The 72,089-nt window shown below is 47.5% G+C and overlaps 1 long non-coding RNA gene across 1 annotated transcript; it reads left to right on the top strand.

Annotated features, from left to right (window-relative positions):
• Positions 1-20,718: 20,718 nt before the first annotated feature.
• Positions 20,719-57,821, top strand: LOC129387588 (uncharacterized). The gene is made up of 3 exons (XR_008614729.1): positions 20,719-20,801; positions 54,824-54,883; positions 57,789-57,821. It is a non-coding gene; the product is annotated as an uncharacterized lncRNA (long non-coding RNA).
• Positions 57,822-72,089: the final 14,268 nt, after the last annotated feature.

Below are 72,089 nucleotides of genomic sequence, written 5' to 3'. Positions count from 1 at the left end.
CAGTAGCGCCACATTGTAGTTCTTAGAAAATTGCTTGTTCTTTCCTAATAAGAATGGGTAGAGACCTTTTAACGAAATTAGTGGGTTCAAACAGTGTGTAATTTGTGAAAGTATGCACTTTTTGATACGAAGTTTAAGGAAATGTATATAAAAAGAAAACGAAGTGGATATTGCCTCCAAGATTGCCATCCGCTTTAGGCTCATGCAGTTTTCAAAAGCACCGCCTTCGAAATCGGATTTGTTTACTCAAGGGAAGCCGCAGCTGGAAGGAGGGCCGGCATTTAGGCCCCATTTTGTGGGCTTACAGTATCTGGGTAAGCTTCCTCATTTATAAAGCATATAGAAGGACTTAAGCCGAACCATGAGCGAACTTTAGTTGGCGAACACGAGCCTATCAGCGCGCCGTCCGTGGAGGTCCGTTTGCTTGCAATGGTGGACGGCCTACTGGCTTCTTCGACACCTACCGAGCGCACATTCATGATCATCGCCCATATACACGCTTCCAGTGCCCAGTGCAGCGCAGGATTATGGGCTCAGTGCCGCGCTCTGGATGCTGGGAAGCTGGGCAGGCGCGGCGTACTGGGAGGCCCTGGCGCGACAAACAGCTCTAGCGCGTTAAATACGCGGTGCCTGGACATCCAATTTATTTTTTGAACGCAGAAAGCAACACAGAGCGTTTTAGTGCATTAAAAAAACGAAAAAGAAACGTAAAAATTGAAATCCTCCGACCAGGATTTGGTCCTCGCACCTACTGATCCCAAGCCCGCTTCTCTACCGCTACGCCACGCCATCCGTTCGAAATTGAGAGATAGTTTGTAAGGTCATACACGAGAAGCAGTTTTAGTTTTCCAGAGCAACGTCCGGAGATGCGTTTCCCACAGGTAGTCGTATAACTTCGTCAGAGAAGCGTAGTCTAGTGCTGGGAGCCTTCGGCGACAGCACGTATACCTGTGTTTATGACGCGTAGGATTGGCGCTGATCGCTTGTCCTGGCACTGTAAATATTAAAAGTGGCTCATTCAGCAACACCGATGCGAAATCTCAAAAGAAGAGTGATTTATCCTTCATAGACTTCTTGATTTCTGAGCCTAGACGCGCCGATAGCGTGCAGACGGACTCGGAAGGATACGCTGTGCCTAAGCTTCGGTGGGGACCGATCTCGGCGCGGGTAGTTGGCGAATGCTAAACTGTGTGTTTGAGCCTCAGAACTTTTATTTTGTACAATAGGGGAAGTGGAAGCGCACGAATAGCCTCATATTTGTTATCGGTGCGATAATATCAATCAGCGGTAGGCTTCGAACTCTGGGTCCGTTCGAGCGCGTCTGAACGACTTCTGGATTTCATGTCCACTCCACAACACTGCGACAACGGCGACATCACCGAGTCATATATTACGTGCGAACTACTAAAAAACGCGGCGTCCTCTGCGTTTGCGTGGTTTCGTTCAAGAATTCAGCTATCCGCCCATTCAAAAGGGAAAAAGGGAAAAAAGCGTCGCGAACAAAAGTAAACAGCCTCGCAATATGTCAAGAAGTCCAATAGTGCCACTGTCTTAGATGGAGCAGAGGTAGTGTCGCTGCCTCACACGGACACGTAAAGGGGCTCGAAATGTATAAAAGTATTTTTTAGAGAAGAAGAAACGTCATAAATAGACAATTTCGCCGGTGTAGCAAATATATTTTACCTTTGCTTCTGCTGATTATATGTCCATACGCAGCAAAAAATTATTTTGTCTTGTATTATTGCTTTCTTTCAAACTGCACAAACGAATTATCACTATGACACTCTGGCATTCATACTAATTATTGTACTACGAGTTTGCATATTATGCGTCTTTATCGCAGTATTAAATTAACAAATTAATTAAGCACATACAATTGGTATCATTTTCTTTAAAGGAAATTAAGGACAGAGCCTACCAGCATTTCTAAAACTTTCTTGTAACAAACTTTCTTCGAACAAAAGTAAAAACACAGCCTACCAACTTTTTAAAACTTTCTTTTAACAAACTTTCTTCAAACGAAAGTAACACAGCCTACGAACTTGCTTTAAACTTTCTTTTAACAAACTTTCCTCAAACAAAAGTAAATACAAAGCCTACCAACTTTCTTGTACCAAGCGTTAATAGGAAGTAAAAATCCATAGGATGTTAATAAAATTGATAGAAAGTTGGAAAAAAGTCTAAAGAAATAAGTATGCATTTTTGTATGGGCAAACCTTGCTGAACCACCCAGTGACCACTGTTGGATTGAAGACTTTCACTGTCGTTGCCAAATAAACTGCTGCTATCTCACTTCTGACAGCGTCGCGAACGTCCGATGAAGTTAACTGCTGAAGAGGCCACTTGTCAATTCTTCCGTGTAGCCAGTAAGCACCATTCCAATATTTCAAGTGTAAATTAATTTGTCAAGTTCCAGACCACGCAATAGAAAACCAGATGGATCACAGTGCTCGACACAATATCCTCACCGGGATGGTTTCTTTCTACACTTATTCTCCGTAAACCTATTCCACGAACTACTTCTCTATTGTCCATTCTGTATTTATCCACTGCAATACAATCGTAGAGTCCACCCACATAGTGTTCTCAAGTTGAATGTTACTAAGAGCACTGTTCATGCGAGCCAGCACTCTTGCACCAACCAGTGCACCAAAACCTTCAACCGTGGTAGTATCAAGGTCTTATAGGAGTCACAGATGAGATGGCGATGAACAAGAAGGATAGCTAAGACACGATGCTCACGGCATATGTTGCGGCTGTAGACACAGGGCATCGCCGAAGACACGCAGGTGGAACTCATTGGACATTTCTCCTGTGTTAAATAACAAGAAACAACTTTTTTTTAAGTTCCGCGAACTGTTGAAAAAAATGTTTGCATTCTTCACTAACGTCGGCTTGTAATAAAGTCGAACGCCTTTAGAATGAAATTACATGTATAACGACGAATTGAATACATCCTTATTATCATCATCAGCCTGGTTACGCCCACTGCAGGGCAAAGGCCTCTACCATACTTGTCCAACTACCCCGGTCATATACTAAATGTGGCCATGTGGTCCCTGCACACTTCCTAATCTCATCTGTTCACATAACTTTCTACTGGCCTTCGAGAATTTACTACATGATTCGCGTCACGCTTATAATCTGATTATACAAGGTTCGGCAACAAGACAGGTAGCAAGTAGAAGCAGTTTCTACAGTCGAGAATGTCCCCATCCACACAGCTGCGTCTCGCACCGAGCTTTAACATTAAGAAACGTGCTCTGCAAGAAGCAAATAAGTACGTGCGTGAATGCCTCCATCCTTAAAAGTAGCCAATGGATTCTGCAAACAAAAACAAGTGAGCAATAAATAAGAAGTACGCGTACACTGCTCAAGTAACAAAGCAAGCAGCCCGCAATTCATGTCTAAAAGATGTTCTTAACGGCTAATTTAAAGTTCTGGTAGTTGAGAAATTAATGGTTTAGCCATAGATGTCTAGAGGTACTTGAGTAAGCCTTCCTAACCTTACGAAAAAGTTGGTTAATGAACATCTTGTCAAGAAGAATTGGATGGTGTTTTTTAGACATTCCCCCGAAACTTTTGCCAGCATTTACAGTAACCCAAGCGGTTTGCGTAGCTACAATTTATTAATAAATGAAGCACAGAAAGAAAGTTAAAGTATGGCAATATTGTAGCGCGGTCTGACTAGTCAACAGGCGTGTTTTTCCCAGACCAATCAATTCAATGCCTCCTGCAACCATTGCTTGGTAAAGAAAAAAAATCTGGTTTCTTCGCAAATATGATGCTAATGTGCCTGTTTAACTGGAACATGAATGTCACCTCTGCATGAAACACATCATTCTTGAAAAAATGTTGCCTTGTCGGTCTCTTGAGAATTGAAGTAGTTTCTAGCAGGAAAGGTTTTGTCGTGGTGGAGTGGTTCAGGTAGAAACGGCATTGGGGTTTCATTTATCGGTGGCAGATAACTTAGTCTACCATACCATAACCAGCATACTAAACAAATTGATGTGCTACAATGAAATATTAAAAACGAGAAGATGAGTCACACCTGGAAAATGAGTCTGTGCATTATTCTCTCTAACAATACCCACCTCATTTTCTTACGTACATGCGTCATTTAAAAGCGAATGGTGACTTACTCTGTTGGTGCTGGTAATAAAATATGAGCTTATGCTTGAGTAGTATCATGTAGAAGGAATAGTCAGTTTTTCGCCATACCACCAGTTAGGGAATTCTATCACGTGTGCCATGTTACCGGAACAGAAAAAAAGAAACAGTACGCTGTTACAAATTATTTTGCCACAAACAGCACAGGTTAGCTCTTCATGCAGTGCAGTACACGAAAGACGAATACAAGCTAAAATGCAGCAAGACATATAATTCACACCATGTGACACAGGCAATGTTTATGGTATAAAATTATATATATATATATATATATATATATATATATATATATATATATATATATATATATATAACGTAGCATATATTCAGAATGTGTAAACAAGAGGGAAAAAGAGCAGAAAATTTGGCGCCACATGCGTCTTGAGGTGATTCTTACCACATCCGCAGTAGGCCAGCTTGCCGGGGTTAATTTCGCTTCGCAGGAGTGCAGTGGCTGCCCGCAATAGTTGGCCGACCTACTGACGTAAGCTCCTGCAGGGGTGCCAGCGTCCGCATTTGTTTGGTGCGTGGCGACACCACAGACCCGAGCACATTGGTGTCGGACCCTCGCGGGCCTCACTCTGCGTGTCTTAGCCGTGTGCTGGAAAATGGGGATCCTGAGACTTCAGCCGCTGTCGGGCATTTGCGCTTTTACGGCCTCTCAGCGGAGGCCACGTACTACTTTGATCTCCGCTTCAGTTATACGGCACCTCTGGACCGACCCACGCGGGGGAAATCGGCAGGAGCCATTTCCTATCCTCGTGACGAATCTTCATTTTTCTCGCTCACTTTCAATCTTTCTTGTCTTCTCCTTGCTTCAACTTACTTCCGATCTTCAAGGAAGCGAGCGTTAACCATCTGTGGAATAACCAGCCTTGGTTATAGATACGGGGTTATAGTGGCTCTGTTTACCTGGTGACGGCACACGTTGTCTACGCACAAATCTTATGCCCGATTGCTGGGCTTCGTGGTGTGTGGCTGGCATCTCTGCCGAATTCAGTAAACACTTGATATGTCCGTCATTCCCTTGACACAATGATCGGCCTCTTCCGAAAAACAGGGCGCACTGAAGAAGACCTAAATATATATGTTTTTTTTCAAATTCAAAGAATATAACCTACATTTTCACGTGGTTCACAGACTCAAACCTAAAACGACAGTTAGGGCAACTTCACCTTTCTGTGTTTCCATATTTGTCAATGACACACTGGACCCAGATTACAAAGTCATTAAAACGGCCTGCTGCGTACGCATTGAACATTGATAGTCACATAGGTATCCTTACATGATTATCCTACTTCGATTGAAGTATCCTACTTCAATCCACTTTGTACTACGTTATTTTACCTTCATTAACACATTTCACCTTAGTTCACTTTACTCCAGCTTAAGTCTTCTTGCTCTAACATTTTCTAACTTTAATTCGCTCTATTTCGCACTAATTCACATTATTACCCATAACAATATTGTTTAACGTTGTTATACCCTGTACTATGTTCTGTATTATTACTGACGTCATACAAGACGCTGATGACGTTACATCAATTTCTTTCGCGTCACTTGTTGCGGAGAACGCCGGCTTTTTCCCCTTTTGGGGCGCATAATGCTTTCACATTGAAACTGTTACTCACGAAACAAGCACATGATTGGGTGAAACCTTTGTCTAGGAAATATGCAACTGACACTCAAAGTACAACTGTGTTTTAATAGCTATCGTTGTGCCTAACGATGTTTGTAGGAAACAGGCGTACAACGCTGTCATTGCGGTCAAAACGCTGATTCATGAAGCCGACGCTGGCTTCGCAAGAACGAGATGTTGCAGACAGTCACAGCGTTTTTCGCCTGATGTCAGTTCAGTTATTCTTGCGGGTAGTAATAATACTGCGGTATCAGGAGCCCCCAAGCTATCGTTGGTAGGTCTCGTTATCGGTCAGTCCCACAGGCTTAAATTTCGTGTCCCGCTGCTAAATCCCGGCAAGGCTGCGCTATGCCAAGTTGCTAGGTGATTTTCCAGAATACTTTACAGCCAGAGCTGGCTTCCAGAAGCACCGTTTGTTGCAATGCGCGCTTATAAGAAGCATGTGTTCAGCGCTGTCACTGAAATTGCTGATCCGTTTGTTGGTGCAGGCTTCGTAAGAAGTAGCGGTTGCAGGCGGTCGAAGCTCTGTGAGCCAGTTTTCGCTTCCGTTTGGTTAGTGCGTTAAGGCAAAGAGTTTCACACAAACACTAGAGGGAACTTTGACGCTAGATTCCAAGGGAGCTGCAAGAAGGGTACTTGATCCAGCACGGGATTCATGGGTATTACAAGTAGGTAGTACAAGCACAAACGAGATCAACGTTGTTGATCTCGTTTGAAATGTATTCGAGGCTTGGAAAGTGATAATGTTTAAGAAAGTATTGTGTTACAGAGAATGAAATAAACACGATATAAAATTTTCCGATGGCAGGATTTAAATACAGATCCTCTAGCGCAGAAGCTCGTTATTGAAACCATTCGGCCAGGGAAAGGTGGACAAGCGGAACCACAGCAATTAGCATCGATGATGCATGCTTGCAAAGTATTGTTACCTAATGCATTTAAAAATTGTTAATTGCTTCAAAATTAGCCGAAGTAAGGCCGAGATGATGCAATACAAACAAAGTCAGACGAAAGTATGAATCCCCGAGCGCAAATATAAGAAAAATCCACGTTTACCCGTCATTACCATGGTGGCAAAATCATCCAGGCACCAGAATTCCGCTTAGTAATTGTAGCAAACACCATGAAATAGATATGAAATATACTTCACACTCGGCGCTAACCCTGGAATCATACAACATGTGGGCGTGCCCGGCAAGGTGCGCTGCAGTGACCAGAGGATGGTAAGAGCTAGAATTAACCTAGACTTGAGGAGGGAACGGAAGAAACTGGTACATGAGAAGCCGATCACTGAGTCAGCGGTAAGAGCGGAAATAAAGGAATTCAGGATCAAGCTACAGAACAGGTATACGGCTATAACTTCGTAAAAGCACATTAGTGTTGAAGAAATGAAGGACAATCTTATGGTCATCATTAAGGAGCGTGCAATAGAAGTCAGGGGTAACTTCGTTAGACAGGATACCTGTAAGCTATCGCAGGAGAGGAAAGATCTGATTAGGGACGCCAATGTATAAAAGCCTCTAACCCTACAGCTACAATAGAACTAGCAGAACGTTCCAAGTTAACAACCGTAAGATAGCTGACATAAGAAAGTATAATATGGATAGAATAGAGTATGCTCTCAGGAACGGAGGAAGTCTAAAAGCCGTGAAGAAGACACTAGGAATAAGCAAGAATCAGATATATGCGTTGAGAGACAAAGCCGGTAATATCATAACTAATATGGATAAGATAGTTCAAGTGGCTGAGGAGCTCTATAGAGATTCATACAGTACCAGCGGCACCCACGACGATATTGGAAGCGGGAATAGTGAAGAGGAAATTAAAATCCCACAACTAACGCCGGAAGAAGTAACGAAAGGCTTGGGGCTAAGCAAAGGGGGAAGGCAGCTGGGAAGATCAGGTAACAGCAGATTTGCTCACGGGTGATGGGCAGATTGTTCGAGAAAAACTGGCCACCTTATATATCCAATGCCTGATGACCTCGAGTGTACCGAGATCTTGGAAGAACGTCAACATAATCTTAATCCATAAAAAAGGGGACCCCAAAGACTTCAAAAATTGTAGAACGGTCAGCTGTCTGTCCGTTGCCTACAAAGTATTTACTAAGGTAACCGCAAATAGAATCAGGAACACCGTAGACTCATGTCAACCAAAGGACCAAGCAGGATGCCGTAAAGGCTACTCAACAGTAGACCATATTCATACTATATATCAGCTGATAGAGGAATGTGCGGAATATAACGAACCATTATATATAGCTTTCATTGATTACGAAAAAGCATTTGATTCATTCGGAACCTCAGCATTCATGCGGGTATTACGGAATCAGGGTGTAGACGAGCCGTATGTAAAAATACTGAAAGATATCTATTGCAACTCCTCAGCCACCACAATCCTCCATAAAGAAAAAAACGAAATCCCAATAAAGAAAGGCGTCAGGCAGGGAGTTACAATCTCTCTACTGCTATTCACGGCATGTTTACAGAAGGTATTCAGAGACCTGGATTGGAAGGAATTGCGGATAAGAGGTAAAGGAGAATACCTTAGTAACTTGCGATTCGCTGATGATATTCCCTTGCTTAGTAACTCAGGGGACCAATTGCAATGCATGTTCACTGACCTGGACAGTCAATGTAGAAGGGTGGGTCTTAAAATTAACCTGCAGAAAACTAAAGTAATCTTCAACAGTCTCGGAAAAGAACAACACTACGATAGGTAGCGAAGCAATGGAAGGGGTAAGGGAATGCATCTGGTTAGGGCAGGTAGGGTAACAGTAGATCCGTATCATGAGACTGAAATAATCAGACGATGAAGAATGCGCTGGGGTGCCTTTGGCAGGCATTCTCAGATCATGAGCAGCATGTTGCCATTATCCCTCTAGAGAGAAGTGTATAACAGCTGTGTTTTACCAGTACACACCTACGGGGCAGAAACCTTGAGGCCTACGAAAAAGGTTCTACTTAAATTGAGGACGACGCAGCGAGCTATGGAAAGATGAATGATGGGTGCAACGTTAAGGGATAAAAAGAGAGCAGATTGGGTAAGGGAACAAACTCGAGGTAGTGACATCTTAGTTGAAATCAAGAAAAAGAAACGGACATGGACAGAGCATGCAATGCGGAGGGAATTTAACTGATGGTCATTGAGGGTTACGGACTGGATTCTAAGAGAGGGAAGCGTAGCAGGGGGTGGCAGAAAGGTAGGTGGGCGGATGACATTAAGAAGTTTGCACGGACAAGAAGGCCACAATTAGCACATGACCTGGGTAGTTGGCGGAGTATCGGGGAGGCCTTTACCGTCCATTGGGCGTAACCAGTCTGATGATGATACAAAATGGTAGAATTGAAAACATCATTAGCATACCTGATTAACTCCAGCAGCATAGGTTATTATTCGTAACCACGCCCTTTCAAAGGCGATGGCAATAAATAATCGAGCAGTGATACCAATATTGCTGTAACATCGGCCGCCAAGCGATCCTCGGTGTCATCGGGCTTCATGTGTTTGCTAGACGAAACTGCGGCGCTATTCTCTGCGGGAGCTGCCAGCAGGCCGGTTCAGCCAGGATGGAGGTAATGGTTAGTAAATGAATTTGCGTATTCTTCGTCCCTTTGGACTTACACGGCTTCACGGCTTAGTAAGCTTATTAATTTCAACAAAGTAATATGTATTAGATCATTTAATAAAAAATAATAAGATTGGCTTAGGGCTGGATTACCAGGTAGAACCTAATGCAAGGAAGCCTCATACTGCAAGCATTGCGCCAGGGGTGCATGAAAAAGCGGAACCAGTGCTATCAGAAGCAATTATGCGTGTTCGGAGTGCTATTGCCTTCTGCGTTTAGAAATGAGAAGTATATTGCCTTGAAATTTAGACCAAAATAGAAAGATAATGCATCATAAACGAGGCCACAAGAACGTCTAAAGCCACAGGCACGAATATCAGACAAATCTATGTACCAACCATCATTCCGTGGTGGCTGACCGATGTCAGCGCCAGACATCCCTCGAGTAGTTATTGTAGAAAACTCCATGCGGGGTAGGTCTTCGTATTTCTTGATGCCGCAGTATTTCCATTCGTATACCGCTTGTCAGTCCCTGTAAGACCGTTATATGCGCAGCGGCTAGACGATCGTCGGCAGCACTTGACTGCCCAAGATGGCTCCCAGAAGTACGGAAAAATACGGGGGATGCTACACTGCAGGCTGTACTTTGCTGCTTTGCAACGGGCGTACATCACTGTCATTGACGCCTTGGCAACAAGGATACCTCACGCGAACGTAATTGCCCAGGCTCAGAATGGCTCGTGTAAAACGCATTCGCTATACAGTGGTCCTCCTACAGATTCGCAATGGTCGTACTTGGGCTGTGGGGCTTCATGACTTAGTGTAAGCTTTGAGCGATCCTGTACTTCTCACCTTGACATTCCAAGCTTGTAAAACTACTACGATATGCAGCGTTGGGACCCATAAATACCACGCGCAATCTTAACCTCAATATAATTCAGTTTCACTATGCTTGCTTTACTTACGCACTTGTTTTTGCGCTGCTAGCGGTAATACAATGAAATATCAATCCTAACCTGCCTAACCATTCACTGATCGAGAAAACGCCTGCATGAATGGTTTTTGCCACCATTTACATTTTATAGAACATGGCCATAAATTTAAGCTAGATGTGCCCAATTGTTACAGCGAAATACTTGAGTTCCTTCCGTTCTAAAATGATCGTGAAGCGGCATTATCCCTCAGCCTGCATCGCCTCCATACCTGATCCCAACACGTTGAAAACCTGCTGTTTTGTATTATTGTGTATTGTGTAGTTTGTTAGCTTATTATGTATGCTATGTGACGAAGAAGATCGGCAGGCTGAAAGCCCCATTGCCATCGCGTGGCTCGTACCCTGTTCGCTCGCTGGCTGCGCCCTACCTGCTGTTGCCGCGTTGGTCGCTGCTTCTCTACGACCCGAATAAACCCCCTTTACAATTGGTGGAGCTGCGGGGTACAACCGTAATTCTGGAACTTCGCAACCGGACACTGCAGCCTGTCTTCATTATGCCGGAAGAAGGATCACCGCAACCACAACCCGCTGCCCCGGTGACTACAGTGGTCTGCCCCGGCCCGCTGCGTCAACGCGACCCACCCATCTTCAGCGGTACCGAAGACCATGACGTAGAAGACTGGCTCGCTGACTACGACCGGGTGAGCATCCACAACCACTGGGACGACACCAAAAAACTGAATTACGTATCGTTTTATTTGAGCGGTGTCGCCAGCGTGTGGCGCCGCAACCATGAACGTGATCTCACGACGTGGCCAGCCTTCAAAACTAACGTGACGGAGGTATTCGGGTGCCCCGCCGTTTGCAAGCTTCGCGCCGAGCAACGTTTGCGCAGTCGTGCGCAACAGTGCGGGGAGACATTTACAAGTTATATAGAAGATGTTGTCCACCTCTGCAACCGCGTTGACGTCACAATGGCTGATGCCGAGAAGATCCGCCATATCTTAAAAGGCATTCAAGACGACGCCTTCCAGATGCTGTTGGCGAAAAATCCGGCGACAGTCTCTGAACTCGTCAGTCTCTGCCAAAGCTTCGACGAACTCCGCAAACAACGCCTAGCCACCCGCCAATCTCCTCCTCAGGCGACTTCAATGTCGAGCTTGGCGGTTTCCCCGGATAATACGTCGCTACTGCTACAGATCAAGGAGTTCGTCCGTGAAGAGGTGGCTCGTCAGCTTTCTCTGATTCCCCTCACACACGGCCAGTTGAATTCTCCGTTGGCGCCCGCTCTCCAATCTGTCATCAAGGCGCAGGTAGGCGACCACATTCCACCTTCTCTCCAGCAGGCTCCGGTTGCCGCTCCCCTGACGTACGACGAAGTCGCTTCGAGGCCTGCACCACAGACCTACGGTCCCCTTCGCCCGCCTTTGCGCCCGCCCGTATCCGCTCCGGTCCGGCCACTGGTGCAGTATGCACGACCACAAGATCATTGGCGCACGGAAGATAATCGGCCGATTTCTTTTTATTGTGGCCGTGCTGGACACGTAGCACGTCACTGTCGCCTCCTTACCCCCAACGCCCCCAACAATGTGCGTCCATATGCGCCACGTTTCCACCAACGCCGCAACTATTCGGACACCTTTGACTCTCCTCCTGTTGTCGACACCGCATTCTCCGCTGCTCGCCGTTCACCTTCTCCTCGCCGCCGCTCGCTTTCACCCATGCACCGGCGTCGGAGCCCCTTGCGCCAGGAAAACTAAATATCGCAGTTCAGGAGGCGAGAACTGCGGTGCCAGCGAAATGTATAAGGCCTCACACTTCCCCGAAGAACGTTATTGAAGTCGCAATAGAAGGAACATTGACGCTAGCACTTGTCGACACCGGCGCTGCACTTTCAGCGATAGATGCCCGTATTTGCCGCAAGATCGGAAAAGTGACGACACCGCTTTGTGGACTGTCTCTTCGAACTGCCAACGCGCAGCACGTCGAGCCATCCGGCGCCTGCACTGCTCGTGTCGTCATTCAGGACGTCCTCTATATCATAGAATTCGTCGTGTTGCCATCATGTTCACACGACGTCATATTAGGTTGGGACTTTCTCTCCACATATCATGCGATCATTGACTGCGCCCGCGCCGAAATCGAGCTGTTTCAGTTTTCTACTGATATTATCACTGACCATAAGGACCATTGCCGCAAAATATCTGTTTCAGAAGACACATTATACCTGCCTGGTCTTCCACCCTTGTCAGTATCTCTTGTGACTATGTAGATGACGGCACAGTACTCTTCGCTCCGCCTGAACTCTTAGTTCGCCGCCGTTCACTACCACTGCCGTTCGCCGTCCTCGAGTTCAAAGCTGGCGCCTCTCTCACGTGCGCCTCCAACCCATCGGCTGAACCAATTACTTTACGCCGCCGTGAAAGCCTTGGCAGAGCAGAGCCACTGACTTCATCTTCAATATTTGACACGATGGACGACTCCACTTATATTGCTGCTTTCGAGGAATCTCGTCCACAGTGCCTACCGGGTTCTTTTACGCCACGCCAGCTATTGCCAGTGACCTTACGACGACGCAGCGCGACGAACTTCTTCGCTTGCTCCAAGGCTTCTCTTCCTCCTTTGATTGCCAAGCAACATCACTCGGCCGCACAACGACTGTTTCGCACACTATCGACACTGGGAGCCACGCACCAATTCGACAGCGGCCCTACCGAGTATCGGCGACTGAAAGACAAGTTATCAATGACCAGGTGAAGGATATGCTCAATCGCGGTGTCATCCAGCCTTCTAGTAGTCCTTGGGCATCCCCAGTCGTCCTAGTTAAAAAGAAAGACGGCTCCATACGATTTTGCGTCGACTATCGAAGGCTTAACAACATTACCCGAAAGGATGTGTACCCGTTGCCACGTATTGACGACGCACTTGACTGTTTGCAAGGAGCGGAGTTCTTTTCCTCCTTAGATCTCCGCTCTGGCTACTGGCAGGTGCCCATGGCAGACGCTGACTGTTCTAAAACCGCATTTGTAACACCAGATGGCTTGTATGAATTCACTGTGATGCCGTTCGGTCTGTGCAATGCACCCGCCACCTTCGAACGCATGATGGACGGCATCCTACGTGGCCTAAAGTGGCATACTTGCCTCTGCTACCTCGACGACGTTGTCGTCTTTTCCCCTGATTTTCGGACCCATCTTCGGCGTTTACATCAAGTTTTGACCTGTCTCCGGAATGCTGGTCTCCAGCTTAACTTAAGAAAGTGCCGATTTGCAGCTCGAAAACTGACTATATTAGGCCACGTTGTCTCCAAAGAAGGCATTCTTCCTGACCCTGATAAACTTCGCGCCGTAACCGAATTTTCGAAGCCTACTAATTCGGAAGCACTGCGCAGCTTCATTGGCCTATGCTCCTATTTTCGACGTTTCGTTCGCAATTTCGCTACAGTGATCGCACCACTTAACCAACTTCTTCAAGGCGACAATGAACTTTCTGGTTGGTCGGAAGCCTCTGATGATGCCTTTACGACTCTTCGTCACCTCCTCACGTCTCCGCCAGTCTTGCGCCATTTTGATCCAAGCGCACCTACAGAACTTCACACTGACGCCAGTGGTGTCGGCCTTGGTGCCGTGCTCGCACAACGCAAGAACACTAATGCCGAATACGTCGTCGCTTATGCTAGTCGTGCCCTCACGAAACCTGAGACCAATTACTCAGTCACAGAAAAAGGGTGCCTAGCTATCGTATGGGCTCTTCAAAAATTTCGTCCATATCTCTACGGTCGACGCTTTGACGTGGTGACGGATCATCACGCTCTTTGCTGGTTGTCCAACCTAAAAGACCCGTCGGGCCGACTCGCTCGGTGGGCCCTCCGAATCCAGGAATACGATATCCGTGTCGTCTATCGTTCTGGACGAAACACTCTGACGCCGATGCCCTCTCGCGCTCCCCAGTTACTTCAGACAGCAGCACTTCTACTTATAGACATGACATCTCACCACTTGACATCCTGGACATGGCATCGGAGCAACGAAAAGACCCATGGATCGTCATGATATTCGACTTTTTATCAAATCCTCCGGCAACTTCGGCACCTCGAGGGTTACGCCGACAGGCGCAGCATTTCACAATCCGTGACGGACTTTTATACCGCCGCAACTACCAAAATGACGGCCGCAAATGGCTCTTAGTAGTGCCTCGCCACCTACGACAAGATTTATGCTCCGCTTTTCATTCTGACCCACAGTGTGGTCACGGCGGAGTGTCAAAAACTTACACACGGCTTCGCCTACGATATTATTGGCGAGAGATGTACACCTTCGTCCACAAATACGTGCGCTCCTGCATTGCCTGCCAGCGACGCAAATGTGTCCCGCATCTCTCCACCGCAGCTCTCCAACCACTTCCCTGCCCAGCTCAACCATTCGACCGCGTCGGCATTGATATATACGGGCGTCTTCCATCTACTGCCGCTGGCAACCGATGGATTGTTGTGGCCGTAGATCATCTGACACGGTATGCCGAAACCGCCGCCTTGCCTGCTGCATCAGCAAAAGACATCGCCTCGTTCATACTAAACAACTTCGTTCTCCGCCATGGCGCCCCTCGTGAACTGTTGAGCGATCGGGGCCGCGTATTCCTCTCAGACGTCTTGCAGTCACTCCTATCTGAATGCCAAATTATTCACCGCACTACTACTGCTTATCATCCACAGACCAATGGCTTAACAGAACGATTCAACAGAACTCTTGGTGACATGCTATCAATGTATGTTGCATCTGACCACTCCAACTGGGATCTTGTACTTCCGTTCGTCACTTACGCATATAACACTGCCTCTCAAGCCACTACTGGATTCTCGCCATTCTTCCTGCTTTACGGCCGCCATCCCTCCAGCACCATTGATACTGTTCTCCCCTACCGGCCGGACCCTGCTGAATGCTCACCTGTTTCTGCGATTGCTCAGCACGCCGAGAAATGCCGACAACTGGCCCGTTCTTTGACGTCTGCTCAACAGTGCCGCCAAATGACCTCAATCCTCCCCCTCACCCTTTCCCCGTCGACTCACTCGTGTGGCTTTGGGTCCCGCCTGTTGCTGCTCCTGGCCTTTCGTCCAAGCTCCTCCCGAAGTACCACGGGCCCTACCGCGTGGTTGCACAAACATCACCAGTGAACTACGTGGTCGAACCCGTATCGCCATCTCCCGATCTCCATCGACGAGGGCGAGAGACTGTACACATTCACCGGCTGAAGCAGTACTACGATCCGCCCACCGCTTCCTAGGTCGCCAGGATGGCTACTCTTCAATTCCGGGGGTGATTGTGACGAAGAAGATCGGCAGGCTGAAACGCCCCATTGCCATCGCGTGGCTCGTACCCTGTTCGCTCGCTGGCTGCGCCCTACCTGCTGTTGCCGCGTTGGTCGCTGCTTCTCTACGACCCGAATAAACCCCCTTTACAGCTATGCCATTTCTTATATTTTTGTAGTTTGTAAACGCTACTCCTCTCTTTTATGCTTCGGGCCTAGAATAAATAAATTATGGGAAAAGGTAGACCTTACTTTCGAAGTTTAGTTTCTTGCACCTGTTTCACGCTTCTGTGGCTGGAATTCCAACACGCTACCGCAGCTCTGTCTTTTTGGAAGCTTCTTCCGCTTTCTGGCACAAAATGTAAAAATGAACACCTGTTGCTGTTGAATGTTTTATTTCTAAAAGCTACGAATAAATTGATTTATATGTATCGATAAGGGCGGAAGAGGGGTCTAAGTAGATTTTCAGGGTATTGACACCGCCTTCACTGGCATAGAAGATCGATGTGTTCACCCTTAGCGCGACGTCGGCGAGGATCGTCGTCTTCTTTACTGTCCTCAGCTTCGTCTCTGGCTGTGCTCTGTGACATGACCCTAGGTCTTGAAGGCGCCGTGGCGGTGCTCTCTAGATTGTCCGAGTTTTATCGCTTGGGGCAGCTGACGTGCACGACATCGGTGGAGCATCGACAATGGTGCAATATGAAGGCATGGTTTGACAAGTGAAGTCGGTCACTTGGTGGAAGACACGAAATGGGCTACAGTAAGGCGAAATTACGTTTTCACAAAGACCGACTCCCGTGACGGTGTCCAAAGAAGGACCATATTACCGGGGTGGAAGTGGGCATCGTGGTGGTGGGCAATAGAGAAGCATCCTTGCTTTTCCTGCGAAGCGCTAAGCCGCGGGCGGGCAATCTGGCGTTACTATACAGCTCTCTAGATGGCAGCACGGGCGTATTCTTACGACGTGTCAAGATCGGCGGGAAGCTTGTCAAATGGCAGCGGGGGCTTTCTTTCGTACAAGAGGTAAACCGCAGAAAAACACACGGATTCAAGTAGGGAGAAATTTTAGGCAGATGTTAGGAAGGGCGCAGCAGCGTCCCAGCCATGATCGTCTGCAGAAACATACTTAGCAAGCATTTCTCTGGAAGTTCGATTACAATGATCCCTGAGGCCGTTGATCGTAGAGCGGGACAGCCTTGTCAACTTGTCGTCCATGAGTGCATGCGATGTTGGAAAACGTTTGATATGAAATAGCGGCACACGTCTGTGAGGAACTGTCGAGGAGCGTCATGGCGAATTATAACGTCTTCGGAGAGGAAGTCCGTGATGTGGGTTGCACAGCTGCTTGGGAGCGCCCGAGGGATCGCGTAGCGGGTCGTGCAGTGGGTAGCTACTGCTATCCACTTATTTCCCCAGGCGCATAGTGGGAATGGGCTAGGAAGGTCAAGAACAGACATACCTAATGGGTCCAATGGTACGTCAAGAGGTTGAAGGCGGCCGGCTAGGAGTGCTGCTGGTTTCTTATGGCGCTGGCATTGTTTGCATTGAGTGACGTAATGGTAGACGAAACGGTAAATACCAGGGAAAAAGAAGCGATGCCGTATACTGTCATACGCTCTCGAGTCCCCGAGGTGGTCTGCAGAAGGAACATCGTGTGGCTGTGCGTGAGCAGTATGACGAATATGCGGGAAAAGCCCACAGCAGCTCAGGACCGTCAGCGTTCATGTTGTAGCAGTACAAGGCGCCATTTGCAGCCCCAAGACAAGCAGACAAGGAGAAAGTGTCTCAGAAATCAGCCGAAAATCACGTCTCGCAAGTAGGGGTTGCGGTATTGCTCATCTACTATCGATATTCTCAAACGCAGCAAGCGGCAGCACACAGTATTCATGGCAGCTGTCGAGAATCTCCGGTGGCACTGCTGAATGGCGCGACAAGCAATCAGCGTCTTCATGCAATCGGCCGCTCTTATGCAGAACTGCGTATAAGCTCAATTGGAGTCGTGGAGACTACTGAGCGAGGCGTCCAGTAGGGTCCTTCAGGGATGAAAGCCAGCATAAGGACTGATGGTCTGTGATAACTGCAAATAGCTGGCCGTTGAAGTAATGACTAAATATACCCACTGCCCAAACGAGGGCAAGGCCCTCGCGTTCAATAATAGAGTAATTTGCGCTCTGTTTCGGACAGAAGACGGTTAGTGTACGCAATAATACCGTCAAAACTTTGTGGTGCTGAGGGAAAACAACAACGATTCCATGACCGCTGGCATCGACGCGAAAATCCGTGGCAGCGTCAAAATGTGGTAAAACGAGCGTTAACGGAAGCCCCACGCGAAGCATATCGAACGCAGTGGCTTGTCCTGGACCAAGACAAAAGCCGCCTTTTTCATGGCAAGCTGCATGAGAGGACATTCAACGTTGCCGACATTGCGTAGGAATCAGTGGAAGTATCAGCAGAGGCCCATAAAGCTTCGAACCTCGTTGGCTCCGGTCGGCGCGGGAATTTACTTAATGCGCAAAATTGCTCTGAATGGGGACCGACACCGGAATAATAGACAAGTTGACCCAGCACAACAAGTTTTAGGCGGCCAAAGTCACATTGTGATGAACCAGCTGAAGCCCAGCCTTGCGGAAAACTGAAAAAAATTATCCAAAGGCTATCGAGGTGCGTTGAAAAAGTCGGCGAAAGTACAATAACGTTATCGAAGTAGCACAGGCAGACTGACTACTTCAAACAGTGAAGGACAGCGTCCTTAATACGTTAAAATGTAGCCGCGGCATTGCATAGACCGAACATCAATTTCAACTGACAGAGTAAATCAGTTGTAATAAAAGAAATATTTTCACGGCCGATGTCGTCGAATGCAATCCTCCAATACACGTAGTGAAAGGTCTATCGATGAAAAATATTTTGCTCCATACAAACAATGCAGTCCATCTTCAATTCGTGGCAGCGGATGCACATCGTTTTTGTTGCTTTCTTGAGATGGCGATAGTTGACACAGAAGCACCAGCTCTCATCCTTCTTTGTGACGGGCTTTACCGGGTAAACAAGGACAATAAGAAGACTCGATGATACGTCCGGCAAGCATCTTGATGACATTCTTCTGTATGTCTAGGCTTACAGTAGGGGAGACGCGGTAAGGTCGTCCGTGAATTGGTCTGAAGTTGCCGGTGTGTATCCTGTGCTTCCCAACGGAGGTTTGATCCAGTGGCCTGTCATCAATATTTAAAATGTCCCTGTGTGAGGCGAGAAGACAGCGAAATGCGTCCGCATGGCATGAAGGTAAGCAAGGATCATTGTCGTGAAAGGTTCTAATACTCGGGTTATAAGGCCAGAAGCAACAGACATAGGTGACGCATTATCTCTAGTTATGGCCGAAGTATGGTATTCGCAAGCGGTGGCCAATGTTTAGGAGCTTCGCCCTAAGACCGAACATTAGGGCGCATGTCTACATTCACCACAGAGAGACCAGCGCCATTGTCTTTTATAAGGACAACCGTCTATGGGAATGTGACGTTCTGCGACAGGAGGACGGTAGTGACGGCAACACGATGAAATCGGCGTCGGGAAGAGGTGGATTGAGTGAAACGGATATATAGGAGACGGCCAAGTGAGGTAGAAGAACGTAATCGGTGGAACATAGTCGACTCGGCGTACGATCAGGAGGGTAAGTGGCATGCGGCAGGGCGAGTTCGACAACACCCGTTGAGCAGTCAATAACGACTTAATATGTAGAGAGAAAATCAATGCCTAAGATGATTTCGTGTTGGCACTGCTCCCAGAGATAAAACAAAAAAATGTAGTATGGCGTCCGGCTGCAGTGAAACGGGGGCACAACTCCCAGTTACAGCAGGAGTTCCCCTGTAGGCTACGCGGAATACAGCTAGCGCGAAGGGGCGAGGACTTTCTTTAGGCGCGTTCGGAGGTCAGAGTTCATAACCTATATATCTGCTCCTGCGTCAATCAGTGCAATTACAGGTATACCGTCCACGTCCAAGTTGACAAGGTTGTGATCGCCAGACAGTGTAAGCAGAGGAATTTGGTTTCGGCATGGCAGGCTCACCTATCAGAGCAGCGCCAGTTAGCTTGCCGAGTAGCAGCGGGAGTCAGAAAGATACGGAGAGCGACGAGGCAGAGACGAGCGGGAAAGACGTGTGCGTGGCGAACGGAGACGCTTTGATCGTGGCGGCAGATTTCTTGGAAAGGTGTCTTCTTCTATGTGTGTCGGCCGGCGGGTACTATGAGGCGGGCGCTGGGGTATTTCGAAATCTAGGCCAAGGCTGCGAGTTCCATACATGAACTGCGACAATGACAGGAAATGCATCCAACGCTTCAACAGCAGAAGTCTGTAGGCCTGTCATCAGATATATATATATATATATATATATATATATATATATATATATAGAGAGAGAGAGAGAGAGAGAGTCTTATCATGAGAAGTCAACAAACACTGACACCAAGGACAGCATAGGGGAAATTACTTGTGCTTAATAAATTAAATAAAGAAAGTATAAATTAATGGAAGTGAAAGTGGATGGAGAGACAGAAACGCGGTAGCTCAATTGGTAGAGCATCGCACGCGAAATGCGAAGGTTGTAGCATCGTTCCCCACCTGCGGCAAGTTGTTTTTTCATGCACTTTCACTTCCATTAATTTATACTTTCTTTATTTCATTTATTAGGCACAAGTAATTTCCCGTATGCTGTCATTGGTGTCAGTGTTTGTGGGTTTCCCATGACAAGACTAATAAAAATCGAGCCACTCGGTCAACCCATTTGTTCCCGTTATATATATATATATATATATATATATATATATATATATATATATATATATATATATATATATATATATATATATATACATATATATATATATATATATATATATATATATATATATATATATATATATATATATATATATACTGAAAGTAAAGCTAGGCAGACCACTGGCGAATACAGGCACAGAAGTTTCTCGAGCAGAAAATAATGCTTCACTTCGGTGTTACGCGCCAAGTCTTTATAACAGCACATAACAGCATTGCACTAACGACCATGAATCACGCAGGTGCTCTTCTCTTTTTATTGCAGGAAAAGCGCGGTTTCCTAGAAAAAGTTCTACTTGGGGTCAAAATACGGGTCGTCGCTACGGGAATTTTGATGGCCTTTATCTTTTACGTGGTGAGTAACCTTTTTTGAGCTGACTATGTTTTATTAACACACCAGCAAAAGTTGCGATGCGAGCATTAAACAGGCGAAATCTAGACGGCTCTAAACAACTTCGTGCCATAGTGATTGCGCATGAAATAACTGCATATAAGTGACTGATAAAATGGAGGAAATAACTTTTTCTTTAGAAAACTGACTTATTAGCACAAAATATGGCTTTTTCATCATCATAATCATCAGCCTGGCTACGCCCGCTGCAGGACAAATGCCTCTCCCATACTTCTCCAATTTCCCCGGTCAGGTACTTATTGTGGCCGTGTTGTCCCTGAAAACTTATTAATCTCATCCGCCCACCCAACTTTCTTCCGCCCCCTGCTACGCTTCCCTTCCCTTTGAATCCAGTCCGTAACCCTTAATGACCATCGGCTATCTACACTCCTCATTACATGTCTTGCCCATGTCCATTTGTTTTTCTTGATTTCAACTAAGATGTCATTAACTCGCGTTTGTCCCTTCACCCAATCTGCGCTTTTCTTATCCCTTAAAATTACACCCATCATTCTTCTTTCCATAGCTCGTTGAGTCGTCCTGAATTTAAGTAGAGCCCTTTTCGTAAGTCTCCAGGTTTCTTCCCCGTACGTGAGTACTGGTAAGACACAACTATTATACACTTTTCTCTTCGGGGATAATGACAACCTGCTGTTCTTGATCTGAGAATGCCTGCCAAACGCACGCCAGCCCATTCTTAATCTTTTGATTGTTTCAGTCTCATGATCCAAATCCGCGGTCACTCTGCCTGCCCTAAGCAGATATTTCCCTTACCCCTCCCAGTGCCTCACTACCCATCGAAAACTGTTCTTTTCCGAGACTGTTGAGGATTACTTTAGTTTTCTGCAGTATAATTATAAGACCCACCCTTCTGCTTTGCCTCTCCAGGTCAGTGAGCATGCTTTGCAATTCGTCCCCTGAGTTACTAAGGAAGGCAATATCATCAGCGAATCGCAAATTACTAAGGTATTCTCCATTAACTCTTATCCCCAATTCTTGCCAATCCAGATCTCTGAATACCTCTTGTAAACACGCTGTGAATAGCATTGGAGAGATGGCATCTCCCTGCCAGACGCCCTTCTTCATCGGAATTTTGTTGCTTTCTTTATGGAGGACTACGTGGCTGTGGAGCCGCTATATATCTTTCAGTATTTTTAGATACGGCTCGTCTACACCCTGATTCCATAATGCCTACAGGACTGTTGAGGTTGCACTGAATCAAACGCTTTCTCTCAATCAATGCAAGCTATATATAAGGGTTGGTTATATTCTGCACATTCCTCTATCACCTGATTGATAGTGTAAATATGGTCTAATGTTGTGTAGCTCTTACGGAATCTGGCTGGTCCTTTGGTTGACAGAAGTATAAGGTGTTCTTGATTCTATTTGCGATTAGCTTAGTACACACTTTGTAGGCAACTGACAGTAAGCTGATCGGTCTATAATTTTTCAAATCATTGGCGTCCCCTTTTTATGGATTAGGGTTATGTTAGCGTTCTATCCAATTTTCCTGTACGCTCTAGGTCATGACGCATGGTATATACAAGGTGGCTGGTTTTTCTAGAACAATCTGCCCGCCATCCTTCAACAAATCTGCTTTACCTGATCGTACCCAGCTGCCTTCCCCCTTTGCATAGCTCCCAAGGCTTTCTTTACTTCTTCCGCTGTAACTTGCGGGATTTCAACTTCCTCTAGACTAATCTCTCTTCCATTATCGTCGTGGGGCCACCGGTACTGTACAAATCTCTATAGAAGTCCTCAGCCACTTGAGCCATCCCATCCATATCAGTAATTATATTCCCGGCTTTGTCTCTTAACGGATACATCTGATTCTTGCCTATTCTTAGCTTCTGCTTCACTGGTTTTAGTCTTCCTCCGTTCCTGAGAGCATGTTAAATTCTATCCATATTATAATTCCTTATGTCTGCTGTCTTACGTTTCTTGATTTACTTGGAAAGCCCTGCCCGTTATGTTCTAGCTGTAGGGTTAGAGGCTTTCATACATTGGCGTTTCTTCATCAGATCTTTCGTCTCCTGGGATATCTTACTGGTGTCCTTTCTAATGGAGTTACCACTGACTTCTACTGGCTTATTTATGGCTCTTTTGCATATATGGCTTATTTGCACATAAATATAAGCATCTTTGTCCATGCCAGCCAAGTGCTGCCATGTTTGTGATGCCTCAAAGGCTTACCCTCGACGGGCTCGCGCATATGCACTCATTACTTTGCGCTCATCAACCACTATAGAAGAGGAAGCGTCTGTCGTATTTTTTATAACATATATTACATTTTATTGGCCTAGTAAAATGCAGGCCCATATATAGCGTGTTAGAAACAAGCACGCCACACTTGCGAAAACTTTTCAAATATACGTTCGTTCAAATAGCGCCGTGGAATATGCACTGTCTAACATTTTCCAAGTATTGGAAATAGTCTTTTAGAAAACCATGCTGAAACGAAGAAAAAAAAATCACCGACGATTACGATATTCTGCAATGAAAATATTGAGTGCAGCTGTTTAGCTTTTTTTGAATTCACGATAGATGGTGGCGATGAATTCGTCTCTGAACGACTCGGTTCTCACGGCGGCAGCACTGTGACTCTGCTGGGGGGGGAGGGGGGGCTAGTTTAGCATAATCGGCAGACGAAGCATCTCATTGTTCATCTCATTGTTGCTCATTCTTCAGAATGAAAGTGAGCGCGGCAACGTGTGGCTCCCACGTCGGACATTTTCTACTGGCGGCGGCACTGGAGAGGTAGCGCATGCGCAGTAGTTCCGAAGCCGACGCCAGCGCTTTGTTTGTATTACGGTATCGGGTGGACGCGCACGCCACATGCGTGACCGCTGCCTTGGAAAACATCTCGTGCGGCACTGTGCTTTCCTCCTCACCATTTTGCCACGTTCTCCTCCGCTTACCTCCGCTTACCTCCTCATGCTTCTGTTGCTGCTCTGCCTCGCCCACCAGGTCGAGTTCGAGAGAGGTCGCCTTCCTCACGCGCTCGTGCTTGGGTATACAATACAAATACAAATACAATACAAATGCCTTTATTTCCATAAACGTACAATTTATGGGGGGATTTAAGGAAAAAGTTGCTCGCAGCAACTTGACTGGCCTTAAAACCCGGTCTGAGGGCAGCAGCAGAAGGCACAGGCACTTACAGCTTACAGCCCCATTGCCGGGAAGCAGTTTAGGGACCCTACCACCGAATCTGACAATGAGCCGTAGTCGACCTCGTCACCTGCTGCTGGTACAAACGCATCCGCTGTCCTGACAGCACTCAGCCAAGCCGCAGACGCAGACCCTTGTCCTGGGCACCGCACTTCCTCTAAGGTCCGTGGCAATGACATCACAGAGCTGACGGCTGGCGCTACAGTGCAGCTGAAGACCGCCGGAGAAAAGAAAGCTTCCCGTAGTTCGTGGAGTTCGCCCAAGCTCCCTCCGACAAGAGCACTGCCTCCGACCATGTCGCCGACAACCTGTTTTACCGCCCCATCGGTCGTAAAGCCACATTCCTCGCTCTCTCGAAAGACGTCATCGCCGGCCTGCTCTCCGACATTCAAGACGTTAGACACGTTCACGTCAATTTCCACGGCAATGTAGTAACTGCGAATATTGCGCGAGAAACTGACATGACGCCTCTCCTGAGAATGTGCGTTATCACCAACGTTCCAGTGCGGGCAAAAGCCCTAGGCAACAACTCCTCTGTGGGCATCATCTATGGCGTTGACGCATTATTTGATGCCCACACAGTGAGGAACAACATAGAAGCTCCCGTGGCTGTACTGTCTTGCTCGCGTAGTGGTGCTAACGTGAACGTTACCTTCGCCGGCAGCGTTGTCCATACCAGCGTGTTGCCTTTCCAACAACGACGCCCCGTTCGCGCTGGACTGCCCCGGCCACTTCAATACGACCACTGCGACGTGTTTGGCCACGCCGGTCCTATCTGCTCGCGCGACGCCCACAGCCTCCGCTGCGGTGGGCGCACGCAATTAGAGATTGCACCACGCAGCGACCACGTTGCGTGAAGTGCAGCGGCCGCCATGCGTCGACTGACACGCGCTTTCCCGATTGACAGCTCGAGAGAAAGGCGGCCGTGCTGCTGCCGTCCTCCCAGAGGCCCCTTACGCGCAGGAAGGCGTTCGAGCAGCTGGTCAGAGCCCGCGCCGCAACGCCCAAGCTTCCTAAGACGCAAACAGCCGCTACCCGCTCGTCTGTCAGCGCTCAACCTAGCCTGTGCTACAGCGACACCCTGCGTGTCGACAGCGCCGAAAGAACTGTGCCATTGCCTCCACATGGACCTGCAACTGTTCCGAGCAGCGACCCATAACGTAGCACTCATCGCCGCTCTCGCTGCTGCACTCCGTACCCGGATGGAGCATTCCCCCAACATCGACGGCACTGCTCGCAAAATGTGTGTTGCGGCTGTCGCCGCATAGGAGGCTCTACATCGCCACAACTAGGCGCGTGTTTAGCCCCACATGCGCTTCTCTTTATTTTTTTTTATAACCTGCCACCTTCTTCCGGTGTCTTTCTTCAACATCTTATTCTCCACACACCACTTCCCTGTGCAGCGCTGTTGAGGTGTCCTCCACTGAGAGGCAGTTGCGGTGCTGTATTTGTCTCTTCTTTTTCTCTTTTCTATCTTCAAAGTCACTACACCTACCTCCTCCTCTTTCCTCCTCGTGCTCTCTCCGCTGACGCCGTCTTTCATATTGCGCACATGTTGTTAGATATACTGCATTTTATCATACAGGCTCTCATCTTCAAACTACGAAGCCTTAATAAAATATTTTCGAGCACACTATAAATGGCGCTTCGAATGATGTTAATACGTATGGCGCTTTTACGTCAGCATAGAATCCAAAATTGGAGGACGCTTAAGCTTGGCCTTCAAGAGTGGAATGCGATAGCGTTATCGCACCCGGTTCGCACCGCCCACTCATTCGCTCGGCATGCTCTTGAATCACACAAAGACGAAACGCGCGCCTGAGCAAGCGGAACGAACCAAAGAACTCGGTGGCTCGGAGGGAGAAACGATCTACGCGAGCCAAACGTCGTTATCGGCACGGACAGCCGGGCCGCGACGCGCCATGAAGGCGGACGCGATCATGGGGCTGACACCTCCATGGTGTCGTCCTCTATGTCGCTTGGGAGCACCACGCAGACGCATGACTCCTCGCCAGCAGCACGACACACGTCGCAGGGGACGCTTTCCCACCAGACGCGCTACGGCGAAGCGATCACATCAGAGGTGTCCCACATCGGAAGCTGCACCTAGGAATCGCGCTGTGAGCGGAAAGAGGAGCCACGGGCGCGGGCGAGTGGCGCGCCAACTGTCGGGGCAGTGCCGTACATTGCGAGGAGGGGGTCTTCTGTGTTTGCCGCAAGATAGCTCTGGGTGCGCGTCAAGCGCAGAAGAAATGTAGCGGAAACGTACTTCACTACGCGTTTTCTGCCACTTCTGTAGTTTACATTTTTATAATTACCGATATACACCGCAGTGTACCTTCTACGGAACTTTTTAAGGCAACAACGCATTCACCAGAGGCGTTTCTTTTCCGCTTTGAAGCATCGAACTCATGGCTGAGTGGTCGATAAGACCTCACCAACTGACGTTTTTCAGGTGCCTCAGTTTTTCCGATGAGAACGATATGCGAAGTTGTGAAGGACAGTTATATTGGTTTTTGCTGATACGATTCGTCGATAACATTGAGTAGAATCTGGGCTATATTTGTTTTGAATGTTTTATAAAATGCTACTCCTACGCCGTCATGGCCGGGTGCCTTGCCAACAGGTAGTGCATCTATTGCATCCTCTATTTTTTATGGATAGTGGCTGTAGCAGACGCGTTCTTTCTGCGTCATCCAGCTTTGGCACTAACGACAGAAATTCCGCTTTAAAGCCCCCTATAATGGTGCGCGCTAGTCCGAGCAATTCTTTGAAATGATCAGCGACGACACATTTGATTACATTGCGGTCCTCTGAAACGTCATTCCCACTTCTTATTTGCCGCATTTCCTTATTGCAAGCGTATTATGTTTTGTCCTATAACGCACGTATTCTGGCCGTTTTACCGACCCACAGCTTCTCGGCCCGTGCACGAATAACCGCCGCTCTGTACTTTTCTGCATCAATTCTCTCCAACTGAAATTTTTATGTTTCTTAATTCATTGGAGAGGAAGAAGAAGAAGACCCCGGAGTGCACGCGTGCTTCGTGTCGGCTCCTCTATTTTCCTATGTTTTTGGCGGATTATCGAGCTTCTCGTGGTAATTCTTCTTACCAGCGAACGGAGGACTCGTCAGGACCCCCCCGACACCACGTTTCGCCAGGTGGGCCCATCTGGCCGATAAGCAGCGCCTTTTGTCCCGCCACGCAGGGGGGGCAAGCTAAGCCTATGTCCACGTAGGCCACTATTGCAAGGCCGCCGCGGCGGCGGGGCGTGCCAAGCCTACCGTGTCACCGGACGTCATTAGTGCTCGGAGTCTCCGACGGCATTGTGCCAGGCCTTTCCTGACGGTAAATGGAAGTTGTACAGGTAGAAGGAACAGACGTTAGGCCGGAAGATTTCGGCGAGGGAGCGGGGTGGTGCGAGGTCAAGAGGAAGAAACAGGCCGACGGTGCGACCAAGTCAGCGCATAACCACCATGTGCACATGCAGCGACGGACGGTAGCCAGGTCGACCACGGGAGTCACCACAGCGCAGTACGATTACAAAATCGTCGTGCGCCCCCGAGGCGGTTTCAACGTGCGCGAATACGGGACGGATCGCATTTACTGCTGCCTACGTAACGCGGCGGGTGTAGGTAGAGAAGCGGCAGGGGAAGATAGCATCTGCCTCAGCGTTAAACAGAAAGTGGTGGTGCTCAGCACGCCGTCTGAAGACAGAGCCAAACGCTACGGAGCCATTAGCAAACTTTGCATCGGAGACCGAGAGTTTGAGGCGAATACCTATCAAGCCGGCCCGGAGAACACTTCCAAGGGCCTGATTAGGAACATTTCCAAGAGCGAGGGCCCGGCAGACATCATCGCCAATCTAGTGACGCAGCGCAACCCCGGAGTGCTGCACGCGAAACGCATGAGCAACACGGACAACGTAATCGTTTGGTTCGACGGATTCCACGTACCGAGATACGTATATTACGGACCTATGCTCTTCAGGTGCTCCTTCTACAGGAAGCAGATTGACGTGTGGTACGAGTGCGGAAGGCTGGGACACCGCGCCGACGTGTGCCCCAATCCCAACGAAAAGATTTGCCGTGGATGCGGATGCAACAATCTGTCGCCTGACCATCGATGCGAGCAGCGGTGTCGACTCGGCGGCAAGGGACACTTCACGGGAGACCGCAGGTGCAAGGCGAGATACAAGACCCCATACATAGTCAAGCGTCGCCAACTAGAGCGAAAAAGACAAGAAGAGGAAGAACCAGCCACAGCGCACGGCCGCGGTTACAACAGCAGCAGCGACTGTAATGGCAACGCCAGCTACTACCTCAATTTTCCAGAGATAGACCGTCATTCAGTCACCAACAACCGAAGAGGACGCTTGACTGGCCGCGACGGGAAGGGCGGTGCGGGAAAATCCCGATCCCGATTTCGCTCTCGCCACCGAGCACAGAGGCCGAGGAGCACGTCGATGACGCGCGGTGGTGGCGGTCCGGGCACCGCAGCTGTGGGCCACATCAACCAACAAAGTCAGCAGCAGCAGCCGTGGCAGCAACAAGATCACAGGAGCACTGGGCAAGAGGTGAGCTGGGCGGCTGTCGCCGCTTTTCCCGGCGACGGAGGCGCTTCGTTGGGCGGCTCTGGCGGGCCCACCGTCGGCGGCGGCGATGGGAACGAGCTCGAGCGAGCGATAGAGTGAGTCGTAAAACAACGTTTAGAACCATTAGAATCGATAATTGCCGAGCCTAAACGAGAAAATCCGCTCCTTAGAGAGGAAAATATCAAATTGAAAGGCGAGGCTCCGCAACCGCAGCAACCATCGCAAAGTCAAACGGCGATGCCGCCGTCCTCGACGCCTTGATCACCGGCTCCATCACGGCCTGAGCCGGCCGGGATGGACACGGACAACAAGGGCAGCTCGAGGGAGACGGCGGATGAACGTGATGATCGTCCAGTTACCGCGAATAGGATCACACTAGATCCCGCAAGACCTGACAGCAAACAGGGATGCGGCCGCTATGAGAAACTACAGAAACGTGTAGACAACATCGAGAAGAGCCTCGAGGAACGTTTTACAAAACAGACGGTTCATATGAACGAAATGTTCAATAACACGCTAGCTAAGCTCTCTGAAGAAATAACACAAATGCTCGCCGCGCACTTGGCGCGAATAGACGACATAGAAGCGAGGCTGTCGCCAGCTGCAGGCAGACTAATCAGAACAATGAGCAAGCCGTACGCTAGACAGCAACAACACAATCAGCAGCAGCAAAACACGCTCACAGTCGTAGAGGCGCAACCGCAGCTGCAACCGCAGCAGTAGCCAAGTCGCCTCGATGGTTACGGGTTAAATTAAACGCAGGCATCACCATGGTTACACACGCCACGAAGCACACTAACACTGGGAAACAACAATACACAATCTGGCAGTGGAACTGCCGGGGCTACAGGAGGAAGCGGGGTTATCTCCAGCAATTCATACGCAGCCGCGAGACGAAACCGGACGTGATCCCTTTACATGAGACAATCCATCCGCTTAAACTAGCTCGCTGGAGATCACAATGACCTTAGCGATATTGGCCCATTCTCACGTGTTTTTCAGATAGTGTTCGTAGTGGCTCTGCTTATTAGTCTTGCTCTCAAACTACATCGTGTCACGTCAATACGTGAGGTCACATCATAAAAAATGGAATCACGTCAAAAGGCATTGCCTGTCTCACATGATGCCAGTCGATGCTAGAGCCGCAGTTTTATGCGACAGGGAAAATCGGAATATACAACGAAAATGCTGGTGTCGACCAAGTTTTTTCTTGTTCGCGCTTGGCATGAAATAATTCTAGGCTTGTCTGAACAATGCTAGCAATTTTACTGCGCGATTTCCCATGTTGTGGGCCGGCAAAATACATTATCTAGATAGGAAACCAAGCTTTGCTGCTTAAAACCCACTTTTGATCTGCGGGAATTATATCGTTACGCGAAGGACGAGTCAGTAAAACTAGCAACTATATACAGGTTATATCTACAACAGCAGTTGCAGCGCGGACCGGTTATATTCACAGCGCGAGCCCTGTTTCTTCTTGCTCCTCCTTTCTCGAGTGATGACGCCCACGCGCCTCGTTCAAACAATCAAATATCACACGCGTGTAGCATAATGCCCTGGCACCCGCCGTGGTCGCTCAGTGGCTATGGTGTTGGGCTGCTGAGCACGAGGTCGCGGGATCGAATCCCGGCCACGGCGGCCGCATTACGGTGGGGTTGAAATGCGAAAACACCCGTGTACTTAGATTTAGATGCACGTTAAAGAGCCCCAGGTGGTCAAAATTTCCGGAGTCCTCTACTACGGCGTGCCTCATAATCAGAAAGTGGTTTTGGCACGTAAAACCCCACAATTTTAGAAATAATCCCCTGGCGGCAGAAGCGACGTCCCAGAGCGACTAAATGTCATCACTGGGAGGGTGATACTGCTTCAGTCGTGTATTGTGCACGATATCAGTGGACTGGGAAGCAGATCGGGCGTCAGGGGCGATCTTGTAGATGACGGGCGTCACGGCACAATATGGGCCACTTACGGGCCTGTCTAAAGAGACAGCTGTTTTGCTGAGAGGGCGACCTGACGTGACAGAGACCATAGAAGCACCAAAGAACCAGGCGGGAAGTGCAGGTCTCGGTGTCGCCTGTCATACAAACGCCTTTAACAATCTTGTGATTTCATAAGGCGGTCACGGGCAATTTCCCTTGCGTGGGCACAGCGGGCGATGGTATCATGTGCATATTTACTATTAAGTACCACGTGAACAGGGAGGTTTGTGTCGAGGAGCGGTGCTGGTTCTCGGCCTAACAGAAGGAAAAATGGGGAATAACCGGCGGTGTCGTGGTGCAAGGAATTATCAGTAAATTTGACAAACGGTAAAGCGAGGTTCCAGTCAGTGCGCTCTGAAGAGATACTTCGCGAGCATTTCTGTGGGAGTGCGATTGAGACCCTCCGTGAGGCCATTTGTTTGCTGTTGGTATGACGTGGATAGCTTGTGCCTCGTGGCACAGGACTGCAGGATGTGCGCGATCTCTGACTCGCAGCTACTTATCTTCGAACGGAGCGAGCAAGCCCTGGGCAAAAGAAGCAACGGCGGATCCGGTCATAGGTGCGTGACACACGTAGGTTACTGGCAGTGAGGAGGTCGTGAAGTTCGTGGAGAACAGCCGAGCGAATGTGTTTAGGGAACACAAGGAGTAATGCAGGGCCGTCGGGGTGAACATTGCGGCGGTAGAGTGCGCCATCTTTAAGTGTGAATGAGCAAAGGGAGCTGTTGGAAAGTGGCGATCCCAGGCGTTCAGTGATGATAAGCAAACACAACACACAGCGCTGCTCGTCGGCGACATGGAGCAGTGGAAAAACAGGGAACACAGACGTTGGTGTCAGTATCAGAAGTATAGGTCGCGTCTTCGACCGGGTAGCGAGAGAGGCAATCCACGTCCTGGTGTTGGCGTCCCGACTTGTAAGTGGCTGTGTAGTGATACCCTTGTAGTCGTAGGGCCCAGCGACCGAACCGACCAGTAGGATCCTACATTGAAACAGCTCAGACGAGAGCAAGACATTCGCGCTCGGTAATCGAATAGTTGTGCGCTGCAGTTGTCAGCAGTCGGCTAGCATAGGCTATGACGTGGTCGTGTCCATGTTGGCGTTGCGGTATGACGGCGCCGATCTCATAACCATTGGCACCACTTCGGACCTCTGTTGGCGCGGACGGGTCAAAGTGGGCCAAGACCGGCGGATTGGTGAGAATCGTGATAAGGCGTAAAAATGCGGCAGCGTGAGGGAAACCCCACGTGAAAAGCACGTCTTTCTTCAGAAGTTGAGTGAATGGTTGAGCGACTGCTACGAAATCTTTCACGAATCGTCGGAAATAAAAACAGAGCCCCACAAACTCTGCACGTCATTGAAAGACTGAAGTACAGGAAAAGCCATTACTGCTCGAACCTTCTCTAGGCCGGGCCCTTCGATGAGTTTAATTGGAGGCCAGGCTTGCGGAAGACGTCAAAGATAGCTCCGACGCGCACAAGCTGCGTCTCAAATCTAGCAGAAAATAAAAGCACGTCGTCGAGGCAACAAAGGCAAGTTGACCATATGAAACCTTAAAGCAGATTCGATCATCCCTTCGAACGTGGCATGGGCTCTGCAAAAACCAAACGGCATAACCTTGAATTGGTAGAGGCCATCTGGAGTGACGAAAGCCGTCTTTTCTTGGTCTTGCGCATCGACGGAAATCTGACAATAACCAGATCGAAGGTCGATTTGCGAAAAGTATTTGGGACCGTGAAGACAATTAAGAGCGCCGTCGATTCGTGTTAAAGGGTGAACATCCTTTTTAGTTTTTCGGTTTAGGTGGCTGTAACCAACGCAGAAATGCCACGAGCCATCTTTCTTTTTGACGAGCGCGACCGGTGACGCCCAAGGACTCGACGAGGGCTCAACAGGTGAGCATCTGGTGAGCATCCTGTTTACTTCCTGCTGAATAACTTGCCGCTCTGCCGTGGACGCGCGATATGGTCGGTGGTGAATGGGCACTGCATCACCACTGTTTATCCGATGCTTAACAAGGGACGTCTGACCAAGTGGTTGATTGTCAGTGTTAAATATGCCGCAGTAGGAAAGCAAAAGGCGATATAGGGCCGCTGCTTGGTCAGGTCCAAGGTCCGGAGCGGCCATGGGACGTAATGGGCCGTCGAGGTTCAAGGCGTCCTGCGGGTAATCAGGAGGATGTGGAGACGCGTCCGCTTGAAAAGCAGTGACGTGGTCGTCTGTTACTGACCGGAGCGCGGCCACCGCTATACCTTCAGGTTACACTTGCTTCGTCAATTCAAAATTGATAATGGGGAGAAACATGCGATTAGCGGCAAGGTTTACGACGGAGTGTGGCCCAGAGATATCGTGCGCTTAGGAGGACATCACGAATAGTTGCGACGACGTAGTCGCCATCAGGCACTGTTGGCATTGAGGCCAATTCGACGAAGGTTAGGGCATTTCTAGATGTAAGCGAACAAACGCAGTGGTGCAGAGGGTGATCGGTTGTTCGGGGCGAACGTCTGAAAGAATAGGAATCTCTAGCCATAGCGTGCCTGCGGAATAGTCGATGATGACAGAATACGTCGTCAGAAAGTGAAGCCCGAAGATGAGGTCATGAGGGGAACTGGTCATTGCGGTAAACACGACTGAAACTTGGCGGCCAGAAATTCCTATGCGAGCAGTCCACAAACCCCTAACGGAAACAGGGGCGCCATTGGCGACGCGTACAGCTTTAGTGATGGCAGACCTACGAACTTTTTTGAGACGACGACATTGGTTAGCGCTCATGATGGACACTTGGGCTCCAGTATCAATTAATGCCGTCAACGGAACAACTATTCTATGTCTACTTAAGTTCTTGTTGGTGAGGAGCGTCAACGGAGGATTTGGACAGGACGAACGAGATGCAGCACTACCTCCAAGAGCTGCATGGCCTAATTTTCCGCCCACGATGGTCCATAATAGGTCAGCGAGGAGGTTGGGAGCGTCAGTGGAGGATTTTACACGAGGAAGATAAAGCAGCACTACCCCACAAGCTGCATGGAATAGTCTTCTGACCGGGAAGGTTCATAATTGATCGACGACGAATAGCGGCGTGGCTGGGGCGACGGGGACCGACGGCGCTGAGGTGACGGTGAGCGAGCAGGACGACTGACATCGACGGATACGTCAAAGGTAGGAGGCGTACGGCGAGGCGAGTAATGGCGCGGGTCGGCACATGGGCGAGTAGATGGGGACAAGGAGCTCGAATGCGGCGACGTCGAGGAGGTGCGGCAGTGGCGAGCGACGTGGCCAATGCGGTGGCAACGGAAGCAAATGTGCTTGTCATCCGGAGTTCTCCACTCGGCAGGGTTGCATCTAGGAAGGCACTTCAGATCGTTGTGAGCCGGAGGAGCCGGCACCGGTAGGGCGTCTAGGCGGGAGACGGAGCAGGCAGCAGGACAACCTAGGTTTGAAAATTCTTGCCGTGCAACGGCCTGAATGAGGGAGATCGCGGGGCTGGTTGATCGATGGTGGGTTCAAGTCTGCGTGAATGGAACGACGCAGGACTTGTAGCCTCGAGTTCGCGGCGAAATATACGAATGACGTGCTCATTAAAAGGTGGTGAAGCGGTAAAGTCAACGTAAGACGACGTCGCAGCCGTGTTGGGGAGCCGAAAGAACTGTGGAATGACGCAGCGGCTTTGGCAAGCTCGAACTGGCGGCACTCCTTGACAATGACGTCGATGGTGGACATTTTGTTGAAGACCAACAAGCTGAAGATATCGTCCGCGATCCCTTTAATTACGCGGCCGACTTTGTCGACCTCGGCCATTTTCTAGTCGACTTCACGGCAAAGAGCGAGCACGTGTAGTATGTACGAGACATACGATTCAGTGGACTGAGCTCCGGTAGAAAGCTCTTTTACAGCAGCCAGCTGCCGAACAGTGGGATTTCCAAAGAGGTCGTCGAGCTTCTCCTTGAAAGCATCCCAGCTAGAAATCTCGTCCTCGTGTGTCCGGAACCAGACACTAGGTGTGCCGCTCAAGTAGAATAGGACATTGGCTAGCATAATGGCAGGGTCCCAGCGGCTGTTTTGGCTAACACGCTCATACAGGTAGAGCCAGTCCTCAACGTCGACATTATCTTGGCCGGAGAATATGCCAGAACCGCGGGATTGGTAACCGTAACGTACGTTGTTGTCGGAGTCGCAGAGTAGAAGGAGACGAGGTGTCGTCACCGGCAGCCATGGCGGAAAACAAGATTGTGCGCGAAGGACGAGTCAGTAAGACGAGCAACTATTTACGGGTAATATTTACAAGAGCGGTTGCAGCGCTGACCTGTTAGATTCACAGTGCGAGCCAAGTTCGTTCTTCGTCCTCTTTTCTCGACTGATGATGCCCACGCGCATCGCTCAAACACTCAAATATCACACGCGTGTAGCAATGTAAATTAACGAGCGAATACGGTTTCACCTGATACATTCGGCAGAGAAATTATAGCTTTACTAAAAGAGGGACGCATATAAGCGCCCATTGTTCAAACAAGGGCACAGTTACCAGCCAATTTACGCAAGAGCAAATGGGACAAACAACACCAGTATCTTGAAATGCCGTCTAGTGGGAGTTGGTCTTTAGGGGGCAGATCTTGTCTGGTTAGCCCTGCTGGCCTCCATATTATTTGTCGGAATCCTAACATTGGAAAATTCTATCTGGCTTAATGTATACGCCTTAGGCACCGGCTTAAACTCTGAAAGTCGCGGATGTGCCTAGTTGAGGTGCTTACGGTGTAAGATACCATCATGGTCTTCGGCGTTGTACGTCATCTCGGCTTGGCTTTAAAGCCGTGTGGCGAGTGTCCAAAGGCCCGCAATCGGTTTCCGTATCTCAATCAGACCCTCTCCCTTAAACGATTTCAATGCATCATGGACATCGCATGGATTAGCAATAAGTGCCGAAGGAGCTTGATCATTACCTTGCAGTGAACTGGAAGTTGGTCTATTTGCAATGGATGCATGCTTGGCTTTACTAAACAAACCTAAGGCAACACGAAAAGAACACCAGTCGTCATCTGTCCTTTTCTTTCGTCTTGGCATAGTTTCTCGCTCAGATCTCAAGTGTACTTTTCTAGCCATGCGCATCGGTCATCCTTCAGAAATTACATGGTAGGAGTTTTTCCACATGCTAACGGAGTTCCTGCTAGTTGTCGAGCATTCTAGACACACTCGTTTGCATCTAGAAATTCTCCTTTTCAGGTTTTTATTGTCAGTGCAGTCATATTACGCCACTCGTCCAACTAGTGATGGCAAACAGCCATTCGAATGTGATACATATTTTCCTACATGAATCTGTAGAATCTTGGACATGTGAACTGCGGAGTCTTGTCGGACAATTCGAAGGTGTCGAATATTGAGGGTGGTCCCAACTTTAGCCTGTGAAAAACATTACCAATCATCGTACTACGTATGTTAACTAATTTCTTCTAAGTCCTTATCGGGGATATTATTTTCCCAAACATAGACTGGAGCAACTTACCATATTCTTCAATAGTAGGTTCCCAGAGGCAAGCATTTTTTTGACATTTGTTCGAACTTTAGTCTGACACAATTAGTTTCAGATCTAATGCGCGTCACACCAAAATCCGCAACGATTCTGGACCTAATCCTGAATAATAGCACTTGTAGACTCCCACCTGTTACGCACCTTCGAGGAATCAGTGACCGTAATATTATTCATGTTATTTGCTCTTTTCTTGTAACACGAAATAAGGTAGAAATGAAAACTATAAGGGTTTACTAAAAGGGTGACTATGACGCAATCAACCACGAACTTGACGCATTATTTGCCACGTTTGAAGAAGCGTAGCGCAATCATGAATACTTGACAAATGGTCGATGTTGAAGGGTAAGTTAAAAGCTTTGGCTAAAAAAATATATTCCAAAAGATAACGCTCGCACCAGTAATCAACAACCATGGCTTACTAACGCCTTAAAAACTAAAAAATAAAAAGAAACGCCTTTACTGAGTGGCTAAATATAACGGGAACTCACATCGATGGGAAATGTATTATAAAGCTGCAAACGAATACCTGATTGCTATTCGCAGAGCAAACCGTTTCTTCTATAGCCCGAAACTTTCAAATTCACTGCGCATGTAATAAAACCTCATCCTGTTCGCACTAATATGCTCACCAATGATTCACACCAGGTGATTACCGATACTGAATGCGCTTACACTTTTAACGCCGTATTTGCAAGAGCATTCACGAAAGAAATGGAAACTAATTTTCCTTTACCTTTGTTCAGTATTGAAGGTCACATGCCATGCATCACATTTTATGATGACGGAATTTCATCCATATTCCAGAAGGCTAAGCTATCATCTTCATTTGGAATTCATTAAATTAACTCCAAACTTCTAATAAAGACAACCCACATGGCTGCATTATATTTGTCCTTACTGTTCGTATAGTTACCCTCTTCAGGAAGCATGCCGGATGATCGGAAGTGGGAAAGTCGTTCCAGTCTACAAAACAGGCGACAGGAATTCTCCATTAAATTATCGCCCCATCTCACTAACAAGCGTGCCGTGCGAAATCATGGAACATGTCATCTAATCACAAATCCTTGCCTTCTTGAATGGTAATCACTTTTTCGCCCTTCACAACATGGCTTTTGCAAAGGTTTATCTTGTGAAATTAAATCACCTCTTTTCATTTGTGACTTGATACTAACCTTCACACCAATGTACAAATGGAGGCAATCTTTTTGAATTTTGCAAGAGCATTTGATAAAGTATCCCGCCGATGCTTGCTGCTGAAGCTTCCACTGTTGAACTTGAATCCTAACATTCTAATCTGGATAAAGGAATTGTTGTCTATCCGCACACAAATGATTTTAGTCAATAACCTATCGAGTCCCCTCCCAGTAACCTCTGGCGTACCCCAGTGACCTGTTCTTGGTCCTCTAATACTTTTAATGTATAATAAGGACTTACCTAAGTGTGTCTCCTGCAATATACGCATGTTTGCAGACGACTGCGTCATTTCGCTCTATCAATAACTCCTCTGACCATACTGCTCTCCAAAATGATCTTAATAGTGTCTTAGAATGGTGCAGCAATTCGCTGAGGATCCGTATTGCCAACAAATGTAAATTCGTGCCCTTCTCCCACCACCGCAACCCTTTCTTCTCCCCATATACAATTATTAACACGCCATTAGAATCAGGACAATCCTATAAATACGTAGGTGTAACCTTTTCTCACGGTTTGTATTGACGTGCAAATGTCACTAGCCTTATGCCCGCAGCTAACAACACCATATGCATCCTAACAGAACCTACGGAACGTTCCACCAGATGTAAAATTACTAGCATATATGTCACTTGTCAGGTCAAACCTAGAATAGGCGTCAACCATCTGGAACCTGCATCAAATATATCTCGCCGACGCATTAGAATCAGTTCAAAATCGTGCTGCTAAAGTCATTCATAGCTCATACTCATACGACGTCAGCGTTTTATCTCTGAAATCAGAATCCGGCTTGTCAATGCTTTTATGTCGACGTTGCATTTCCAGTGGCTTTCCCTGTACCAAAAGTTCTTCTTTTCGCCCCCTAATCCTTTCCTGCCCTCGACAATGTCGAAGTAGTAGGTTCAAACTCGTTCAATCTCTGCGTTTGAGCGCTGTGTCAGGGTACTTCCATGTAGTCGAATACTTGGCGCGTAGCAGTAAGCCACCTAAACGACATTCATCGAGCCTTCGTTGACTATCATCCGTTTGAGCCTCATGCATTGTTCCTGCGCCATCATGTAGACGCTTTCAGCAACAAATCCAAAGAACCGAGACCAACGTCAAGGCTATATGGAGCTTTCTGTTAACTTACCGTGATCGCTTTGATATCTTATGCATTCTTGTTCTAACGCTGGAGCACTGTAATTTTTGCATGTTCTTACTTTCTTTTGGGTGTTTGCTTCCCGTCTCGTTATAACTAGTTTTACATAGCCATTCTTCAAAAGCCTTCTTTTCCATTGTGCAGATATTTTTTCTTCCCTTCTAAATAAAGATGTTCCCGACTACTTAAGCTTGGCTTCCGCACCTTGCTGATCCGAAACAAATGAACTCGAAGCTATTCTAGGGGGCTTCCCTCCCCACGCTCGCAAGCATATGCTTGTAGACTCTCTGACACTTCTTTGCTGTCAGTTTCAAGAACAATACTCATTTTTTCTTTGTTTGCTTCATGTACCAGAGACCACTCATTTTCTTTCTTTTGTTTTCCATTCCTTTTTTCTTCTTGATGACATGGAGTACTTGATAAACTTGCAAGACAAACTAGCTGCACAATGACCATCAAAGGACCGCCGTAAACAGTTTAATGCATTTAGCGCACATGGAGGACACCGAACATTGGCATAAGTCTTCTTGCCCACTCCTTATAATTATTCTCATCTGATCGCACCACATTCTTCGCTATCACAACAGCGTCCTTTCTTATTCCACGCGCTTAAGTCACCTGATCTGGCGAACCCGTTGTGATTTGTGTAGAAGTGTTGCTTCTTTCGCCTGCAGTAATGTTTTCTGAGATTTCACATCTATTCATGCACATTGAGTGACTCGTTGGAAGGGCTGCTAGGCTCTGCATTTTCTTTTTTTCATTCGAAACATCTATCCCAGCTTCTGCGTAAGGAATCCGCTTCTCGAAGCTGTTAGATTCTACTGCGTCATGTTCTAATGAGTCGATATTTACCCGAAGGAAATCAGCTTGTCTGCGTTGACAAGAGCCGGCTTTTTGCCGGTAACAATGCGTGCGCACACCTAGATGTGCATACATACGCCAGTGAGTGATAAGATCAACTGATCAATCAACCAGCAGTCTCTGCTGGTAATCTTCTGCGAAAGCTTCGTGGAAACTCAACCGCTTTCTTTTCGATTCTTTTCGCGGACACATCGACGGTAACAGAAGTGGGAAGTGATATGCAGCGTCATTCCTTGTCGTCATCAAAGTCTTCGTGAGGCGTGATACATCGCACAGCAAAACGCATAATACTAATACTGTACTTTCAACGGTCACTCCCGAATATTTTCGTTTGGAGCTGGAATCTTTGAAGCCGTCATCGCTACTGTGGTACGACAGGTCCAGCTTCAATACCCTAGTGACTTCAAGGGCTCAATCTACAAGACGGATGTCATCCCTCAGTCTTCAGGATGGATGTCACGGATGAATCTCGTCGTCCAGGCTTTGTGAACCTCGAAGTTATCGTCAAATCGAAAATCTAGTGGTCGGGCGAACGTACCATTGTCTCTCTTAACCAGGGGACTGGGATGACAGGATCTCTCTCGTCAAGCTCTGTAGACACCCCAACCTTGCATCCCTCGGACCGTGAAGCTGTAAGGCATTGTGTCAAATGAGTGAGAGTCAAATTGACGATCCTCCCGCCTCACGAAACTCCACACAACGACCGCGCCACGTCAATCGGAGCTCGGGCATTGAGACTGCGGCAGGCGATTTGCCGAGACTGCAAGGCCACGTCAATCCGTGGCCTTGCAGTCTCGGCAAATCGCCTGCCGCAGTCTCAATGCCCGAGCTCCGCCACCAAACGTAAATAACCAAGCCCGACATCAATGCTTCCTTCTTCTTTCCTTTCATTGATCCCACTTTAATCTCTGTATTGATATCAGTGTCCGAAGCCAGGCGGTCATCGTCTTCTATATAAAACACCGTTCATCCATGACTTCAAATTGCAATGAGCAAAATACACGCTTTACATTGACCAGTGATGGTTGAGGCCGCGTACATGAGGGCAGCCGGCCGAACACGTTGGCTTGTACTTTCTCTTGCGTGTCTCTGTCATAGAGCGCCTAGCTCCAGTTACTAGTAGCATGATTAAACCACTGGGTCTGAGTAGCCGCCATAGAAAATTCACTTTTCAACACTGTAAATTCCGACCAAGAGATTGTGGTAAAATTGTGAACTGGCTACCGAAAGCAGTAGTATTAGGCATGGACACAACAAATAATGAGGCAAGTATTCCCCGCTAGAGCTGACCTTGGTCTGGAAAGGTGACCATGAAGCCGAAAGTTAGCAGAAGCAATCTTACTTTGATGGCAATCAGTATTCTGACACCGCCATGCGCCCATGGACCGAGTTTGCAGGGTTCCAATGATATTTGTGAACTTTATCAGCGTTCATCTTTACCACGGCAAATCAGCAGCGGCGTTCGCCGGCCTCAGCGAGAGCAGGGCAAAAAAACAACAACACCAAAATCGCACTATGCTACAAGACCGAAGAAGACGGAAGGAACAGGCGAGCACCGCAAAGACCGAAAATTTGGCCCAAATGACGTTTTGATCGAGAGCTGCCTGCTGTCTTACTGCCACCAGGCCTGCAAGTAATAGGCCCGCGTGAAGGAAACGTCGCCATCTTCGAAGCATCCCATCATTTAGTGGCATCGATCGCTAGCTGGCTCTCTTAACTACTACACAAAGAATAAAGCAACAGCGCGCGCATTAGATCCCATAGATGAGATGAATATTTACAATTAGTATTAGGGTTATAATTATATTCGAGTGCGGATTGCTGTGCTATCGTTTGTTACCGAAGCTTTCCCTCAAGTCTAAATATTTTAAGGCAGTTTGTCGTGTGCGTATCATGGCTACGCACGCTTATATCGCATTCCGTTTCTCTACCACGGGTGCGCTTTAAAACCACGGCGCTGCAGTTTTTGATTTTCTTTCCTTTCTTCTTCTCCGCCCTTAAACTGGCTCTCTTAGGTATTTCGCCCTCGCCGGCAGCAGTCTTTGGTATAGTTATTCTGGCGGCTAGCTTCCCACGCTATGCGTGCCGCCATCGCACCTGGTTAAGCTTTTCCTAGACGCTAGAGTTATGCTTTGTCCGCGCAACCTTGAGCGATCGGAAAGCGCGTTTTCCCCTCTTCGCCGGCGGAGAGGGGATGCTTCGTTCCGGCCGCGAAGCTCTCCACATCTCTGTAAGGAGCCTTGTGGTGGTCTCGTGCTGAAGATGCCCTCTCGTTGAGCGCATATTTCCCCCCCTCATCTTTTAAGAGGTTCAATACATACAAGAATTTGTCTCGCAAACCAGATTTTTTTTTCAAGGGAATTTTCCACGTCTCAGTAATTTCTTCCGTCGTATTCGAGTGCTGATTGCCGTGTTATAGTTTGTTAACGAAGCTTTCCCTCAAGTCTAAATATTTTAAGGCAGTTTTCCTAGCCTCTAAAGCCGCTCGAGTTCGCTCTTCTCCTCGAGCGACCATTTTTACTAGAAAGTATGCCTTCCAACCACTATCTCGGACAACATGAGTCTCTTTCCACGTAAGTGTGAGGCTCGGAGCAGGAGCTGTGCCGCTTGAAAGTAGCCTGGGGCCTGACGAACCAACCGACTGAGCTATCTTTCCGGGCAACATCGAAGGGTCTAGAGTTCAAATGACCTGTTATGTTCCTTTTCTTTCGCCCCTTTTTCTTTCTTTTTTTCTTTCTTTTAATGTCTTTTCCTTTATTTTATCACTGTACGGGAACCCTCCTAAAAAAAAAAAAAGAAAGATATACATCTTCAAATATGTATGGCCTCACGTGTGCAGGTCATAAATACCAGGTTCTCTAGCCGAGTGCCATCGATGCGGTATAACCGAGCTCAGATTGGTCCACCTTGACTGATCAAATAGGGCACCACTGTAGGTTAAATGAGGCGTACAACTACTGCGGGACCCGCCGTGGTTGCTCAGTGGTTACGGTGTTAGACTGCTGAGCACGAGGTCGCGGGATCGGACCCCGACCACGGCGGCCGCATTTCGATGGGGGTGAAATGCGAAAACACCCGTGTACTTAGAATTAGGTGCACGTTAAAGAACCCCAGGTGGCCGAAATTTTCGGTGTCCTCCACTACGGCGTGCATAATCAGAAAGTGGTTTTGTCACGTAAAACCCCATAAATTAATTTTTAATTTACCTCCTACGGGGACGGTAGAGTATCCGTCTCCAGTGCAAGAGGACCGTGATCCAAATCCCGGTGCCGCGCAATTCTCCACCGGAAAATACAAAAAAAAAAACCGTGTGTTGAAAAAATTGCACAAACAGGCCTGGGGTGCTATGCAGGATGCGCCGAGTTTCTCGTTCACCCGAGTTTTACCCGAGTTTGCTCGACGGCAGTCAGTGAACGGAGATAGCGCGGGACGCGCAAAGGCTTCAGGCAAAAAAATACGTAGACAGAAAGCCGCGTATGACAACATGAGCGCACCCTGCGCGGGACGCTACTTTCACGTTTCAAGCGCAGACGGCTGCACAACGAAACGCGCCAGCGCCGCGTATTGTTATCAACGGATTATCGCAACTTAGCAATACCGTGACCGTCCCGCTGTCTGTTTGCACACTTGCCGTGAGCCGCTTGCCACGCCTTTCGCGGGCGCGTCAAGGGCGTGCCTCCTCTTTCGGGGACCATCTTTCTATCCACCATCGAATGCGAACAGGGTACATGCGGCGCATTCTTGCACTTACGCTTTCGCTCAGACGAATACGTTAAAATACAACAAATAAAATAACGAACATTTTTATTTCTTTAAGTGTCTGTTTTTCGTTTTGAATGCTAGGAATTTCTGATGACAAACGAAGATCGAGCAAATTATTAAATTTTGCACTTCTTGCCGCGAGTGGCGACAGTGAGGCGAAAGCTTTGACGCGGATACATTGAAGCGGGTCGCGCGCCCAAGGCAGTTCATACGGTGAGAAGTCACCTAGGGGCGCTACAGTACTATTCTCAATAATGTCAGTGATCACCACTCTTTCTCTATTAGGAGAATAGAAACGCAGCGCCGTGGTACGGCTGTTCATCACAGGCGCCTTAAGGCCTCCGCTTCAGCAACTGAAACGACACACTAGTCACGGGAGCAACGGCTGTCGCTGCAAAATGGTGGTCCGTAGTGCCCGTAGTGACGCAGTTCAGTGAAAAGGTACCAGTTTACCTTTGTGCGCGAAGCCTCGGCGATGCATTGCGAAGAAGTGCGTGCTTCCCAGCGACACAATTCATCGCTTGTCATCGCTTGCCCAGTGAAAGTGCCTCTGAACGCATGTACGCAGTATTTGAGTGTTTTGTGCGCACCAAGGTGCTTGCGGATTACTTATGCTGGAGCCAGCAGCGATCGCAGAAGGATACCGTAACGACACCGCAGCAATTGCATTTTGGTAGGTGAGGGCTCTTGTGTGCGGTTATGAAATGAGACTTCGAACTGAGGAAGGTGTTGGAACTGTTGAGTGCGCAGTGCTTGTGATGAAGAAATGCCATTGCACTGGGTCTAGAAGAGCGAGCGATTCTCGGACGCTGATCGTGTTTACGACGTTGTGGCTCCGATACATCACCGATGACAGAGCAGCCATCTCAAACGACTGCTGCGATACGCACTCCTCAGCATCGTCGTCACCCTCGGTGCATCGACGCCTTGCAAGCAGCTACAGTGACGTGCCGATAAGTATTTACTGTGCGCTACGTCGCCACAATGCAGGCAATGAAACCGTGCTGTGGGGCCATCTCAGCCCGAGAAGATATATGCATAAGCCAGCGACAGTCAACGCTTTGTTTTTGATAGTAGTGCGCAGTACATCACCGATGACAGTGCGTTGTGCGTGTTTTATGTCGGTGGTGAATATTGTTGATGCCTGTCAGCTCGGCACCGTGTCGCTGCTGCCGAAAGATAAGTTGGGCGTGGCCCAACCGTGGTGGGTGCGCGCACAAGAGTTACATGCCTCGCGCGGGGCGTGACCTACGGCTTTGATTGACAGGCGAACTCGTGCTAAACTCGTGCATCGCGAAACCCCTTCCGAGTTGAACTCGGGAACATGGCGGCGGCAGCAGCAGCCTGTGTTATTTCATCCAGCGGCAGCAAGCGTCAGTATGACCGTTTGTACCCGTTCACATACATGACCGCCGTGGAGTTTCAGCGTCATTTTCGCCTGTCGAAGACATCGGTGCGCTGGCTGTGTGACGAGCTAGGCGAAGACTCTCGTATATGGGGACAGCGTGGCGGGCTTCATTCGCTCACCGTCGAAGAGCAAGTCCTCTGCGCCCTCAGTTTCTACGGGACTGGGAGTTTTCAGGGAAGCGTCGGCGCCGAGCGTTACATTGGACGTCATCAGACTACTGTGAGCCTCTGTGTCAGAGATGTCTGATGCGCTTATTGATGCGGCAGTGCGGAAGTGGTGGCTGGCTTTCCCGAAGACTGCGGCTGAGCGGGCATTTATAAAAGAACGCTACTTACTTCGCGGAAACATTACGAACGAAGTCGGGTATGTCGACGGAACGTACGTAGGAATTAAGGCGCCTTCAATGTCAGCGTTACTGTGATTAGCATTGAAGCAATGTCTAGACGCACCATATTGCCAAATTTGTCACTTCTGTGTAGCCGACTTAAATTTTGTGTTACCGACATCACACATGCGACAGCCTATGATAATGACTTTTTCGCTGGTTGCTGAATTTTGACAGATTGTTCTACTTATCTATCAGGGTGCCTTCCAAATGGCTCACTTTTTGGGGAAAGAGGTTAATGAAGTATGAATAGATAAATGGATATCACAAATTGTGTGAAGTACCCTGTGAATGCTAATCTCATAAAGAACTTGGTTTTTCTTATGAGATTACTTAGTACAAATTAGTATGCATAACGCTGAATTATGGTCATGCGTCATATATCGGCCGCACTATGAAACAGCAAGGCATTGCACAATTCGTTGCAGTGCGAGATGTGGATGTCGCACCAAACCGGTTGTGCCTATGCATTTATGGCGAAATGAAAATGCATTGAGAACCTTAGTGTGCTGGCTTGCATGAAGAAAATACTTAAGCGTGTTTGCTGTGTTCACTGTTTGTGCACCTGCCAGTGGTTCAGTGTATTTTGTTTTTTTTTGGGGGGGGGGGGGGGCAGCGTTATTATGTATGGACAAATCATATATTTTCGTGTCATAATGGGGCTCTAATTCTTCAGCAGTAGAACAATGCAGATCCAATGCTCTGCAGAACTCAGTGTGCGTGAAGATGTCGTGAACCACCAAGGCAAAATTACATATCGGGAGAAATGTGGTGCAGATGCCAATGAAAAGTGGGTCTTTAACCCGCCATGATAAAAATAAAGATTGCAGAGGGAATAGACCTTTTGTACAGCTTTAGAGCAATGATTACACAAACTGTGACATGCTCAAACGTGTAAAAGCTTGCCACAATGCCCAAGTAGGATGAGCGATATGTAGCGTATTTTGGCATTGAACGTGTCTTGTAACTGCTATTTTTATTGTAAGCCTCGCTGTCACGGCTTTCCCTCCGGCACTTCCTTTACTGAAACGCAGCACTGTCTTTCTATTGTTGTCATGATGATGATGGTAACGGCAGCAGTAAGGCTGGTTAATGCTTGCCCCTTCGATTCCTGCGAGTTTAGTGGTACAGAATATGGCACGTGCATACACCTGTGCAGCAAAACTTTACGCTTGTGGTGATTTGTTGGAGAGCTAATTCGTGTTGGGACATTTCAAAGATGTGCGCCATTGTGGCTTAATAACTAGAGCATTAATGAGGTTGAAGACTGGTTTTATTGGTATAGAAGCTTGAAGTTGAATTGCACAACAATTTGATGGGACACAAAGAAGAGAAATACACACAGCAGAACGCTGTGCTGTGTGTGTTACTCTTCTTTGTGTGCCGTCGAATTGTTGCACGATCCAACTTCAAATAGAGCATTGGGCTTCTTTGTTCTTTGGTGTAGGACCGAGGAAGTGTGAGCTATTCGACACCATGCCAGTGCCTTGCCACACTATTATGGAAGTCTGAAGGTTTGCAAACAAAGCTTTGCTTTCACATCCACCTGCTCATGTAATACAAGCACTGATTGAAAGAATCGTCATACAAAAATAATGGTGAAATGAATGGCCTTTGAAAATTTGGATGTTGACACTAATGACATAATAGGTGCCACACCGAACTCGGCAATTGTACTGGACAGAGCAGTTTGTTTCCTATGTGAAGCACAAGCTTCCATTACATGCTGTGCAGACAACCAAGCTCAGTTTGTTTTAACGTGGTTCACAACATTCACTGTAATCTGTTTTTGATTCTAAAGAAATGCCAAACACCACCTCTTTTTCAAGGATGTCATGGGAATATTTGGCGATACCTTTCTACAGCCCCTCATAATGGAAGTGTGGCCAGCCAGCTTTGCTTGGGTGCCTTTATAGATTTCTGTTCCTGATCATTGTGTGCTATCAAGTTGCTAAAGTCTATGCAACCAGTGCAAGGCATTACATGATTCGATAGTCGGATACAACTTTAGGAGGCCGCAGAATCTGCACTTCAGTGGTAGGTGAACACAAGCCTGCACCAATGGGCACACACTCTACACTGATGTCGTGCCGCTGGACGAACTAATACCCGCTCATTGGAAATGGACTATTTCTTTAGACGTGGAGGCAATGGGCAGCTGCACTTTGGTCATTTGGGCGGGGCCTCTCCTGTCTTGTGAACTTGTATCCGACTAGAGGATGCCGCTTTTCATACAACACAAAAGGACAAAGTGTACAATTATTTGGCCTATGAAATGGATACATCACAAGTGAGCTATGCATGGGCTTAAGCTGTGTGAAAATTAGTACATGCAAATATATGACATTGTTAAAAAATATGTGGTATCGAACATGCATGTAATGGCACGTTTAAATCGGGGAGTGTTGCATTCATATGCACAGTCTATAGGTGATAGCATTATTAAGCTCATGCCGTTTCCTGTCTTTTCATTGTGAAATACACACACCATTCATCTTGTGGCTAATCAACACCCACTCTATTCTTGCACATAGAAAGAACAAACAGCACAATGACGTATATGCTGCATTAGTGTCTTTTTCATTTACATGGTCCAAGAGTGGCACAGGTTGTCTTATGTTTTTGCCCATTTTGAAGAGACACCAAGTGCATGCTACAAGTGTCCCAATATGCACAGCACAATGTTTACTGCAATAATTTTATTCATGCTCTTGAATAATAAACACAATAAACTGAAAGCTCCTTTGTAAGGTGTGTTCTTGGGGCTCGACTGGAGAGCAGTGAGGGCACTGATCCTACTGTTGCAGAGCAGCACTCTGCACCTTGCCACACTCTCAAGAGCACGTGCCTGGCGCTCGCCTACTGCCACCAGGTGGTTGAGTGCCTCCAGCAGCAGAATGTATTGCTGCAAAAAAAGTGGGTTGTTGGAATGAATGAACCGCATATAAACCATTATTTACAAATAAAAATGCTCATTGCACTATTGGTACTAAATGCCCTTAAATGTGGAAGCCTTTAGTGTATGCATAATAAAACAATTTGTCGGGACAACATTGCTTTATTTTTCATAACGGGTTGTTTTTTTCAGAGCCACTTGTAATGTTTACTAGTGTGCCAACAGCTGAGGTGCCCTCGCACCCTCACGAGTCTCTACTGTCAGCACCACAAACCTATTTTTGTTCACTGCAAAACCAATGCCGCTCCCTACAATCCCGTCTTATGTGAGCTGATTGCATCCTATGCCTACAAACATCATATTTTTGTCCCATTACGCAATTTTCTACCATCCTCGGCTGCAGTTCTTGACATCCATTCTGTCACGCTTATGTAATCACCTGTTATAAATTGGCAACGAGTGATTGAAGACGTGCATGGCCTGCCCGCCGATTCCATTTTTTTTTCTTAATCTCAGCTAGCATATCAGTTGCCACGGTTTACTACGCCACTGTCTTCCTGCCTTAATGCTATCTCCAACAATTTTTGTTACTTCCCTTTCTGCACAGTCCTCGACTTCTCAAGTTTCTTTGTTAACCTCCAGGTTTATGTGCCATATTGCATAACCGGTAGAATGCAATGATTCTAAACATTTTTCAAGGATATCGGTAATGTGGCGATCACGATTCGGGAATGCCTCCCATGTGCTGTTCAAACCATGAAATTTTTGTATAAGTTTCCTGCTTTACATCAGTACCTGCTATTGATATTTCACCTGGATAAAGATGCTCTTCCATAGATTCTACGGGCTGAATGTCACTGATGAATTTCTGGTATCTCACCAAGTTAGTGAAGGTTACCTTTATCTTTTCCATATTTTCGCGGGCCCACGTACATGTAAAAGCACGAACACTCATTGGTTCTCAATGTCTTTTTTAAACTGCTGGACATTCAGTTCGTTACTACGATAGTGACTTAATGCGTGTACTAATATTATGCTAAATATGAAACAGTAGAAATATACTTATCTGCAGTTTGTCGATGTCTCCTTCACTGTGTTGGTTGCGAGATCCATCATCGGCACCACCTCCTTGTCGCATCTTAGCTATATCGGCTGTCTTCCTTTAGCACACGCTATGCAATATTCGTGACGCTCGCAGTCACGCAGAGGGGAGGAACTCAGCGCACTCACAGAAGCAGCACCGGATAAGTTGTTTGTTCAGGATTGTGCCGTGAACAGTAGGTGCGCGTTGCGATCTGTAAAATCGCCTAAGCTATTGGTAGTCTTTCGGGGTGCACGGAAATATTGCTCACGGAGGAACAGAACTATCCAAGAAACAGTGGTCATCGTCGAGCCTGATCACTACGACGCGCACTGCAAGCTCGTTGTACGAGTTTGTTTACACTGGGCTTCAATGTTTAACCGCCATGCTCGCCCGATGAATGTATGTGATGACGCCACCACAGCGTTCCCTCGTGGTATAATGTGAAGCGTACTAAATAACAAATTAGTCGAATACACATTCAGTCTACATCTTGTAAGCTTTAAAATGCTTTTAAACCACGTTAAACTAACTTATAATATTGTACTAAATGCATTTGTTTTAAAACTCGCTTGTACGTGTAATGCACTCAGTGGAACGACAAACAAGTGAAAGAAGGCACGACCATGCACCGACGGTATGATCACGTGAGCCCCTGTTTGTCGACCGCCCAGAAGGCAACGCCCAAGGAATGATAGCCACCCAGAGTGAATCTAGATAAACCAATGAAACTGGAGGCTTGTGGAAAGATAAACTGTGTCTCGGTACCATTTGTGCTTTCATCTTGGGGTGTCGCCAGAGCTCGTGAAGATCCCGAGTTTCGCCAAACTCGGCGCATCCTGCATAGCACCCCTGGAGTGCGGCCTGATCCCGGTGACCAGAACCGGTAACGCACTCTCTCACCAGAGCAGGATACAACAATCGAACCCCGGCCCTCAGTCCCCAGCAGCCGCGAAGCAACTGACCACGGCGGCGGTCAGATCTGTGACGCTGCAGAGGGTGCTAAGAATACCTGGCTCCGGACAGGCCGCCATTAGAATCTGAACCTGGCAACGTTTAACGTTAGAACGCTATCTAGTGAGGCGAGTCTAGCAGTGTTATTGGAGGAATTAGAGGGTAGTAAATGGGATATAATAGGGCTCAGTGAGGTTAGGAGGACAAAAGAAGCATATACAATGCTAAAAAGCGGGCAGGTACTGTGTTACCGGGGCTTAGCGGAGAGACGAGAACTAGGAGTCGGATTCCTGATTAATAAGGAACTAGCTGGTAACATACAGGAATTCTATAGCATTAACGAGAGGGTGGCATGTCTTGTTGTGAAACTTAATAAGAGGTACAAAATCAAGGTTGTACAGGTCTACGCTCCTACATCTAGTCATGATGACCAGGAAGTCGAAAGCTTTTATGAAGACGTAGAATCGGCGATGGGTAAAGTCAAAAGAAAATACACTATACTGATGGGCGACTTCAATGCCAGGGTAGGCAAGAAGCAGGCTGGAGACAAGTCAGTGGGGGAATATGGCATAGGCTCTAGGAATATCAGAGGAGAATTACTAGTAGAGTTTGCAGAACAGAATAATATGCGGATAATGAATACCTTTTTCCGCAAGCGGGTTAGTCGAAAGTGGACGTGGAGGAGCCCGAATGGTGAGACTAGAAATGAAATCGACTTCATACTCTGCGCGAACCCTGGCATCATTCAAGATGTAGACGTGCTCGGCAAGGTGCGCTGCAGTGACCGTAGGATGGTGAGAACTGGAATTAGCATTGAGGAGGGAACGGAAGAAACTGGTACATAAGAAGCCAATCAATGAGTTAGCGGTAAGAGGGAAACTAGAGGAATTCCGGATCAAACTACAGAACAGGTATTCGGCTTTAACTCAGGAAGAGGACCTTAGTGTGGAAGCAATGAACGACAATCTCATGGGCATCATTAAGGAGTGCGCAATAGAAGTCGGTGGTAACGCCGTTAGACAGGAAACCAGTAAGCTATCGCAGGAGACGAAAGATCTGATCAAGAAACGCCAATGTATGAAAGCCTCTAATCCTACAGCTAGAATAGAACTGGCAGAACTTTCTAAGTTAATCAACAAGCGTAAGACAGCGGACATCAGGAACTATAATATGGATAGAATTGAACAGGCTCTCAGGAAGGGAGGAAGCCTAAAAACAGTGAAGAAGAAACTAGAAATAGGCAAGAATCAGATGTGTGCGTTAAGAGACAAAGCCGGCAATATCGTTACTAATATGGATGAGATAGTTCAAGTGGCTGAGGAGTTCTATAGAGATTTATACAGTACCAGTGGCACCCACGACGATAGTGGAAGAGAGAATAGCCTAGAGGAATTCGAAATCCCACAGGTAACGCCAGAAGAAGTAAAGAAAGCCTTAGGAGCTATGCAAAGGGGGAAGGCAGCTGGGGAGGATCAGGTAACAGCAGATTTGTTGAAGGATGGTGGTCAGATTGTTCTAGAGAAACTGGCCACCCTGTATACGCGATGCCTCATAACCTCGAGCGTACCGGAATCTTGGAAGAACGCTAACATAATCCTAATCCATAAGAAAGGGGATGCCAAAGACTTGAAAAATAATAGACCGATCAGCTTACTGTCCGTTGCCTACAAAGTATTTACTAAGGTAATCGCAAATAGAATCAGGAACACCTTGGACTTCTGTCAACCAAAGGACCAGGCAGGATTCCGTAAAGGCTACTCAACAATAGACCATATTCACACTATCAATCAAGTGATAGAGAAATGTGCAGAATATAACCAACCCTTATATATAGCTTTCATTGATTACGAGAAAGCGTTTGATTCAGTCGAAACCTCAGCAGTCATGGAGGCATTACGGAATCAGGGTGTAGATGAGCCATATGTAAAAATACTGGAAGATATCTATAGCGGCTCCACAGCCACCGTAGTCCTCCACAAAGAAAGCAACAAAATCCCTATAAAGAAAGGCGTCAGACAGGGAGATACGATATCTCCAATGCTATTCACAGCATGTTTACAGGAGGTATTCAGAGGCCTGGAGTGGGAAGAATTTGGGATAAAAGTTGATGGAGAATACCTTAGCAACTTGCGATTCGCTGATGATATTCCCTTGCTTAGTAACTCAGGAGACCAATTGCAATGCATGCTCACTGACCTGGAGAGGCAAAGCAGAAGGGTGGGTCTGAAAATTAATCTGCAGAAAACTAAAGTATTGTTTAACAGTCTCGGAAGAGAACAGCAGTTTACGATAGGTAGCGAAGCACTGGAAGTGGTAAGGGAATACATCTACTTAGGGCAGGTAGTGACCACGGATCCGGATCATGAGACTGAAATAACCAGAAGAATAAAAATGGGTTGGGGTGCGTTTGGCAGGCATTCTCAAATCATGAACAGCAGGTTGCCACTATCCCTCAAAAGGAAAGTGTACAACAGCTGTGTGTTACCAGTACTCACATATGGGGCAGAAACCTGGAGGCTTACGAAAAGGGTTCTGCTGAAATTGAGGACGACGCAACGAGCTATGGAAAGAAGAATGATGGGTGTAACGTTAAGGGATAAGAAAAGAGCAGATTGGGTGAGGCAACAAACGCGGGTAAACGACATCTTAGTTGAAATCAAGAAAAAGAAATGGGCATGGGCCGGACATGTAATGAGGAGGGAAGATAACCGATGGTCACTAAGAGCTACGGACTGGATTCCAAGGGAAGGGAAGCGTAGCAGGGGGCGGCAGAAAGTTAGGTGGGCGGATGACATTAAGACGTTTGCAGGGACAACATGGCCACAATTAGTACATGACCGGGGTAGTTGGAGAAGTATGGGAGAGGCCTTTGCCCTGCAGTGGGCGTAACTAGGCTGATGATGATGATGATGATGATGATGATGGATAGTGCCATGTGTAAAACCACCGAGCCAAAGCTGTTCAAGTCTAAGTAGTAGTGTTTGATATCGACAAACATTAACGCGACCTGCGTGACTACTGCCGAGGCGCCGTACACTGGATTGTAAAGGAGAGCCCTCCGGCCGCAGCTCTCGAGAGTCTCAGTGCCGGACTCTCAAATTGTTGCCGCCTGCATAATGGCGAAAACTAACACTACGCTCGTTCCCTTAACCGCCAATTACTATACTGCACGCTATACAGCGTGTCCGAGCTATCATGCACCATGATTTAAATATATGTAAATGGCACTTAGCGGGAGAAAAGCAAGGTAATATTCTTGGCCGTCGCTTGTAGTACACAGACATTTTTTTTGCATTTCCCCTAAATACGTAATTAGTCTTAAATATTCACCTTCTCACATATCATTAGCTGAAAATTGCAAAGCATCAGGAAAAACTGCCGATAGAGCTTTCTGTTGCTCACTACGTGCTACGTAAAAGTGTCTTCCGAGCGTGAAAGTAGGCCGCGAATACACGCAATTGATTACACGTAACGTGCCTCGGGCGGACAATCGCGCGGCAATTTTCCGCGTCTTCGCGGGCTTCTTTCACGCTCGGAAAAACAATGTTATGCAGCATGCATTGAGCAGTATAGGAGCTTTTCATGTTGCTCTACAGTTTTCTCATTGACACTTTTTTTCTAGTTGAAATGCTTGGGCAGTTGGTAAATAGTACTAATCATGCAAGTAGGCGAACTGCAATAAACAGTTAATCTGAGTATCTCTAAGTGATAGCCAACAACATTACCTTGTCGTTGTCCAGCTATGTGACATCTGCATAGTTTTGAATCTTGGTGCATGATAGTTGAGACACTGCGTATATGGCACTTTTTATTCCTGCAAAAATAGTCGCGCCAGCAAGGTTTCATTGTGATAGCATATATATGGACATTCCAGGCGCACTGATGCTTTTGGCGGCGTCGTCACCGTGATGTTCCGTATAAGTTCCAAGGGCGATAACTTCGTCGCCGCGGGTCGTATGGTCTATGTGCGAGTTACAGCGTGCGAGCGTGAGCCGACGATGGCGGTTCCTCATCGCTTTCTCATTTTTGCCCTATGGAGGAAAGTGGAGAGGAAGCGCGCCGTTTTCCTTCGCGCAAATGGCACCAGGTGAAAGGGATGGAGGAGGGTGTCCACAACGACGGCTGCTACGTATGGTGCGACCGCGCTGGCCTTTCTTGAAAGCGATCTTCTTTCTCGCTCAGGGCACTGGGGAGGGGAGGCAAAGGAGGCCGCACTGCTCTGGCGTCTGCTGCGTAAGGGGCGGCCGCGCGGGCCCTATCTTGAAAGCGACCTCCCATGTTTGCGCTATTTGCACCGGTCAGTTCGCGTTGGAGCGTGAGGCAGCACGAGGGCCAATTCGCTCGCTGCTGCTGCCGCGCTTCATCAATACTGTGCTTCTTCAGCGAGTTTGCGCAGCCATAAGACAACTGTCTCTAGTTAGTACAGCTGTCTACTAATTTGCTATGGCAGTCAATGGTTCCTCTTTCGTACGAAACTGCGACTATTCTTTACGACTGTTCATTTATTTGGAAAATCGCTGCACTGTGAACACGTTATCGTAGGAGGAATGCAAACGCGATAAAAAATTATTTCAGCCATGTGGCCATAGAACAACGTGTCTAAAAAAATAAATACTAACACTGTAACACTACCACGTGGGAATAATGCCTTGAAATAAATGAAAGTCTGCCACAATATGGCATTCTTCAATGCTACTCGGGTGCTCATTTTACAGCCAAATAGTGTGGCAATAAAAGTCTTGAAAGCATCCGCAGGACACTGTTTCTCGCTTAAAGCCACCATTTCGCGGTGAGCTTCTTCCGTGCACAGAAGGCGTTACATAGTTGATAACAAGCAAGAAAATGCATTTTTACATTGGCAAAGCATACCAGCCCAATCGAGTGCTCTTCTAAGGCTCGAAATATGCTATGCGTCCAATTTCACCCTACCTTCTTCCCAATTCACTGTAACTTTCTTTGAATGCGGCTGTCTTCATTGTCAAAAGAATTGCGAGAAAAATGATACCTCAGCCTGTTTTATGACTACTTATCTCGTTTCAGATGTCGCAAATGGAACATCCGACTCTTGTCCCTATATTCACTATTGTTGGGGGAATCGAGGTAAGCGAGCTGGTTCTTGGTATAGCGCTAGGCAACTACGTAAGCAAGCTTGTTGCGCCCTTTGTAAGGCAGGTGTTATGCGCTTTGAAGATAAAAAATTTCGGCATGCCCGATGATATCGGCGCTTCTCAGAGCGCTAATAGCCACTCGCACTAAGTGTTGGTATGGTGGGGAACGTAATGGATAATCAGGAAAGGATACTGAAAAAATGAAAACACTGCTTATATAGTAGAGTGCTGAACTTAGATTTGGTTTCATTTGGACAAGTTGTTGTCTTCTGCAAAACGAGTGATGCAAGTGTAACAGCAGTTACACATTTTTACGGAATAGTAAACAATGGCCATGCTTGTCTAAAAATAAATGCTTTTTGTTTGTCAGGAGCAGGTACGACATGCTCCCCTAGATTTTGCACGCAGAAAGCTTCCAGAATAAGCTTATCTGTTGAGTATTCGCTTTCGCAATAGATATGTTTCGTAACAGGGACCAAAGACCACAGTGCTTACAGTGCAATTACAGGTTGCCGCATTGGAAACAGTCTGTTATGCTCGCGCATTCTACCATTGACAGAACGACCCGGATGTCCACCATACACCTTCCCATCCAATTATGGAATTTTGTGTACAGCACACAGCCTTCATTTTGTATGCGTGTTCACATCTCCTTATCTACCCCCATACAAGTGGCACTCAATTAAAAACGCTATGATTATGCAGTACCAGTCCATTTGTGATAATTACGTAGAAATGCGTATCTGATTGACGTTACACATGCGTCATTTGGTCTGCTGGGGGACAAAATTTGACTTAAATTACCTATTTTTAGGTCCAACACCCTTTCCTTAATTTACTGTTTGCCTTCCACTATGTCAGTATATTCTACGAGTTTTGCAGTATGCTCACTGTCAACCCCATGTTGCGAACTATATTACAACTCGTCCAGCAGGCTACCCTCACCCGCACTCACGCCTCTGCATTTCTTGCGTTGCGATCGCAATTACCAAATATGGCATGACTGAGGTCTTGCGCAATACGTTTCACTCTACATGTGAAAAAAGTAAATATAGTATTTCGTTACAAAGGAAAATCTCCCTACCTAATCCGAGAGAAGGTAACTTCATACGCAAACAGTTTGAGAAAACAAATGTGAAGCATTCAAATACGGAAGCCACGCCACGATCGATTGCGCACATAAATTTTATGTTCCCTGGTAAAGGTGTATGATTATTTTTAGCTCTCGGAACGCGTGCATTAACACTACTTCATGCGAGGACCGAAGCCGCCTCAAGAAACCCAATGTTTGGAACTGAATACTAAGTAGATGTCTACAAACCATAATTCGAAATGCCTGGCCAAATATTCTGCTGGCATCTTGACCTTTTTATCAGATTGCAGACCCATGATAAGTGATGTGGATATTTTGACTAGGAAGTCTTTTTTATAATTACCCGCAAGCTGAAACATACATCATGTTCCACGCAAACTAGCGAAAAGTATTCTGCTGTGTTTCTTAAGGCCTCCCTCCGTACATATACAAACACCGACGACATTCATCGCATCATCTCTTATATAATAAGCAAAACAAGCCCCGCAAATAAAGAATATTTATTGTTTTTGCGAGCTGATCTTAACACCACGAAAAGAGCACTTGATATCTCTGTGTTTCCCTTACTATTGACGTAAATCGGTATGTTTCTTATACCAGAGTCGCTTTTGAAGAAAAGTTGTTTAATCTACAATAAATTGTATTTCTACAAAGTTTTATACACGGAACCCATCATACCATATAGTTTACTCGAGAGGTAGATTTTGTTAAATACGCAAAAAATGATTATAAACGGCAACGTCAGTTACGGGTGGAATGCTTGGCAATTGCAAAAAAAATCAATAATATATCGTAGAAGGAAAAGGAAAGGGGTCGTATTCACAAATATACTTACACTAGAATTGTTTTTACGAGATCATTTGAGCAAATCCGTTTGCTGGCCATGGCATTAGCAAAGTTCGCTGACCAATGGAAAAGGCCACTTACGAGTAAAATGCGTTGCAAGTTCTGCTACAGTTTCATCATTACAAGTCAAGCTTTTACAATAAAAATCCCAAAACTTTTTATAGGAGCGCTGAAGCATCTCTCGAACTTAAGGAAAAGACACAGTCCACTGGTAGCATACGCTGTTATAAACATCGCAGCAAAACTTTGCAGCCTTGGGCCGCACGAAAATCTCTCAAGCGGAGAGCAAAGTAACGTTTATCTCAACCGCTATTATTTTCTTCAGGAGCCCTCTTCTCACCCTTTCAGGATGCTTTATTTCGTAATATAGCAGATTCTCATACGCGGCTGCTATTAGACAATCATCATCATCATCGTATTCATCATCATCAGCCTAGATAGCCTCACTGCAGGGCAAAGGCCTCTCCCAAGCTTCTCCAACTACCCCGGTCATGTGCTAATTTTGGCCAAGTTGTCCCTGCAAACTTCATAAACTCATCCACCCACCTAACTTTCTGCCGCCTCTTCTACGCTTCCCTTCTCTTGCAATCCATTCCATAACCCTTCATGACCATCGCTTATCTTCACTCCTCATAACATGTCCTGCCCATGCCCATTTCTTTTCCTTGATTTCAACTAAGATGTCATTAGCTCGCGTGTGTTCCCTCATCCAAGCTGCTCTTTTCTTGTCCCCTTAACGCTACACCAATCATTTTTCTTTCCATAGCTCGTTGCGTAGTGCTCAAGTTAAGTAGAACCCTTTTCGCATGCCTCCAGATTTCTGCCCCGTACGTGAGTACTGTTAAGATACAGCTGTTATACACTTTTCTATTGAGAGAAAATGGCAACCTGCTGTTCATGACCTGGGAATGCCTGCCAAACGCACCCCAGCGCATTATTATTCTGCCGATTATTTCAGACTCCTAAACTGGATCCGGGGTCACTACCTGCCGTAAGTGGATGTATTTCCTTACCACTTCCAGCGCCTCGCTTTCTATCGTAAACTGATGTTCTCTTCCGAGACTGTTAACCCTTACATTAGTTTTATGCGGAATAATATTTAGACCTACCCTTCTGCTTTGCCTCTCCAGGTAAGTTAGCATGCATTGCAATTGGGCCCCTGAGTTACTAAGCAAGGCAATATCATCAGTGAATCACAAGTTACTAAGGTATTCTTCATTAACTCTTATCCCAAATTCTTCCCAATCCAGGTCTCTGAATACCTCCTGTAAACATCAATAAAGAAGGGTGTTTGGATGAGTCCGCTTCGTCCTCCTTTTACTACGTAATTTATTCATACAGTTGTTCAAACAGGCGTGTGCGAACATCTGCTTTCGAATTCTTATAATGTTTACGTTCCGGTAGAAACCAACTATCTTCTACACGCTCAATAGCGGCCGCGCGCGACCACGCCGCTGGTCGGTGTCGTGGTAATCGGGGCTCGGTAATTTTGTCTAGTTTTCGAAAGCCTACTCCCCTCGAATCAAGCAAAACCTTAGGACAAGCCACAAGCGCACTTGTCAGCACGCCCTCACGTTTAGCCACTCTTGGTTAGACGCCTTGCCAGATTTCACTTCGAAATGAGCTTCAAACGACAAAGCCGGTTCGTTGCAAGTAGTACGGCCAGGCAAGAGCATGTATGCGCGATATCGCAATCTAGCCCAGTATTCCACAAAGCAAACCGCTGCAGCTGCATGTTGATGCTGTCTGCAATGCATGACTTCCTAGATTTGCGCGCGCCGGCTGGTGTTGCTCCGGCCGTACCAATCGCGCGGGGGCAGCTTAACTTCAGAGGTGGGCGTGGCCGGCTGCTCCTCCATGCAGCAGCGCTCGCAGCCAATGGCTATTGTATTAAGTGGCGTAAATTCACTAATGACTGAAGCAAGTATGCCCGGACCCTCCATCTTTGTTCACGATTTATGTTAAGAGCACAGAAAGGGAATTGGAAAACAGTCAATCAGTTTTTGATTTATTCTACAGGCGTAATGGACAAATGGCGCTACAGAAGGCTCCGGCACTGATGTATGCGCACGACATAGTGCTGCTAGCGGACAGTGCAAGGCATTTACAGAGAATGGCAAATAATTGTGGCAACCTAACAAGAAATTAAGACCTTAAATTTGGCACATAAAAATCGGGAATTATGATCTTTATTTAAGAGGCGAGTAGCTGCGTGGTTTCAATTCAACAGCAAGTCATATCCATAGTGAAGCCATATGAATACGTTGGCGTATACATAAACAAAGGAAAGACTTACTCAAGCACCCACCAATATTATCTGAAAATAAAAGGCAAGTCGAATGACACAATAATGAAACATAGGGCACTTTGGGGCCACAATAAATATTGTGACGGGTGCTAACCTATTTACGCGGTGTATTTACAACGCTTATATGTAAACAGCAGCCGAGAATTGCGGAGGTATTGAGGAACGACAAGGAGAAGGGGAGGAGCATCGGGATGAAAAGTGCGTCGGTACAATATCCCGTCGTTAAGAACCAGCCACGGTAACGATGGATCAGTAGGAGCAGATCGCATTCGGTCAACGAGGTTCCTAAAAAAAGGGGCGTCATGAGGTTACTCGCTGGCCATGTCCAAGAGCTGGGAAATGGAAAGAACACTTGCGAAAGCGTCCATATTGGCATTGGCGGGCCTGGTTACAGTGTAACAGGACAAGCAGTCGGCGTCCTTGTGTAGGCGACCAGACCTATACAACGCGGAATAGGAATACTCTTGTAGCCCAAAGCCCATCGTCCAAGCCTCCTTGTGGGATCTTTTAGGGACCAAACCCAACAGAGAGCGTGGTCGTCCGTTGTGGTAGAACACGGCATTGGCCAGCATTATGTTCGAATCCCACCTGCTCACCTTCCGGACGCGCTCATACATCTTCACCCTTTCTTCTACGTCAACATCATCGACACCGGTGAACTTGCCGGGGTCTTGCGTCTGAGGTAAAGCAACGTATATGGTATACGTAGTCGGCATTGCAGCTGCAGATGCGGTGCCTTCCACTGGAAGCGTGGTCCCAGGCTGGGTGAGACGTCAGCTGCGGAGCTTCCTGGCGAAGACGCGTACCCCGCACCTCCACGAAAATGTCACGTGTATAAAACTATTTACACGGTATATTTCCTTGGCGTATATAAACAGCAGCCGAGAATCCCGAGAGGCTGTTGCCACTTCGTCGTCTTCACCGTCGACGACCTTGTTCTTTTTTTCCACCGTAACAATGTGAGGAGGGTGCGTGGAATTTTGAAAAGGAGTGATGGTGCCACCGTTGACGGTCGCAAAGGCCATTCTGTGCCTGAAATGGAATATATTGTCGGGGTTGGAAGTTAACGAAATATTGGCTTTGGGAGCTAAGGTTAAAACCACAAAAGAGGCTGCGTAAGGGGAACATGAGTGGGGCCTTGTTTGAAGTGAGGGAAGCGCAGAACAAAATTAATTTCGAACACTGAGGAACATAGAATAAAATAAATGGGCGGCTAAAGTGCAGAACTTTCTGTACCCTAAAATTGTCGACACAGTAATGAGGATGAGGTAAAGAAATTTGGCAACCAAGTACAGGGTAATTGAAAGTGTAGATAGACAATCAGGAGTAATGATAAAGAAAGTGAGCGATACAGAGACAGGTTATTAGGCGCAAAAGAACGGAAACGAAAAGACGACGGAGATTTACAATAATGGCAAAATAGTTATTATTAGGGGCAACCTGTACGATACAGCAAAGGCTAGTGCTTTGCTTTTTGAAGCTCGAGCTGATATCGTAATGTTAAAAAGATACCGGAGCAAATATTCGTCATTTGAAGAGGCATGTGTATGCTCCAGAAAAAATTCGGAGGCCCCCTGAGTGCATCCTAATTGAATGCAAAGAAATTCGCTCAGCGAATCATGTGTACAACGTTCACCTTCCGAAAACGCTTAGATTTAGAGTGGATGGAAGTATCAACCGTTCAGCGATCGGCATAAGCAAGAGATGTTTGGCGAACTGGTCCAAAGAAGCAGGGAACACGGTGACTCAACCGGATCCGTTGCAGGTATAGGCAGCGGTTCAAGGCAGATAAGACGAAATATATGTGTACAAGAATGTTTGTGGGAAAAACATTGGTAACTTACCTGAGTAACTAAATCAGGCTGGGTAACGATTTGACCCCGCCTGATTTCAAATGGGATACTACTAAATGATGATGATGATGATGATGATATATACATGCATCGGGGCGCCTGTCGGGCACTCTGGTATTCTCACCGCAGTTTCGACAAGGCCAGAGACGAATGTTTTTTCGCTGTTTTATATTTTACGGCGGAAGGTACCTACTGGAGCCTATTTTGTTAAATGCGTTTAATTCTGTTTTTCGCGGTCATTCACTCGATACATTCAAGGCAGTACGTAGAGATGGAAAGCGTCTGCAATAGATCGTCATATGCTGGAAACGCACTGTGTTTGGGAATTTGCGGGTAATTTGTTCATGTTTATTATTTTTCGTGGAAGTTTTAAAGCTTGCTTGGCAAACCATCCAGTTTCAAAGCAGTATCGCCAGCTGCTATCAGCGCTTGCTTTCGTCTCTGTATTTCAACGTTGTGATATGGCGTGAATTTGGACGTAGCACGACCTGCCAATACAAACCTGCTGTAATCACCCATGTACTTAGATTTAGCTAAAAGTTACAAAACCCTCAGTAGCCGAAATTATTTCTGAGCTCCTCTACGACATTCTTCACAATCATGTTGTTTTTTTTGTGTGTGTGTCCGTACGCCAAGAATATTGTGTTCTTATAGCGATTAAGTGGACACTCCAGGTGGTGACATCAGCATTTCTTATCATATGCGCTGAATTCCAGCGCCGCATCCGACCAAGCCAACGGCAGAAACTCTCCGTTTAAGCAGCATGTACGCTTACATAGAAAAGAAGCTCGAGTGCCCACTGACGCTAAATGAAACGACAAAACAAGGCACTCGGCATCGAGCATGCTCGCTTCTCGTGACGTCGCCGGCGCCACCGGGTCTGGTGACACCTGAACCTCCTCAGCTTCATGAGCAGAGTCAGGGATCGTCAGTCCTTGTGGCGCTGGCGGTGAAGGCGTAAGCTATGCTTGCGTTGCACTCAATGGTTGGCGCTCACTTGCGAGGCTTCTCATGTTTCTTTTCCCCACTCCTTCCGTCTTGTACCGTAGGTGCGATATGTGACGCACACTTTTAGGAGCAAATGACGAAGCACTGAGCTGTGAATTGCGCGCTAGTGGTAGTAGGTCTAGTGTGAGCGTTATCGGCGCAGCGACGGGTCCGGACTGGAGCTACTAGGGGTATGCGAATATTCGTAACCTTTAATAACGAATCAAATGGCGCCCTACTGGACTCGACCTTCGCATTAAATTATCACTGTTTGTAAATGAGAAGATTTTTTGAATACTTTTGAATACTTGAATGCGCCAACTGCACCCAAATAAACATATAATTGAACAAGGAAGGGTGAATTTCCATGCAACACGGGCATAGGCCGAAAGTGTTTCTTTTCCGGGTGAGGTGAGGCAGGGGCTTGACCTGCTTTCCGCACTCCACCAATATATATGCATATATATTTGCCCTGCAAAGACAAAACACTCTTGGCCTGGGACGCTCGCAAGTGAGCGTCCCAGGCGGAAGACGACGAGGCGGAGAAATAGAAGGACTTGACCAAGGAACCGGTGTTGTGCCTATCTCGTCTCTTACAATGGCGCAGTCGGCAAATCACCCAAACACTTCATTTATCCCCAAGCCACCAAGGTATGCCATTGATGCTTCTTTAGAATTAGGTGGACGTTAAAGAACCCCAGTAGGCCCTAATTTCCGAAGTCCCCCACTACAGCGTGCCTCATAATCAGAAAATGCTTTTGGCACGTAAAACTCCACAATTTTTTTTAATCCTTCGGTGGTAGAACCGGTTGCCGTGACTACAACGACCACACTGTCCGTCGGCACCGCCGCTGGTTCCTCGGTCAGGTGGACAGGCAGCCTGGCGCAGATGAGGTGCTGCCACTTGCAGCCGGCTTTTTGGAAATGCCGGTGCATTGCAGCTTTAAAAACGACGTCATCCTGCGGATTGACAATATGAACGCCTTGGTTAATCGTTATGCTTGGCCAGACGACAAACGATGGCTCATTGCAAGAAAACGACTTTGCGGTGCAGCCAAGATATGCGACAACTGCAAAGGCGTCTAGCAGCGTTACTAGCCTGAATGGAGTGCAGCTATGTTAGCTGCTTTCGTCCCGCTTCCTCATGGCTGCGCGGCCCCGACATCCTCGAGCATCAGCTGTGGGTCGTCTTCGTCGAAGATCGCGGCCGAGAAAGAACGTTTCACCAACTGCGGCAGCACGTCGAGTCCTCAACCGCCACTGCCTTAGTCACAGGCCTTCGGTTCGTGCACCACATCGGCTTCCTCTGCCATCTACAGGGAACCCGGCAGCAAGGTCTTGAAGACAGCAAATGAAGCTCGTGAGCAGCAGCGTCGGTTGTAGAGGCATACGGTGGCGACACGGGTGATCTGCAGTACTGCGACCCTTGGGACACGGGCCCAGCCGCCATGCCTCTGCGGCCGCTGCGGTTCCGACGGAACGCGCTACGAGAACCCCGGTCCGGCACACGCCACCCCTGTTGCAGGGGAGCGCCGGCCACCGTCGAGATAGCCAGCCAGCAGCAAATCTACGAGACGGCGTTCGACGTGTGTGTCAAGTAGCGAGATCCGGACCAGCGCTTGGACCCAGTGGCCCAGAGCCCTGCACTTCTGCTTCCCGGGCGGCAGTAGCAGACGTGTGCAGGCGCCTCTGCCCGGTGCCGTCGTCGTCCTCGTCTTAGTGAGTGTAAGTTAAACCATGCCTCAAGGGAGGCATCACAACACTGTCTTCACTGCAGAATGCCTGTTTCCCGAAGCCACTACCGAACCAGGAAAGCAGTAGCAGCAGTTCCGTATCTTCGAGTGTTCAGCAGCAAACAGCACCAACACCCGTGGTTGCAGCAGCAGTGGCGTTGGTAGTCCTGCAGTTGCTGTTGCTGCTACCAGAGGGCACGGTTTGGTGTCCAAACAAGCGTCAGCAGCCGACAAGGCGATTTATCAGAACAATTCATTACCACGGTCCTCAATTTCGAAAAAACCCCTACTGCACCTCTCGGCGCTGTCGCCTTAAGCGCAGCATCCACGCAAGCATCAAGGTGCTCCCTCCAGAGTCAGTGCGGCGGCCAAGGCATGGTGGCCACCGCAACGAATGGGAGCCGATGGGCCTGGTAACCGTACAGTTCAATAGGTTCCGGCCAACATCCTCAGACAATTTCTCGTCATCCACATTTTCCGACCACAATCCCTGCAGGGCTGCAGTAAAAATCACTTTATGTTCACCTCTGCAAGCTACACATGCGCAATAAAGCTCGTATGTGTGTGTATGCGCGCGAGTGCTTAGCTGCCGATAAAGGGGCAGTCGCGCAGATGCGTGATAAGTCCTTATTTTCTCTCGACACAGTCGTTCGTAGTATGGTGCGGGCTTCATGGATAAACTTTTGCGCGCAAATCTAACTGGCCAGCTAGCGCAATCGGCGAACATCTGTTCGAAGCCACGAAGCAAGAGGAGGAAGGCGCCTGGAGGTGAAGAGAATCTCTCACCGGGGAAGAAACGCGCTAGAGAGCGTGGCAAAGGAACGCTACCTAGAGGAAAGTCTAGGTGACATTGGGAGAAAGGGGCAAGGAGAAACTAAGCTAGGGGTCGCGGAGGGTAAAGATATGCGAAGGCGCGCTGGAATGGCATCCTCTGGCTGCTGCTAGAGCTTTTTAAGATAAAGACGTACCGGGTTTGTCTCGCTATAACATCGTCCTCGTATGCCTATGCTGTGTCTTCGATTGAAAGCGTGCGGTACTCGAGCAGACGATGGCGGCTACATCTCGCATGCACACGTGTGGAAAGTTGGCGGAAGCATGCCGTCTTCCCACTTGAGGGGGCGGGGTGCCATCCTCCTGCGGCTTCTGCGTATGGCGCTTCCCCGCGAGCCCTTTCTTGAATATGATCTGCGATGTGCACATTGTAGGCGTCTAGGTGCACCAAGGGCTGCTGGCTTCGTGTGCGCACGTGAAGCACGTGAAGCGCGCGATTGACCAAATGAAATAAAGATGACAAAGGCGGAGGTGAGCGGACATTACTGACGTGGACACGGAGATGGGCATGTGTATCTCCAGTTGTGCTCGGAGACGGGAAATGGCAGCTTCGGGGACCACACTCCGGAGAGGGGACGTCCGAAAGTTGACAGGCGTCAGCTTGACATTCTGAGCCCCGATGGCCTTGTCGTCGCTGTGTTCCACGGCACAGGTCCAGCTCCACGCTGCCGTAACCGGCCACTTACCAGTGGCACGGAGGCCGTCGCCTGGGCACTTCTGCGGCGCAAGGCCTGAATGACCCCCCCCATGTCCTGTACCACATGGGCCTCGGAATCTAAGGACCCAAACCGCGTCGCTCACAAGGGAGGTTGATGCCCACGCCGCGTCGCAACCACGCAGGCCAAGGGCATACGCCACACCGGGCCGAATTCCAGCACGACTGGCGACGGTCAGAACGTTTGATTTCTCTAGACTTCTGGTTACTTGTTTAGCCTAACAGAGGAACAATTTATAGCCGAGGGCGACATCCTTTTCATGGATATAGCTAGTTCGGCGCTAGTGTCGTTTGTGCGCATAGGTTATAAGGCATGTACGGGCGCGTTACTGTTCACTTTTCTTGATTACAATTTTTTGGGGATAACTGTTTTTACGTGTTCGACTTTGTTTCTGCCCATTTCTGGAATGCCGAAATTCCAGACACCCAGTACGTATGAGAAAAAAACAAAAAACAACGTCTTTTATAACGGCCTCTATAGAAACATAAGAAAGGCAAAACAAAGTAATCACTTTGGAGTAATCAGTCACCACTACTTTTCAAATGTGATGCTTACAACGTCTATCGGCCTATCTATTGCTGTAATAAACTGAGTGCAATATTTTTCATATCGGAAAAAAACAAAACATTCACCCAGTTTTAATCAGTGGGGTGGATTCAGTCGCTAAGCTCCATGCCTTCGTTTCCATCATTTAGTGTTTAGTTATACTACTAATGGAGCACATCTTGAATATGTGCTTCCGACATTTATTGCGTGCTCAAATACTTTGTTAGACTTGCAATTTTTTGCGCCTCTCATTCTAGCACTACCGCATGAGAAATGACTCATGGGTAAGTGAGAGACATTTGTGCTCAAGAATGACGCAATCAATATTACAGTTTATTTGTCGTGGCGAAGTCGTACTAGTTACTTGACTTTTTCCACAAACAATAAATGGGCCCACTTCAAAGAAAAAAGATTACCATGATTATTGGCGATCAGGTAGCAATAATATTTTCATGGCAGTTTCTTCAAAGCAGCGCAGTTATCGAGAGATATTGCTCCAGTCAACTAGTACGTAGCCATACCAGCAGAGTTAAGGAATTATATGAACTTCAAGAAATCGCATATGGTGTTCCAGGTGCCTACAGTATGTTTTAAAAGTAATTACTTGGCGAGAAAATAGGCAGAATTCTAACGATAACCGCAAATGTTATCGCAAACTATGGGGGGGGGGGGGGGGGCATGATAGTGCAAGAGGTGTAGTTCGTCTGCTCTTCGACTTGTGTGGTTTTGCTGGTGTTGTGTCAGCTGAGTCAACCGCGCCGAAAATAGGGCTGGTTCCAGGAAGACGGGGCAAGTGCGCACCTGGCCAGGGTACTACTCAATTGTTTCAAATTTTTTTGCCAGTGGCATAATCTCCCGTTTGACGTTGCCTGCTAGTTCACCAGGTTATTTTATTTAGAGGGTGTCCTGAAACGACGGATGTAGGAGAACAACCCTCAGACAATGCATGAGTTACAGGTAGCCAGTCCCTAGTTGATTGTTTGACACTATTGTAACTCCGAACCTGAGGAGCGTAGAAGAGAAAGAAGTGGCGCGAGGTTTTTTGGTGATCGGCTGTTTCGGACTGCCCCATGTCTTTTGTGTAGATAAGTTCGTTGTACATCCGTAACAAAAGGGGAAGGAGTGGTCTGTTGGACGCCATGGACAACCCAGGCCTAGAAGGCTTTTCAAGAAGCAGATGCATGGCCGAACTACCACGAGAGCCAATAAGCCTGGCCGACACCCAAGCAGGCCGGTCAGCGAAGACCGCCGAAGAGGATGTTGATCAAGTCAGCCAGAGACCAAGGCAACATAGCTACTCGATGCTGCAAGCATGCATGTTCTTAGGTAAAAGAGATGAAGACGTGGCTGTCTGGGTGTGGCAATACGAAAGAATAAGCTGTTACAACGGGTAGAGTGCGTTAGCGCAGCTTGTGAACGTAGCATTTTTTTCTCACGGGTACCGCTTTACCTTGGTTTGGCAATCATAACCTTGTGCTGACCACTTGGGAAACTTTATCCAGGAATGAAAGTCTGCTTTGGCGACTAGGATTCCAAGAAGAAAAAAAGCAGAACACACGCTCTCACGCAGAGGCCAATTGCCTGGTGAAACATGTACGACAAATATTGAAGAAATATTGAAGCTATACGGACTTGTAACCCGGAAGTTTGATGAAGAAAAATGTAGACGTGTGTTGCAAGCCATCGCTGAAGACGTGTAGAATTTTCTGCTAACGAAATAAAACCTGAGCACTCCTTCTGAATTCAGATATCAATACGGCGCATTCCAAGCTTATAAGACGCGAAAGTTCTTAGCGAAGTTTGGGCTCTTTGACAACGTCGCCACAGTTGCAAAGTATGGACGTCACTGCCTGCGATGATATCGCCTCAGTCATGCGTCGAGTGCATGAAGATCAGCTAGCAGGACTTCAGGGAGTTGGCGCTGGTTTCCAATGCGCGTTTGACAAGGGCATTCCCGAACCACCACCAACGTGGTTGCGAGAATATCAAATTGATGGATGACCGCCTTTTGAAGAACCACACTTGAGCAACATGAGCTTTCAGCCCCTCGCGCGAATCTCAGTCGCCGCCAGCCGTCAGCAGGCTCTCTTGATATTACGGAGTTAACCCGACACCACGACGTGTTCCTGCAGAGCACTCGATGCCACGGCATGTTCCTTCGGAATCATACCCGGCGCTACGCGTACCAGCGTCATTCAGGTTTAACTGTGAAATACCTGTTGGCTATGCCTGCAACTTCCGAGCCTGTATTGCGCGTTATTGTTGCCGTCGCCTGCAGCGAGCGCAAAGCTTTTCGGCATACCCATCTCGTATGCACAAAGACGCGACCGCGTAAATCGGACTCAATCCTTTGTAGCAAAAGTTGCCTTACTAATCTCGCGATGAGTCCCCTGTCTCCGAGCGCAACCTTACAGCGCCGCCTACCCTAGTGCGCCTTTCGCCATCCCCGCGCCATCATCTGTCGCCTTCCCCGCCGCAGCTGGGAAACTAGCGGTTGCGGCCGGCCGAGGTGCGATCGTGGGACGGTCAGACACGCCAATTCCGACATCTGTTATCCTGAAGAACAAGGTGTGTTTGTGTGTGTGCGTGTGTTTGCGTTGACGGTGTATATACTACTGCTCATGTCGAAAGGGGTGCCATTATTTCTGTCATAAGCGTTGGCTCAAAGATTGCTTAAGGCAGGAAGGTACGTTGGCGTGGCACGGGAAGAAACTTTTCGTGGAGTGGCAGGCGAAAAGGTTCGCCCTATTGGTGTTTGATGGGCTTTGGTAGCGATAGGAGGACGGAGTTTTAGATCCTGGTTGACTCTTTTGTTCCACGCATCACATGATGCTATATTAGGCATAGATTTCTTATGTGAATACAGTGCTACACTTGACTGTGGTATTGGATATATTTTAAAACGGAGAAGATTGCCAATCGCTATGCTTGATGATTTGCAGACTGATCAAGTCTACGTGTTTTCTCTGTCTCAACATGTGTTTCTGCCTGCTCGGACAGCCGTTTGGTCCCACATGTTGCTCACGTGTCCTGATTGCATCATGCAGCGGTATTGTCGAGCCAGAGCGTAATAATACGATAAAGAAAATTTGTTAGTGCCTCGATTTGTTGTTGAAGCCATGGACGGGCGTGTATTGTCCCATCACCCTTAGATCGATTTATAGATTCCATCCTGCCCCATCTTGAATGGAAGATTTGTATCTGTTATTTAGATGTTGAGATTATTTTCAGTCGAAATTTGCATGACAACAACCAGCAGCTCGGCGTTGTTTTTAACTGCATCCAACAGGCTGGCCTCACTTTAAACTATAAGAAGTCCCACTTATGTGAGCGTCAGATCCATGTGTTGAGATATCTCGTCGACAAGGACGGTATACAGCAAAACCCAAGAATGATTTCTGCTGTTCGCAAATTCAAGCACCCGAAAACAGTAGATGAGCACAGAAGGTTCCCGGGCCCGTGTTCGTTTTTTTGCAGGTAAAGGCATCGCCCTGTTTTCTTTACCCCTGACAGACCTGCTTCGCAAGTACAATCCCTACATATTCGCTCAGTATGAGACTGCTTTCGAGCAACTGAAGTTTTTCCTCACCTCTGTGCCACTTCTCCTCCATTTCGATTCAGCGGCGTTAACCGAACTTGTGTGGGTGCTCGTGCTGTGCTAGGCCAGGTTCACGATGCCCGTCAACACGCCGTTCCCTACGCAAGTCGTACTCTGACGAAAGCAGAGAGGAATTACACAGTGACTGGTCTGGACTGCCTTACTGTTGTTTTCGCAATCCACAAGTTCAGGCCACCTTTGTACGGCCGCCATTTCAAGATTGTTACCGACCATCATTTCCCTTGTAGGTACTTTAGACTGCGTGACCCAGCTGACCGGTTTGCTCGGCGGGCCTTGTGGCTCCTACAATAGAAGTGTTCCCTTACAATAGCGGTTGGTGCCACACAGATGCTCACGGCTTATCCCGTCTTCCCTCTCAGAGCAAGGGCACTGGTGGGCACGATTTCGACAACTACTTAACTACAATCTCATCGGGCTTTCCTAACTGCCGTCTTTAGAAACCAACAGCGCAATTCTTCACTGAACATGATTATTCATGTAACCCACAGATCTGACCGAGCTACGCCATTTGTGATTCGTGACAATCGACATTACTACAAGAATTATTGCAACAAGGGTCCTGAACTGCTACTCGTCATGCCAAGATGCCTGCGTCTGTGGTATTTCGGGCCATGCACGGCGACCATGCACCGGGGTACCTTGCATTCGCCTGAACGCTCCACCGCCTCCGACGACGTTTCTATTGGCCTCAATCGTGGAAGGCAACCAAGGAGAATGTCGCTAAGGGTAATGTCTGCCTATGCCGCAAACAACCGAGTATAGCTCCTGCAGGAAACCTAGAAGCTGTTAGAACGCAAACTTCACCTTTTGAGAAAGTGGGCATAGATTTAATTGGTAACGTAAGACTTATGCTGAAACAATGGCCCTTGTCACAGGAACAGCACTCTGTTTCGGGGTTTCTTCTGCGTTAAGTTATCATCCGCTCCGGAGCTCCTTGTGTGGTGACAAGCGATCGCAGCTGAGTAAATGGAGTAAACTACGCCTTTGTTAAACTTAATATCGTCATTCCAAGCCTCAGCATCCGCCAACCAATGGTCTTAGTGAGGCCACCAATCGTACCCTGGTCACCACGTTTTCAGTGTATGTCTCAGCGCATCACAGAAATTGGAATGCCGTACTGCCGTTCGTGACGTTTGCCTTCTTCACTGCCAAGCATGAAGTCACAAGATACGAGCCTGTCCTTCTGTATGCTCGCCATCCATAAGGTTTTGTCGAGGGCAAACTTCCTTTTCCAAATAACCAAGGTGCTTCTGTCGCATGGATATCATATCGTGTCGAAAAGCACGTCGACTTTCACGGCTCAGAACCCTATCATGGCAAACTTGTTCTAAGGCTTGCTACGGCGCGCAACATTTGCCCGTCAGATTCGACACCGGCGATTTCGTATGACTGTGGACACCAATTCCTTAAAGGGTGCTTTGCCGTAAGCTTGCTTCCAAGTATTCGGCCCATTCGTCATTCTAAAATGCTTGAGTGACGAGACCAATGTCATCGCTAAAGTGATGTCTAATAACGACCGTTTACGTTAGACGAAAGTTGTGCACGACGTACGATTGAAACCCTACAATCAACCCGCACTCTCATTCGTTCGGTGAGCTTCGTCAGCTCAGGAGGACAGTGTAACGCCTCACCAGAAAAGCGTAGAAGAAGAAAAAGAAGCGGCGTCATGTTTTTACAGCGAAGCACTCTATGAGTAGGATTTGAATGATCGCATACTCGCGTAGACCAACAATTTTTCATACGTGGTCGATTACCGCAAATGCAGCAATAACAAACCGACCCTTTGCGGAGGTGAAGCAGGCGTTAAGCACTCACCGTACGTGGGCCGGTCCTGAAGGCAGTGAAATGACCAGACCCGCGGCGGAGGTGAAGCAGGCGTTAAACTCTCCCTATACGTGGGCACACCCTCGAAGACAGAGCAATGGCGGGCTGACCCGCGGCGGAGCTGAAGCAGGCTTCAAGCACTTTCTACATGGGGACCCATCCCGAGGATAGTGCCATATAGGGGCGACCCACTGCAGAGGTGCAGTTTGCCATTAAGCGCCCACATACACAGGTTCACTTGGTCGCCCTTCTTCACAGAGTGGAAGGGCACTCAGTTCATTCTTGTGTGTTCGGCTGTTTCTGACCATGCCATGTCTTCTCTATCATTTATATTGCAACACATTCTACATTCCTAACAATATACAGAATCGTGTGCAGACATGCCTGCATATCAACGCTGTAGCTTTTTTGATGGGATCAATACAAGGCGGTAATTAAAACTTCAACTTTGAAAACTACAATTTCTACTGAACAGTTACTCTTCAGACACACTCTAATTGACATGCTATGTTAGTGAAAAGACACACAAGCCTGCAATAGTGAAAAGGGCAGGTGACATTATAGGCGACAGGATTTGTCATCTTGTTTTGCCATACTTGGAGTTGTGGATTACCATGTAGACTCCGCCTTTTCATGCTTTCTTTTTCATTTCATTGAAGAAACTGTGCCTGTGTATGCTGATGTTATGAATAAGCAACTGAGAGTAGCGCTTCAGCCTCCACTGTTTCTTTTGAAAGAGTGTGCTTGACTTTCTTGTTCGGTATACCGTGCCACCTCTACTTCGGAAAACTTTGCCATAAGTTTGATGTGAGGATATTTACTAGGCTAGCCTTGTTTGTACA

The sequence above is a fragment of the Dermacentor andersoni genome, chromosome 11 (assembly GCF_023375885.2).
Source record: "Dermacentor andersoni chromosome 11, qqDerAnde1_hic_scaffold, whole genome shotgun sequence".
Taxonomy (NCBI): domain Eukaryota; kingdom Metazoa; phylum Arthropoda; class Arachnida; order Ixodida; family Ixodidae; genus Dermacentor; species Dermacentor andersoni.
The sequence above is the reverse complement of the archived record's forward strand: the minus strand, read 5'-3'. Positions and strand labels throughout refer to the sequence as shown.